Below are 58772 nucleotides of genomic sequence, written 5' to 3' on the forward strand. Positions count from 1 at the left end.
TCAAAAATCCTTTTTCATTTTGAACTCTTTTGGCAAAACTAGAAAAAAATTTCAAAGCATCATCCTTATGTTTTAGCATCAAAACCCAAGTAAATCTTGAAAAATCATCAACTATCACAAAGGCATAATAGTTCACTCCAAAACTAGCAATTCTAGAAGGGCCAAATAAGTCCATGTGTAATAGTTGTAGGGGTCTTGTAGTAGAGATCATATTTTTAGATTTGAAAGAAGACTTGGTTTGCTTACCCATTTGACAAGCATCACAAACTTTATCTTTTTCAAATTTAAACTTGGGAAGACCTCTAACCAAAGAATTCTTGGAAATATTTGAAATTAAGTGCATGCTAGCATGTCCTAGTCTTCTATGCCATAACCAAGAATCATCATGCAAGACCGATAAACATTTATCACTAATAGGACAATCATTCAAATCAATAGTATACATATTTTCATCTCTATTTCCAACAAATAAAACTTTTCTATCACTAGCATTTTCAATGATGCAATTCTTTTTATCAAACACAACTCTAAATCCTTTATCACACAATTGACTAATACTAAGTAAGTCATGCTTTAAACCATCAACCAAAAGTACATCTTCAATCAAAATAGATACTACAACAAATATGCTATTTCATGACGGGCATTGCTCGACATTAAACATTAACCATGTCAGTCACTGACCGACATCTATACGAGTGTCCTTGTTTCTCTTTCATGTCGGACAGTTTTAAGGTCGGGCATTGCCCGTCATGTATATTTTCTTTCCATCCGGACATGACCATCATGAAACGACCCTTTTAAGGTCGGGCATTGCCTGTCATGTATAGCGTTTTCCATGACGGACGTGCCGTCATGAAAGAATAACCATGACGGGTGACGACCGACATCTTTATGACTGTCCTTGTTTTGTGACCGTCATTGTATGTGCGACATTGTTTGTACGCCATTGTTTGTACGTCATCTTTTGTGTGACATTGTTTGTACGTCACTGTATCTACATCGATATGTGAGTCATGAAATGACTATATTTCGTGACAGATATTGACCGTCATTATTTCGTGAATAAATAAATTAAAAAAATAGTTGGTTGCCCAGACGTGGCTAACCAACTATATATATTTCCTTCACACCTATGATAATATCTGAATATGCAACTAAAACTTTTAACACGTTCATCCATGATAAAACAATATCTATTCTAAAACTTAACTCAAAAACTAACCTTAGACTCAAAACACAAATAATCAAAAGTACAAATTTCAACATAACCTCTCCACTTTTAGAATAACTCAAAACTAGCCAACAATATATCTCTCAATTCCAGCCTATTCTATAAAATCTTAACAAAAACACAAACAATCAAGAGTAAGTACAAATTTCATCATGACCTCCCCACTTTAGAATATAACTCAAAACTAACCAACCAATATATCTCTTTCCAACCTATTCTCACAAAATAATTCTCAATATTATTGAAACTCAAAAACTAATATGCAAGTAAAACTAATTTCAACATCATGATCTTCTAAAACACAACTCAAGAACTAACCTTAGACTCAAAACACAAATAATGAAAAAGTACAAATTTCAACATAACCTCTCCACTTTTAGAATAACTCAAAACTAGCCAACAATATATCTCTCAATTCCAACCTATTCTATAAAAGTTTAACAAAAACACAAACAATCAAGAGTAAGTACAAATTTCATCATGACCTCCCCACTTTAGAATATAACTCAAAACTAACCAACCAATATATCTCCTTCCAACTTAACTCAAAAACTAACCTTAAACTCAAAACACAAATATCAAAAGTACCAATTTCAACATAACCTCTCCACTTTTAGAATAACTCAAAACTAGCATGGTTATAAACAAAACAAACACTTCTATATAAACACCCTTCCACACAAAAACAAATGGGACCGCCCGTCCCTCCAACAAAACTACATTCAGCATAAAAATCCAGACTTCAGCATCATCCAGTCAAATACTTCTATAATAATCCAAAACTAATCTGTTATGCAGTACATTTCAAACTTCAAACTTCAAACTTCTACATATTATAAACAAGACAAAGTATTTCTAATCTACCAATTACTACACAGAGAGTAGTCTGAACCAAATACTTACATCAAATAAACACAACTAATGAATCCATAGGTACTACACAAATCGTCCAACAAAAGATGCCCATTCTATTCGAACTTCGTCGATTTCTTCTTGTTGATAGGCACTTTTTGTATTAAACTACAAAAAAAGAAAAAGAAAGATAATACTAATATAATGACAAATCATATATAAACACATAAAGGTATATGATAATATGAGTGTTGAGAACAAATATGAGTGTTGAGAACTGAGAGCAAAAGAAAAGGATAAGAGATGAAAATAAATAAAAAAAAAGTATAAAATCTGATGAGACAAGATTCAAAGAAGAAATGAGAGCTTCAAAACAGCAGTCATGGAAGGCAAAACAAAGCCCTTGTTTCTCAAAATTCCGCAAGAATCTATTTTTTTTTTCTTCTTCTTCTACTTTTCAAGAATCGAGCAGCAACAAAATTTGTAGAACTCAAAAGGCAAAGAGAAGAGAAATTGTTCTACATATATATATACTACACAAGCTCAGATGTGGAACAAATTTCAATTATCCACTACACAAACTCAAACTTAAATAGAAACTCAAACTCATTCATGCAATATAGATGAAAAAGAGCCAAATCGATGAATAACCCAAACTCAAACCACAAGAAAATTACTTATCAAACTAGAAGAAGATGAAAACGAACGAATATGAGGGAGATAAAAGGAACCTTCGATATTTGTCGCCGCCGCTGTATATTCGTTGTATATTCGCCGCCTCCGCCGTCGATTGTCGCTCTCTGCCGCCGGAAATTGCTCCTCACCGTTGGGTCTCGCTCGCGCCTCCCGTACGTGGTTGTTTGCTCCCCTTCCCCTGGCAATGGAGCAAGGTTTGCGTCGGTTTCACGAGAAGGTAGGGAGGGTTCTCCCTTCCAACCTATTCTATAAAAACTTAACAAAAAACACAAATAATCAAAAGTAAGTACAAATTTCATCATGACCCTCTCCACTTTAGAATATAACTCAAAACTAATCAATCAATATATCTTCTTTCAACCTATTCACAGAAAATAATTCTCAATATTATTGAAACTCAAAAACTAATATGCAAGTAAAACTAATTTCAACATCATGATCTTCTAAAACTTAACTTAAGAACTAACCTTAAACTCACAACACAATTATTTAAGAGTATATCAAATAAGTACAAATTCCAACATGGCCTCTCTACTTTAAAATAACTCAACACTAACTTGGAAAGTAATAATATACTATATTCAGCAACAATCAAACACTTCTATATTAACACTATTCCACACCGGAACAATTGAGACCGCCCGTCCCTCCAACAAAACTACATTCAGCATAAGAATTCAGAATTCTATATATTATAAACAAAACAATCCAACATATTCAACATCAGTCAAATACTTCTATAATAATCCAAAACTAATCTGTTATGCAGTACCATATAACAAAATTCAAACTTCTACCTATTATAAACAAGACAAAAGCATTTCTAATCTACCAAGTACTAGACAGAAAGTAGTCTGAACCAAATACTTACATCAAATAAACAAAACTAATGAATCCATAGGTACTACACAAATCGCCCAACAAAAGATGTCAATTATATTCGAACTTCGTCGATTTCTTCTTGTTGATAGACACTTTTTGTATTAAACTACAAAAAAAAAATAATACTAATATAAGGACAAATCATATATAAACACATACATGTATATGATAATACGTACAAGTTCAGTTATAGGAGTATCAGGGTTCCGCACTATTTCTCGTATATACTTTTGCAGATAGTTTCCACACTCGATAAAATCTGATTGTCGAGGACACTACATATAGAAAATTTGAAAAATAACATAATTATGAGTTATACAAAGGACTTACTGCGACATTGATATGAGTTATGCAAATTTACCTTCACAGGTTTCCAAATTGTACTACTGCGAGATTGTTGAGTAGAATGTTTTGCTTGCCACATTTTCAATGATCTAAATAATTTGAAACATTAGAATAGCATAATTATAAAAATTTCAATTATAAGAGTTCAAGGCACTTACGTGTTTATGATTCTCCTTTACAACTTCAATATGCAAAACTCATTTTCGCATTCAAACATCATAATTATTTTCTTAAAAAATTTATGCTCTTTCCATATAAAAAAAACACAGAGTTGGATCTTCTTCTAAGAAATCCTTGAGAAATCAATTATTATTATTTATTTATCACGAGAGTATATAGAATTATCTCAAATTATGCACATAACAATTAATTAAAGGAAATTCAATACCTTTGACCATTAATTAAGACTCTTCCACACGCAGAGGTCAAGACAAAGTGTGTATTCATTAATTTTGGGCATTAAGTTGTACTGTATTGAATTGAATTGTTAGACCACATGACCAGTCTATGCTAGGGCTCTCAACCTGTTCTATATAAGAGAAACATTCCACAGTTATAGATGGTTCAATTCATTCTTTGCATAAATCACCTAAGAATTCAGATTGATTCTTCCAAGAAAAAAAAATTAACCAAAATAGTTACACAAACACACAGAGATCAGAAAAATAGACAACTGATCAGAAAGTTGGAAACAAAAGGCAAGTATATCGGGGTGCCAGAGCATTTTAACTAAGACGTGCAATAAAATCAAAACTCAAAAGCATATTGCTATATTACATGTTTCCCACATGAGAGCCCGTAAATGTCAGTTTCCCAATAATATTTTTCGGCAGAAAACAAGAGTTTCACGACTTTCTAATATCTGGGCTACACAAACCCCTCCCACCACATTGAAAGATCAAACTTGAGATTTTGTCTTTTATATTTTGGGGGAAAATGAAACCAGATTGAAAAATTAGGGTAGTTTAGTCATAATTGGACTACCTGTTCAAATCCAAATTTTGAGGCTCTGCATTTATTTTTTTTCTTCTTCTTCTACTTTTCAAGAACCGAGGAGCAACAAAATCTGTAGAACTCAAAAGGTAAAGACAAGAGAAATTGTTCTACATATATATATACTACACAAACTCAGATGTGGAGCACATTTCATTTACCCACCACACAAACTTAAACTTAAAGTAGAAACTCAAACTCATTCGTGATGAAAAAGAGCCAAATCGATAAATAATCCAAACTCAAACCATAAGAAAATTACTGATCAAATTAGAAGAAGATGAAAACGAGCGAATATAAGGGAAGATGAAAAAAACCTTCGATATTGTCGCCGCTGCCGTATATTCGCTCCCTGCCACCGAATCGAAGGTCACCGCTGCAGATTGTTGCTCTTTGCCGTCGAAAATCGCTCCTCACCGTTGAGTCTCGCTCGCGCCTCCCGTAAGTAGTCGTTTGCTCTCCTTCCCACAGCAATGGAACAAGGTTTGCGCCGGTTTCACAAGAGGGTAGAGAGGGTTCGCACGACAAAGGGAGCTGGGGAGGCAAAAATTTTCGGGTGTAAAAATTTTGGGTGAAAATGTTAATTTAGGGTTAAAATTGGGCACTTTTCATGGCGGGCCAGGCCCACCATTAAAATTAAAATTACAATGTTGGGCTAGGCCAGACATGGATACTTAAAAAAATTTGAAATTAAAATTGGGCGTGTTTTTTAGTGTGTCTGTCATGGTTGCCTCCGTGTTTTTCTTGTGCGACATCATTTCCTCCGCATTTTTTTTTGTCCGACATTAAAACTAAGATTTGTTGTAGTGAGAAGATTCATTACCTATACTACCCTTACCTATTATTTTACCTTTCTTGTTATCACCAAAGGTTACAAAACCTCCATCCTTTTTGGAGAAAGTGACAAACTTGGATTGGTCTCCCGTCATGTGCCTTGAGCAACCACTATCCAAGTACCACTTACTTTTCTTGGAAGCTTTCAAACAAACCTACAAACACAAAAATTTAAATTTGATCCTTTGGTACCCATACTTGTTTGGGTCCTAGAAGGTTAGCATTAACAAACTTGGGGATCCATTTCATTTTTGCATTTTTATTGAAAGCATAAGATTTAGACAAGTAACAAGAATAAGATTTATGTCCATACTTGCCACATGAAAAACAAACAACATTATGCAATGAATTATCTTTTACAACAAATTTATTTTACTTTTCTTGGAGAAAATTTTTCTTGGAGCATTGTGAAACTTTGCTCTTTGAGAAAAATTTCTTCTAGTAGTTTGAGCATATTTTAATTTAAAGCAGTTAGGTCTTATATGACCTTCAACACCACAATAATAACATATAGGCACAAAGTTAATTTTAGTATGTTTAGATACAACTTTAGGAGCAACAAGCTTAGGCATATTAGGAGATGCTTTAACAAAGATAGTTTTAGAACTTGAGGGAGTAGAGCATTCATCAATATAGCCTAAACCTCTTTTATCACCATAAGGTTTACCTACTTCAATAATCTTGTCCAACCTTTGAGCACTTATTGTTAATTTTTTAATAGAATCTTTAGATTTATCAAGTTCCACTAAAGCATTTGATTCATTTTTCTTAAGCAATTTAATCAAATTATCTTTTTCACAACCATCATGCTCAAGAAATCTAATTTTATCAAGTAATGCATTTTTCTCATCACAATCAAGAACATGCTTATCACAAGAGATATTTACAACATCATGCTCATTTTTCTTTAAGCAAGCAATATCACGAAGTAAAGACTTATTCTCACTAGGAGACATTGTATTTCTTTTTAAGCATAACATATTTAGAACCAAGCTTTTCTAAATCATTTTGCATATTCTCAAAAGCTTCAAACAACTCATCATAAGAAAGGGGATCAAGAGTTACCACATCATCTTGTTCATCCTCCTTGTCACTATGAGCCATGAAGCAAAAGTTGGCCACTTCTTCATTCTCACTTTCACTTCCACTTTCGTCACTATCATCCCAAGTAGCCTTCATTGCTTTCTTCTTGGATTTCTTGGATGATTTAAGAAGAGGACAATCGGTTCTAATATGACCCGGTTTTTTGCATTCATAACAAATTACCTCATCCTTTTTGCTCTTTTCACTTTTTGACTCTTTTTGGTTGGAGAAATTCTTCTTGAATTGTTTCTTTCTCTTGATGAAATTTTTATACTTACGTGAGAAATAGGCCACATCATCTTCATCAAGGGCATTCTCACCTTCGGAGTCAACTTCCAAGGTGATGGCCTTTAATGCTATACTCTTCTCTTTCTTTTTCTTCTCATCCTCCATGTTTTTCTTGATATTTATCTCATGTGTCATCAACGAACCAATGAGTTCGTCCATGGAGAGAGTCTTGAGATCCTTTGCCTCTTGAATGGCGGTGACTTTAGACTCCCATTGTTTAGTCAAGGACCATAAGAGCTTCTTTACCTTCTCAAGATTTGAATATTCTTTTCCAATGCCTTCTAAAGCATTGACAATGTTAGTAAATCTAATAAACATATCGGAAATAGCTTCATTTTCATCAATTTTAAACATATCATATTGATGAACTAACATGTCAATCTTTGTTTCTTTTACTTGACTAGTTCTTTCATGAGTAATTTCTAATTTATCCCATATATCCTTAGCGGTTTTACAAATCGACACCCTATTATACTCAACTTCATTCAAAGCACAAAACAACAATTAATAGCTTTAGCATTTAAAGAACATGCTTTCTTTTCAATTATAGACCATTCTTCTTTAGGCTTTACAACTCTAACACCATCAACATCTTTTGTTGGAATTTTAAATCCTTCTTCAACAACATCTCACAAATCATAGTCAATAGAAAGCAAGAAAAATTTCATTCTATTTTTCCAATAACTATAATTATTACCATTAAAGAAAGGAGGCTTAGTAATAGAATGACTATCGGTAAAAGGGATGAAACCTAAAGTTGCCATAGCTCAAAAACAATTAAGTTTATCAAAGAAGAGCAATCTCGCTCTGATACCAATTGTTGGATCGGTATGGCAACCCTAGACGGGGGGTGAATATGGTTTAATTAACAAAATATAAACTTTTTAATAAATGGGCCCAATTTAAACAAAAATAATACACTTTTTGAGATATGAAATTTTATCAAAGTAAGATAAAATAAATTCTAAGGCAAACAAGAGAAATTTAAAGCAAACAATAAAATTCAAAGATTAAATGCAAAAATAAATAAGAGAGAGGGTTAGAGAAATTTGACACTCGGGAATTTTTATAGTGGTTCGGCACAACTATCCTACTCCACTTCCCAAGCACCTCTTGGGTTGTAAATTGAAATTTTGACTCTTTCCACGGTAGGAGTCAAACTGGTACATTGCTCTTCACAAGAGCAAAGACGATCCTCTGCACGGTGAGGATCACACTGTTACAATGAGTTGAAGATTTTGAAACACACAGTTACAAACTCTCCAATAGAGTAAATATACAAATTTGAGCTCACAAAAAATTCAATCCTCACAACAATAAAATTTCTCTACAAATAAGATGGAAAGAAAAGTTGAGAACTTGTAGAGATTAGCAAAATGAGAATTTTGAAGTTATGGAGGATTGAGAATAAGAGAATTGTTGTGTAATTTTGAATGAGAAGTTTAGTTAAATAAAGGGAAGAAAATGGTAAAAAAAAATCAAGTTTAATTTTAAACCATTAGATCTTAATCGTTAAGAATGAAGGGTTGAGATAATTTTGAAAAAAAAATAAATTAAGAATAATATATATATATATATATATATATATATATATATATATATATAAAGAGATGTGACAAGTTTTTTTAATTATATATGTGTGTGTGTGAGAAAACGGTAAAGTTTTCAATTTTTTTTTTAAACTGACATAGCATTTAATGTGACAGTGACTTTTTTTTTATTTTTTTTAATCTTTTTCTTTTCTTTTTCAATATATATATATATTTTAAAAAGAAGCTTGTCACTTGTCAGCTTACGAACTGTCCACGTCATCTTCTCGAGTATTTTTCCTTCCAATTTGTTTCGATCGTAACTTCTTCGTTTGAGCTCCGATTTGGATGATCTAACAGTCGTTGGAATCGTTGTAACGAGCTCTACACTGTGGACACTTTAAAATACAAAAAATGTCAATAAATAAAATTAAGTTTGTTATCATCAAAATATTAATTAATTAATTAATTTGAGATTAAGGCCAAAAAGCCAACAGTTTGTTGCAAACAAGTTTGAGGCCCATCATTTCCAATTGTTTTCTTTGCTTTTTTTTTCCTCAAATCAACGTGGAATAATAAAAAAAAAACTGTGAATTGACCTTAAACAAAAAAACCCGAATCGGTTCTTATCAGTTTTTGCATATGTTATAGAGAACAAAAACGATCCGAAACGGGACAAGGAGTTGAAGCCTGAGATCATCGATTGAGGGAGACCAGCCCGCGACATAACATGCCAGCCCAAATAACGACCTAGCGCCGAGGTAGAGAACGAGGAAAGTGACCGGCGGAGAACCAACCGAGCCGAGAGGGCTCGGTCCCGACCCCTGCTTGGTGTCACAATCGCACTTTAACGGGACTCAGGAAGCGATTGTGCGGCACTTGCTTTCACCCTCTAGCAAGTCAGCCAATGCGGAAACGAATAGCCGGTGGCACAAAGGCTATATGTCGCAACCTCCACCCCCGTTCTCGAGAAAACGGTTTTGGAAAACGGGGTTAGAGAAAAAGCTTTTGGAAAACGTTTGAAAGCATTTTAGAAAGTTGTTGTAAGCTTGAATGCAAGAGAATAGATTAGCGGCAAGACAAGAATACAACGCAATGTAGGGAGGATGACTAGGTGTACCCCCCCTCCTAAGGTAGATTATAAAGCATTTTGCCTTTGGCAGGTGTGAACATGCAAAGTGGCGAGGAGTCACTCGCTACCAAAAGTACAAGGAAAACAAAATAACAAGTAAAACTAAATACATGGCATAAAAGTATGTGGAAAGAGGTTGTTATGGGCATGCGGCCACAGGAAACAGGCCCTGGACAAGCATGACCATGACACTCGGCCCACGGCCCAGCTCGTGAATCTCCTGCCTGCGATCAACGATCCCTCGGGCCCTGCAACGCTGAGTTAGGGTTTGGCTACGGAGGTTCTAGAATCATTTTCACGGCTACAAGTAGCAGTGAGATCCAACCCTGAGGAGGCAAGTGACTTATCCCTAGCTAATTATTTTCTCTACTCTCCTTCGCTAACTTAAACATCGGAGCCCGTGTGATTAAGGTCACACTGGTTTAGATCGGTTTGATTTTTCAGGTATCGGTTCCCTTATCATCGAGTTAGGTGTGTGCGAGAAGAAGAGCCGGAGGGTCAAAATTCATGCATCAACAATTGGCGCCGTCTGTGGGAACGATACAGTAAAGCAAGCTTCGTTGAAGCGAAATCCCGATCCGAGCAAAATTCTGATCCAAGGCATGTAGACTGAAACGGCCGACCATTCGGGTGAGGTAGGACTGAGCCCTGATCATCGACTTGATCTAGAAGCAACATGAATCCTGATGAGAGCCATCAATGCTTCGAAAAGAAGAGCCTGAAAGAAGCGGCCGATCACTTGGGTGAGGCAAGACCGAACCCTGATCATCTGCCTTAATCCGACCACCCTTGACAGGGGAGAACCATCGTCGGGCCTGAATGAAGCGATAGACCTCTCGGGTGAGGCAAGACCGAGCCCTGGTCGTCGACTTAATCCGACCACCCTTAATAGGGGAGAACCAGTGACGAGCCTGAATGAAGCAACCGACCTCTCGGGTGAGGTAACGCCGAGCCCTGGTCATCGACTTAATTTGACCACCCTTGACAGGGGAGAACCGACTGAGGAGGTAGAATCTATCCCTCTGACAGCCGAAGATCAACGGGTAAACATCGGAACCAGGCTGGGGAATGAAGAAAGAGAAAGCCTTATAAACTTCTTCAGAAGCAATGCCGACGTGTTTGCATGGTCGCCGGAGGACGTGCCAGGAATCGAGTGAGGAGTCATGATACATCTACTCAATGTCAACGAGAGTTGTAAGCTAGTGAAACAGAAGCGTCACGCATTCAATCAAGAAAGGAACGAGATTGTAGCTGAATAGGTGGAGGAGCTACTGAAAGCAAGCTTCATTCGGGAAGTACATTATCCCCAGTGGATATTCAACACAGTGCTGGTAAAGAAGCCAAACGACAAATAGAGAACGACTTCACGGACATAAATAAGGCCTGTCCAATGGATTCTTTTCCTTTGCCTCGAATAGATCAACTGGTTGACGCCACTGTAGGACATGAAAGATTGAGTTTCATGGATGCCCAACTCCCTTCAATATCCATTATTAGCTTGGTTCCCTACCAACTCTGTTTTCTAAATCCAAAACTGGATGCCAAACGACTTTGATAAAACACCTTGCCTCGTCTACAAATATACTCTCAAAGGATATCGACAATACACTACCTTGAAAGTAGGGGCAATAGGTCATGACCGACTAAGCGACGCAAGCTTGGTAGAACCAGCCTGAGCCGAGCAAGCCGAGCAAGGCTCGGGTTCGACCCAACCGAGTACATCTCTGTTTGGATCAAACCACTGTTCGGCACCGACTAGGTGCAATGAGGCACAAATCTACATTAATCGACAGATTTTGAAAGCAGAATCTACGTTAATCGACAAATTTGGAAAGAATAATTAAACAATCTCAACACGGCCAAACCAGAAGCGGGTCGATTGACCTAGCACAGTTAAAACATGAGATGGAGTAAAAACGACAGCGGGTATAAAACCAGTGGCTATAGCCAAAGGGTTAGAAACCTATGAAAATGAAAGCAACAAAGTCAACTCCATCAACGAAGCCGAATATGAAGCTCTACTAACAGGACAAAAAGTGGCCAGGTACGTTGGGGTCAGGAACATATTGATACTAAGTGATTCACAGCTGGTTGTAGGTCAGGTGAAAGAGGAGTTTCAGGCTAAAGAACCGCGAATGGCAAAATACCTTTCACAGGTAAGAAACCAGCTTGACCAGTTCTCAAAATATGAGATTCGACAAATTCCACGTGCTCAAAACGTCAACACCGATGCGTTAGCTCGACTAGCTGCAGCTTATGAAACCGACCTAGGCAGAACTGTACCGGTCGAGATTCTACCCGAGCCAAGCATAGAAGCTTAGGAAGCAATGGATATCGACGAGCAAGGGCAACCATAAGAAAACTGGAAGAGCCCTTTGATCAAATATTTGAGAGACGGGATCCTGCCTACTGAAAAGATAGAGGCCCAACAGCTACAACAACGAGCAGCCAGATATGTGCTTAAAGACGGCAATCTGTACAAAAGAGGCTACTCGTTGCCGCTTTTAAAATGTCTAACGTCCGACGAAGCTAACTACATCATGAAAGAGATACATGAGGGTGTTTGTGGGAGCCATTCTGGAGCACGATCCCTAAGTCACAAAATAGTTCGACAAGGGTACTACTGGCCAACCATGCTGAACGACACGAAGCAATTCAGTCTACTTGACAATAACGAATCCGTACAGCTCAACCTCGACCTATTAGAAGAACATCGAGAAACAGCACGGCTACGAACGACTGAATACAAAAATCGAATAGCTTGATACTACAACTCGAAGGTTATTGTAACTAAATCTTTGATAGGGCGATCTTCCTACTAATAAAGTCTTTGACATTCGACGTGATACTTGAGTTTTTATGTTCATTCTGAAATAAATTTGTCAAGCAGGGGGTATCATATGAATATCTACATATCTACGACCAATCAAGAAACTCTAAATTGGGACGGACCTAGAAGCAGACCGATAAGCTAAAAGCCAATGAGTGAAACAAGGGAAAAGAATCTCGAGGTGCTGAAAAAGGCATGCGTACAGGCCCAACAAGGTTAAAACAGAAAACAAGTAAGTCTAACCAATCAATGAAACCCACGGGTAGAAAACCATACGGCAAAAGCCAAAATAGGTTAAAAACCCGAGGGTGTTGATTTAACTTGGGGTAAAAATCGGCAGAAGCCAAATATGTTAGAAACCTAAGGGTGCCGACTAAACTAAGGGTATAAAAGCCATTGGCAAAAGCCAAGTGGGTTAGAAACCCGAGAGTAAACCCTGAGGTATAAAACATGGGCAAAAGCCAAATAGGTTAGAAACCCAAAATATCGACATTAGTTCTGTTAAAGTTAGATCCCAAGGCCAAAAATAAATGGTTTAAACTCAGATGAGAATAAAACTAGGCTCAGAAGACTTGATTGTGGTCAACGAAAATTGGAAAAAACTTCCAATTCATGAATAGTATCGACAAGCTCAAAGCACAAAACCAGTGGCAGGAACCAAACACTAAAATCCAAAATTGGATCACAAGCTTTTGGTAGAAGCTCTGTGCGTTAGAAACCTTTACATTATTAGCCACTGATATACAATGATCTCGTGGTAACGACAAGCGACAAGTACTCTCTAAACAAAGATCTTGACACAATTATTCATCTTCTGTTTTGAGAGTGGGGACCATTGTTATAGAGAACAAAAACGACCCGAAACAAGACAAGGAGTTGAAGCCTTAGATCATCGATTGGGGGAGACCAGCCCGCGACATAACGGGCCGGCCCAAAGAACGACCTAGCGTCGAGGCAGAGAACGAGGAAATTGACTGGCGGAGAACCAACCGAGCTGAGAGAGCTCAGTCCCGACCCCTGCTCGGCCCATGGCCCAGCCCGTGAATCTCCTGCCTGCGATCAACGATCCCTCGGGCCCTACAACGCTGAGTTAGGGTTTAGCTACGGAGGTTCTAGAATCATCTTCACGGCTATAAATAACAGTGAGATCCAACCCTGACGAGGCAAGTGACTTATCCCTAGCTAACTATTTTCTCTACTCTCCTTCGCCAACTTAAACATCGGAGCCCGTGTGACTAAGGTCACACCGGTTTAGATCGGTTTGATTTTGCAGGTATTGGTTCCATTATCATCGAGTTAGGTGTGTGCGAGAAGAAGAGCCGGATGGTCAAAACCCATGCATCAACAACATATATTACACTTATTTCAATTCTTTTTCCTGATCGAAAATCGAACCAACCCGTCAGATTTTCACCCCTAGCTATACACTCAATGAATGATGACAACTAGGCAGGTTTACGTAATACCAAGTAAAATAAATCACTAGTACTTTCTACTACAATACTACATTCAAAGATCAACAAGTCATCCAACTCGTTTGTACCTTTTGTAACCTCGTTGGATGCACTTACATTTTCGGTATCAAGGATGGGAAAAACACTTTCTTGACCCATCACTACGTTAAGACCTTTTTGATGGTTTTGAGTGCCATCATCCCGAGAAATAACTTTAGCACTAAAATACTCCCTCTTGGGGTCAAGCAACTTGGCCATTTCAAATGCATATGCCCACCCCCCCATGGGGTATATATACATTAGAGTTGGAGCTTATACCCAAGAACACTTGCGCCTGCCTCAAGGTCAGAATTTGGAAGATATTGAGAGTTTTTGGTATTAAGCTCATGAAAAGTTTGAATTTGAGACCTCCAATCCAGAATGACTAAGAGACTTCAAATCCTTGCCAACTGGGTTGTCCTTTGAGGGTTTAATAATTGACTAGCTTATTTAAAAACGTATGCACAAATGGCCTCAACTTCGTCATTGTGTATACGAAGTTCAATAGAATAAAATAAGGTTGCCTTACGTGACATCTGTTCAAAATTTTTGCCACATAACTTTACAAACAAATAGGATAGCAAACATTTGACGTTCGTAGAATGGTTAGGATGATTGAGCCACCTTTTTACGATTAATTGCCAAACGCATTTTACCATGGCATCACAAGCACTATTTTACCAATTTTGAACTAAATTCATGTAACTATTAAACTACACTACAAATTTATCCATGGCAAACTTAAAGAACTAAATTTTAGATTAAAGAAGACCGTTTGCTGGCCTCTTAAAGAGTAGTTTCTCAGGTGGTAACAATATAAGACAACAAATGCAAAAAGAGCAAGGGTGACAACAAAATCACAATAGGAATGGAATAAAAGTGAACACAATAGAGAAATTACCTTAGAAAGTAGAAAAATGTACAAATGACAGGACACCATCTAAATTGTGAATATCTCATCCATTTTTTTAAAATAGGAAATTCAAGAGGTCGAAAGAAAGCAACAAAAATGGAAGACGAGGGTAGAAGGAGCAAAATAAAACGAGAGAAAATATAGTTTGAGCAAACTTAGATCAGATCTGTCAATTCTCCTGTAACAGGTAGGGAAAACATATATATAATTTTTTATTAGAAAATACTTGCCTCATCAACGATGAGGAGGAACCAAATATTTTCCTATTTAGTCAACCGTACGATGAAAGTGTTACGTTTAATTTTAAAGTATAATAAACATGATATATTTGATGGGTCTGATGTATCGATTTTGTGTAAAACATGTCGTGACCCTCGAGATAGGTTTTAAAAGCAAGATTTCTCTTTTATAGAGTTTTTCCAAATATTGATGAGCGTTCCAAAATCAAATTTATCTTTTAGATGTTTTGAAATATTTTTAGAGTTTATTTGAAAATTTAAAATTGAAAAAAGGGAAGAACTTAGAGAAGAATAAATCCTAAAACCTTGTTATGTATGAGGTAATCAAACCCCGTCCTGCTTACTTCATCATCTCTTCTTCGTTTGAAACACTTACCTGCCGAACGTCCCTTCCCCTGTTTTCTCCGGCGATCCCACAGCAGCAAGCGACTGATCTGCAACTGTGAAGGGCTGACGCGGTGAAACCTAGATCTGCAACCCTTCTTTCTTTGTCCATTTACCTCTTTTCATATGTAGGAGCTGTTTGTTTTGCGTTTTTATTTCCATTTATAAAACATTGCATAAAACTGCAAGAACAATTCTTTTTTTTGTATGTTTCTTTTCTTGTTGAATTTGCCTCTATTGTTTCTAGTCTTGGTATTGCATGTTAATGCGGCATTCTACTTATCTTTTTCTTTCATTTGGTGGATATTTCAGATGAGCCTTGTTACTGATTCTCCAGCTCACTCATCGAGTAGTGACGATTTTGCTGCATTTCTTGATGTCGCTCTAGATTCTCATTCCTCCGACTCATCGCCGGAGGAAAAGGCTGAGGGTGATAATAATGTTGAAAGTGAGAGGTACTACTCTTTGAAAAAAAAATTAATGAATTTCCATTGATCTTTGAAGTTAATAGTCTGAAGACGGTGGTTTAAGGTTTCTTGGAATTATAATTTTTGGTTAATCAATGTGTTCAATTCTTGAATCTAGAATTAAGTGGGAAGTATTTTATAGTTGCCTGGCTCTCCTTTGAATCCTCAAATAGAGAAAAATATTTCTCTATTCTTATGAGATTTTTATTATTTGTATGTCATTTTGTATTATTTCATTTTTCTCAACGAAAGTCTGGTCTTTTCCCTATATATATATATATATATATATATATATATGTATGTATATGATATGATATGAGTGTTATTTTGATCATGAGTGATTGGTTCCTTTTTGCAATTTCTGGGTTGTCTTTATTAAAGAATCGATAGTATTTAGTATTGTATGATATTTCAAGTTACTTGTTGAAATACGATTTCATTACTGGTTTGACATTTCAAATTTCCCCACCTGACGTTTCTTGTGCTGGTTTTATAGCATTTGTAGGTTCTAAGCTTCTAATCTCAAACTCTCAGTTTTTTATTAAAGAAAAAATAACAAAATTTTCAAGGAGAAAAATGAAAGAATAAGAGCAAAGCTGCACAAAACAGGTCATAATATAAAATCAAAGACGAAACATTTGGCTAAATACAAATGATTAAAATGCTCGGTATGCTAATGACTTTATTTGTCATTTAGTTTCACTTTCATCTAATTATTTTCTTTTATAGATATCCCGAGCGTCTAGTTTATGAAAATTTTATCAGTTACCATATATGTAATTATTACTTTGATCAAAGTAAAACCACGGTATACAGGATGTTGCTGGTACCTTCTCATCATCCATTAAGTGCCATCTGTTATTTATTTGTTTGTAATTGGTATTCTTTTTCCTTTTACATGAATAACAACATTGAGTTGTGGCAAGTATCATTTCTGCACATAATTATGAGAGTTTATAGGATTGGTTATAAGTTATAACTGTATAACTGAGTTTTTGTAGTTTATCAATTTAACATGTCAAATATTTTTCATTCAATTCCTTATTTTTAAGGATAAAACGACGGAAGGTGGAGAAGCTGGAAGGCTCAGAGGAACCTCAGGAGGACATTATGTATCGAGTTGAAGAGCAAAGTTCAGGTAAATTAAACATCTCCTACTAACAAGTAACCACTTTTGTTGTCCCTCTTTTACTTGCTCTACTATTTACTCTAGCCAATTTGTGGCTGCCACCTGTACCACACTTAACTACTTCCTTACTACTTAGATAGCTAACTATATGACATACTTGCCGTGTTAGTCCCTTTTTCCTACCCACTCTGCGAATGTTTAAAGAACTCTTCCCTTCTGGCTCTTCTATTGCATATTGTGTTTTTGGTGGTTGTCTTCCGTTCCCTTGTATTTGAATATAATTAAAGGTTTTTCACCTTTTTTTATCCTCCTTTTATTTGAATTGTATGTGATTCTCTAAGAAAGGTATCAAGTTGGCTCCAAATGATCTATATATATATGTATGTATGTATATAATAAGCACCTACTTATTTTTTGTTAGACACTATTTGATATGATATATATAATTACAAAATGCAGGAAGCCTTCCCGGTATAACTGAGATGGACAACATCTTCTATACTTTATGTTAACATAGGATTTGCGATGTTCTTGTATATGGTAGTTGTGAGTGATCATGATCTTTCGTGTAAATGAAAATAGGAAATTTTAGTTTCTTGGTTGTTCAAGAACTAGGAATTACAGGGATGCCAGATGGATATGCATCTCAAATTAGTGGTAGCTGAATTTATGAACTATTTCAGTCTAGCGGTCCTGTGCTCACCATATATCCCTTATTTTGGTTCCTTCTTTCTTTTAACTATTGTGTACCAGTCAGTTTCATGTAATGTAATTGTAACTTATTAACTTGGGATTTAAAAGCCTTCGCATTAAAGGAAGTATTTGAGTCTTTGTATATCTGCATTGGGTTTTCACCATTTGCTGAATTTTATTGTTTAAAAATAATGATTTGTGCAGAAGTATTATCAAAGCAGCAACTTTGCGGTCATCCTGGTTCATTTGGTAATATGTGTATCATTTGTGGGCAGAGGTTGGATGGGGAGTCTGGTGTGACGTTTGGCTACATACATAAGGTATAGTTAAATAATCTCATGTAGTTTGAGATGTTTTGTTATTTTTTCCTTTTTAGTTATATTCATTCACCATAACTTGTAGCTAGTATATCGAACTATGTGCTAAATATATGACCATCTGATTATCTTGTAGGGACTCAGACTTAATAATGATGAAATTAATCGTCTCCGCAACATAGACATGAAGAATTTGTTGCAACATAAAAAGCTGATCCTGGTTCTTGATCTAGATCACACACTATTAAATTCTACTCAGCTTGGGCATATTACACCTGAAGAGGAGTATTTAAGGAGCCAAACAGATTCTTTAAAAGGTACAGTGTCCTGTTATCTGTACATTGTTCTGCTTTCTAAAGTAATCTCTACTGTGTTTACTTTTATTCCATTCCTATTGTGGTTTTGTTTACTCTATTTGTTTTTGTGATGCTCTGTGGTAAAAATTTTGAATAGATGTCACGAAAGGCAGCCTATTCCTATTGAACTCCATACACACAATGACGAAGTTGAGGCCATTTATCCATACGTTTTTGAAAGAAGCTAGTCAATTATTTGAGATGTATATATACACCATGGGGGAGCGGGCATATGCAGTTGAAATGGCAAAGTTGCTGGACCCCAAGAGGGCGTATTTTAGTGCTAGAGTTATTTCTCGGGATGATGGCACTCAAAAACATCAAAAAGGTCTTGACGTGGTGCTGGGTCAGGAAAGTGCTGTTCTGATCCTTGATGATACCGAAAATGTAAGTGCATCTAACTTAGCTGAAACTTGAATGTAGTATTGTAGTAGAAAATATTGGTGATTGATTTTATTTTGTAACACGTAAACCTGCTTAGTTGTCATCATTCATTGAGTGTGTATAGCTTTGAGGTTTCCTTCGTACGTTGAAAATGATAAAGTTTAACATCTTATAAACAAATACATCTATGTGATTCAGGATTGGATGTTGAGTTGGGATACTGTTTTCTTTGAACATGTATTTCGTCATATTTGGGTTGCTCAGCTAACCTTTTGTTCTTCATGAATATGGAGCTAAACATTGTCAATTGTTATAATAGGCATGGACAAAGCATAAGGAGAACTTGATATTGATGGAGAGGTATCATTTTTTTGCTTCAAGTTGTCGCCAATTTGGCTACAACTGTAAATCTCTATCTGAGTTGAAGAGTGACGAGAGTGAAACTGATGGTGCACTGGCGAGCATCCTTAAAGTACTCAAGCAAGTCCACACTATATTCTTTAATGTATTATCCCTGATCCTCTCTATGTTTACGTTTACCTTTTTGATTTTTCTCTGCCTCAATCTCACTGTTGGGATTCCTTCTGCAGGAACTCTCAGATGATTTGGTTGACAGAGATGTGAGGCAGGTTAAAGTTTTTTCTTCTTGAAAGTTTGAACATCTGTTTATGCTTCTTGTCACTTCAACTTTCAGTTGATTCTACATTCTTACACGACCAAATTTAAATTTCCGGTTCTCATATTTTCATTAGTATCTGTTCACGAATAAACATGGTTAAATTACAACTTAACAAGTCCCTCAATATCTAATAAGTCTTTGTATTTTCAATTTTGTGTCTTTGAGATCTCTTAACTTTAAAATATTAAATATCTAATCTAATAGCTCTATGAACTTGAAATTTTGTGCCTAATAGACTTTGGTCTATTCGAAATTTTTTTGCATCTCCAAACTTATTAGACACAAAATTGATAGTTTTTAATAGTTTATGATTCTATTAGACATATTGATAGTTTATAATTCTATTAGAAATTTTAAAGTTTAGAGGCCCATCAATTTGACACTTTGTTAAGTTCAGGGTCACAAACCTTACAATAATTGTATTTTAAACCCATAAACATTTTGACATTTTCTTCAACATTATTCTGCTGGCATCATGATATATAATCTTTGCACGAAGGGGAAAATTCAGTATGATGAATGGTTTTGTGCATTTATATCATAGGAGTTAGTATCTTAATTAGGCACCCTTCAATCCAACAGGTATTGAAGACAGTTCGGAGCAAAGTTCTTGAGGGATGCAAGGTTGTCTTCACCCGAGTCTTTCCTGCCAAATTCCAGGCTGACAACCATCATCTCTGGAAGATGGTAGAGCAGTTAGGAGGCAGTTGCTCAACCGACCTCGATCCATCCGTGACACACGTGGTCTCAACAGATGCTGGAACAGAGAAGTCGCGTTGGGCAGTGAAAGAGCAGAAGTTTCTGGTCCATCCACGGTGGATTGAAGCATCGAACTACTTTTGGAAACGACAAGCGGAAGAGAACTTCCCCGTTGAGCAAACCAAGAAACAATGACAGAGTTTCTCTCTTAAATAGAGCTTGCATTTGCATCTGGGGGTTTACTTGCTCTTGTGGTGTTAGTGTTCCCAATGTATATAATATTTTTACGGATCCTACCATCTCATTTTTGAAGTGTACCCCCTAAAATCAACTTCAATCAAGCTCCTTGGTTTTCGTTTAGATGTGTAGATGTCTTGTGTTGTAGTTTAGGCTAACCATTTTGAGTTTGGTTACATAGGGGTGTAGTTTTTCTGGTTCGGCCCGCGATTCTTTTGAAAAATACAAAGTCCTAACAGCCATGGTTCTCTGTGTTTTGTAATTTGTCTCGGAACGAAGGTATCGAAGGGTTTAATTGAAAGTTTCATGAACAGATTAGAACCATTGTAGAAATAACAAAGAGGTTTGGTTTTATTTTGGTTCTTCAACTTTTATGTGTTTTATTTTGATGCTTTGCCATTAGTATTCTTCTGATAGCAAAAATGTGATTTCAGGAGATTTAAAGAGTGTTTGATGTCATGAGTGACTTGTCAACTATGGATTTCAAATCGGAGTTGATAGCACATTTTGTGAAAGTATTGAGAGTATTTGTGTTATTTAATTTGATTCAACACGTAATGGAAGTCCAGTGACAAACTATGCAGATAGTGAAGATTTTGAAAACAACATTTGTCTGTTTTCATATTTATATTATTTCATGTCATTTCATTTTTGTTAAATTTTAAAAAAATGTAAAATATATTATATTATAAATTATATAATATTGTAAAATAACAATTCTAATGTTAATGAATTAATTAATAATATTTTAGATTAAACTAAATATTTAGCTGTAATTGACACTAGTTTACAGATGTATTGCTAAATATTTTGAATTTTTTTTTTTAAATTGATATTCAATTTCTAGATCTATTACCAAGCGCATATTAAAAAACACTGAAAGCATTTAATATAACTTTATTTTTTTTATTGAATCTCTTGTTTTCTTATCACCAATTAAACACATCATAAATTTCATTAAAAGAGAATTATGAGATTAAAATGCCTAAGATTATGTTATAAATTATATGTATGTTTATTTTGCGCGAGAACTTTAAAAATATGAATTTTATATGTCATTGTAAATATTGATTAATAACTCATCATAAATAATTAAATAATCTAAATTTCAATTAGTACCAGAAACTCAAACCTCTCTTAACACTTAGAAATATATGCTTGTTTCGAGGCCTCGGAACGGACACAACACTCCTGAATATGGGAGAGCAAAGCTCCAACTCTCAATTATCAAAAAGAAAATAAATGGTTGTTTCGAAGCCAACACCTCAAATTCTTCTAATTTTTTTTTAAAAAAAGCGACATCCTTGGTGCCCAGCCATTCAGTAACATCAATATCCACACCCCATAAATTGTTCTATAGTTACTCCTGTAAATTGTGACAAATAATATGTAAGAAATATAACTCAAATGGAAGCTATTTTAAATTTATCTCTCTTTCATAAAAGATGAGACAAAGTTACCTGATGAAGCCACAAAGGTTTTTAGAAAAGGTCAACATGGCAATAGCTAATTGGCAGCTCTATCATCTTGTTAGTCTCTGTTTTTTTCAACTTCAAATGTTTCAGATTATGAAACAAAAGAGGGAACTGATAACAGAACGTTGCAAATGGAGAACAAGAAGGCTTAGAAAATGCTGAGAAATCAAAGGGCCTAAATGGAAGAAAACAAAAAAAAACTTTAACGCAGGGTTCATTTGGTAATGTTTCTATTTCTTGTTTCTGTTTCTTTATTTTTAATGAAGAAAAATGTATTGTATGATTTCAACCTCTAAGAATTCAAGTATGATAAAACAATATTTTTATTTATGTTTTGGATCAAATTGGAAATGAGAACTTTTTATTGTTCCCAAGATTTTCTATACAATTGTGAGAATGTTTCCAAAAAAAGAGAAACAAGAAACAAATGCCTCGTTTAGTAACGTTCCCGTTTTCTGTTTCTTGTTCCTAAATTTTGAGAAACAGACATGTTTGGTAATCAATCTTGTTTCTCGTTTCTAAATTTTGAGAAACATTTCCAAAAAAAGGACCAATTTTTGGAAACTATGAAAAGTAGTTTCGTTTTTTCCGTTTCTATTTCTTTATTTTGTGTCCTGGCGCTATCTAAAGTTAAATAATATATTTGTTAAAAGTTTTTAAAAACCGTTAATGGCCTGGTGGTCCACATAATGAATTATATAGGATGTCTAGGGTTCAAGCCCATTTGATATACAAAATATTATTTGCTTTTTGTTTCTTCTTTTATATTTTATATTTTTTAAATCTAAAATGTTTTCAAATTTTATTTAATTTAAAACTATTGTATTTTCTTAAACAAAAAATATCTTTAATATTTTATTCTTTATTTAAATTAATAATTTATATTTTTATATCAGTTTATATTGTAAATTATATTTTTTGATAAACTATAAATTTGTTTTTTATTTTTGTTTCATATTTTTTAACTTAAGAGTATTTTGATAATTTATTCTTTATTAAAAGTTATTATATTTTATTAAACAAAAAAATTTCTATTTTTTAAATTAAAAATATTTTGAAACTTTATTTTTTGTTTAAGCTGAGCGAATTGTGGATACGTTTATATCAAATAAATTTATATTCTAAATTATATTTTCTTTAATAAATATTATTCTTCGAGTCTATGTTATATCTTTTTATATTATATTTACTAAATTTTATTTAACTAAAAATAAAAATTAGCTAACCTGAGTAAGGTATAAATTCTCGATCAATAGATTATAGTAGGTTTGAATTCTACCGCTACAAGTTGTTGTAATTAAAAAAAATAGAAACAAGAAACAAGAAATAGTTATCAAACATATTTTTGTTTCTATTTCTTTTTTTTTTCAAGAAACAAGAAACAGAAATGATTACCAAACATATTCCTATTTCTAATTTTAAAAAGAATAGAAACAAGAAATAGGAAACGAGACCGTTACCAAACGAGGCCAAAGTTAGTTGTAAAATACTTAGGTTTCTTAAGAAAATTGGAAACGAGAAACAAGAAACAGGAATAATGTGAAAAATTCTTACAATCACACAGATTTTTCTCCCGATCCCGATCCCAATTACACAAAGCAAATAGAACTGGTATACTGACTTAAAAGTATTTCAATTGGGATGATTGAAACCCAAAGCATAAGTTCCTTTTATAGTAATTGGAACACATCTCATTATTGTATTCTTCCGATGTGGGACAACTTCCATTCCAATATTTTATCAAAATACAACAGTTGAGTCGAATCGTGTGTAGCACATCAAGAATCCTACTTAATAGGCTTCTCCAAAATTATCAATTTGAGGAAGAGAAACTCAATTTTTCAAAATTTCCACCACAATGATGAGATAGAACTCCAAAAAATAAGTTCTTAAACGATAATTCTTTCACACGAGATTGCAGAGTTGACCCTATCAAAGTTGATAGTGTGCATACAAGTCCAGACGGTTTCCCATCTTTTTAATAGAACACACGTTTGGACAGCCTGTTGTGTGTTTAAGAACATAATGCAATGAATAAGAGAATCTGGTACAAGGCTGATTCTGTCCACATTCTTCTTATCCGACATTGAGCCACTACAAATCGGTGTACCTATCGTGTCCAAAAAGCTTTAGACGAAACTACAAAAGAATTGTTTGTAAACCGAACATGCTTTTGAATTTTTTTGTTACCACGTTAAGGATGAATAAACTAATACTCATCCGAAAAGCTTAATCTAATGGATTAGGTAAATTTAATTCATTTATGAGTATCTCAACCATCCTATTTACTTGTAGGTTAGAAAATTGCAACAAAATCCAAAAGTGAAAATCATACCAAATGAGGATGAATTTGAACGCATGACCCCGCTCTGATATCATATTAGAAATGAGAATGAGGACGGTAATAGTTTCTACTTCATTAATTTCTCAATAGTACAGACCTCCAATAAATACAGAAAATAAAATAGCACAAGTTAACCTATCTAACTTATGAGTTAGAAGTAAAACTAATTAGTAACAAATACATGTATCTTAATAATATTACCACAAAACTACAAGTATAATGCCCCAACATAACTAAAGCAGCACAAGCCAATAAAAATCGAAACAGTAAACAGTCAGTTGAAATTTTTCTGCCAAAACGAGCATAGTTAAGTGGTAATTATCGTGAGTTCAAACTTCCATTCCACGTGTCATATCAACTAGTAGAAGGCTGTCCACATTCTTCTTCTTTAGCATTGAGCCACTACAAATTAGTACATCTCGTGTCCAAGTATTGATAGAATGAGTGATTTTGAAAAAAGAGATTTAAGTATAATTGATTTTTCAAAATCACCCCGAAGTATTTAAAACTTCTTAAAATCAATTTCTTAATTTGCCATTTGCCAAACATGATCCATTGGATTTTGACAAAGACAAAAGTGAGGTTGATATTATTACCACAAAAGAATTGTTTGTAAACTAAGATGCTTTTGAAAATTGATGTTCATATTATTACCACAGAACTGTAACACCACAATTAAACTAAAGCAGCTATAAGCAAACAAAAACCGAAACAGTAAACAGAAAACAGACGGCTGTAACTTTTCCCAATTTTAAATGAAGCATAAGCATCGCCAAAGGGAATAATATTACATTTGCTTGCCGCGATTTCACCATTAGCTAAAGGGCATTTAAGGAGGTCTAGTAATGATGTTTCGTTTATGAGAAATTAAAAGAAAGAACTAAAGAGGAAAAGGAAACAACCTACGTTTTATTTTCCCAAATAGGAAAATAAACTTACCCGTTTAGCATGACCAGACCTATTCCAGTGAAGTCGAAGAGGCCGACCTTGGTCACTAAGCAGAAGAACCCAAGCACCAGATCCCATCTCGCAGTAGGGAACGGACTGGTCCAAAGCAAGGACCAAAGGTCGCTTAGTGGAGCCTGGCGGGACCGCTATCTACCCCATTGAGCGCTAGAAATACACCACCGCACCGCAAGTCCAAGTATGGAATCTGTCTGACGCTGATCTGTTGAGCTCGGATTATTACTGTCTTGGGCGTCGGAGTGGTTACCTCCCTGCAGGTACCCCAGGAATCGTTCCAAGTACAGTCGGACGACCTCTCAAGTTGTCTTCAAAGCCTTGGCAGATTTTCGCATCAACAGTTGGCACCGTCTGTAGGAACCGCTGTCATAGCCAGATCAACTAGATCGCTCAGCTGCTAGTCATGATTAAAGGTTCTCAAACATCAAGTAATCGAAAGCCAAAAGACCTGAAAGCTTGGCCAATCGCATCTAAGCCACTAGCAGGTCGGAAGGCCAAAACCCGATCAGACTCCTAAAGGTCAAAATCTCGCCTCCAGGTCAAGGTGGTGTTCGACCCGCAAGAAGAAATGAATGCCAAGAGGGCCCAGATCACAGCCCTAACTAAGGCGTTATAGACAGCGAGAGTGTCGCCCCTGAGCAGGAAGTCCAACGCGATCCCAAAAGAGGAAAAACAAAAACCACTAGAGCAGACTAGGAGAGGTCAGTAGGGGCAAACCTATCAAAGATCATCCTAGGGGGGAACGACCACCCTCGGGGGCGTGAGGACAAGTGCACCCGTCTTTTCTCACTGAACGAGCGAGATCTCCGCAAAGTTCTAAAAATATTTTACGAAGAAAGACGACCCCCAAACAAGGTCGGAGTCGGTCAACAATGAGAACCTACTGCAGCAGTTTGAACAACTCTGGATAGAACTCAAGAACGACCTCCGAAAGGCCCAGAGGAAGCCAGTCTTAGACGACGACAAGCTCGACGAGCCGCCCTTCACCCTACCTATCTTAACTGCACCGATCTCATCCAAAGGGAAGCTCCCAAGCTACGACAAGTATGATGGGTCAGCCGACTCGGTGGTTTATGTGGAAACCTATGAGTCACTGATGGACTTTCATGCCTACCCCGACTCAATGAAGTATAGGGCGTTCTCTGTAACTTTACAAGGTTCCGCGAGGAAATAGTACCGGCAGCTATTGTCTCACTCTATCTCCTCCTAGAAGCAACTCCGCAAAGCCTTTGTAGCCCAGTTTGCAATTCAGTAGGAGACCCAGCATTCAGCCCAGTACTTGCTCACAATAAGGCAAAAGATGAAGGAGAGCTTGAGGGACTACGTGAGGAGGTTCCTCACCACGCAAATCACAGTCTCGTGCAACGAGGAGTTCGCCTGCTTAGCGTTCGCCTCAGGGATTCACCACGAACAGCTAAAGTGGTCGTTCGTTAAGAAGCCTGAATTCACCATCAAAGTTAGCATCGAGCGAGCTAGAAAGTTCATGCAAGCCAGTGAGCCCATTCAGTCAAGGGAGGATCTGCCAAAAGCTAGCCCGACACGCAAAAGAAGAGGTCGGGATAGCTCCAAAAGGTCGTCGTAGTGCCAGCGATAGTATGATCTCGACTCTCGACAGAAGCAGGATCAAAAGTGCTGTCAACCTGAGCGGTATGATCGCTTCACACCCTTGAACGTCCCAATGGCTGAAATCCTCGCCAACATACAAGATTCGAAGCTCAACCTAATCACCGAGTCCAACCCCATGCACTGAGACCCTGAAAAGGTGAACAGGTAGAAGTTCTGTCATTTTCACAAGGATCACGATCACGACACCTCTAACTGCTACGACTTGAAGAGGCAAATTGAGGGCCTCATCCAAAAGGGATACTTCAAGAATTACGTGGGGCGAGCTCCCAATGGAGGAGGAAGTGGAGCCAACAGCTCGGGAGGAGAAAGGACGGAAAGAGAAATGACACATCTCCCCCAAAGCATGTAGACCGACATGCCGTGATCAACATGATCTTCAGAGGACCAAGTGGGGGCAGACAGGGAACAAGTGCAAGGCGCTGGCGCGTCGTGCCCTACCATATCACATTTTGGATGAAGACATGAGGGACTGCATAACCCTCACAATGATGCTTTAGTCATCGAAGCTCAGATCGACAACGTGACAGTTAGGTGCATACTAATCAATGGAGGTGCCTCTGGAAACATTTTATCATTTTCTACTCACACCGCTTTGGGATGGGAGCGAGGTCAGCTTAGACCGAGCCCCACTCCACTGGTTGGTTTTGCAGTGCAACCGGTTAGGTCTGAAGGATGCATAGAACTCTTCATAACTCTGGGAGAAGGGGAGCACCAGATCTGAAGGATGGCAAAATTTGTGGTGGTCGAAGCCAGGTCGGCGTACAACGCAATATTTGGCCGACCTGTCATCCACGACCTACAAGCTGTGCCATCTACACTACATCAAGCAATGAAGTACCTAACTCCCAAGGAAGTGGGGACGATACGAGGCGAGTAGAAAGTCTCAAGGGAATGTTACATGGTAGCCCTCAAACCCATTTGCAACGCAATCACCAGGGGCCCCGAGCTCCAGGCAGACAAGTCACTTGATGAGCAGAGCAGGGAGAGCCCGCGAAAGACCTGGAGCTTGTCCCGTTGCTCGGCCCAAAGAAGTGCGCAAGCATCGGCACAAAGCTGGGGGCCACCGAGAAGGAAGACCTCGTCTAGTTCTTGAAAAACAATACCTACGTGTTCGCCTGGTCGCACGAGGCATGCTTGGGATCGATCCAAGCATTATGGTGCACCGCCTTAATATAGACCCTTCTGTGCGACCTGTGAAACAAAAACGACGACTTGTAAACGCTGAAAGAAGCGTAACTATTGTAGAAGAAGTTCAAAAACTTTTAAAAGCTGAATATATCAAAGAAGTTAATTACCCTGTGTGGTTCTTGAATGTAGTGTTAGTAAAAAAATCAAATGTAAAATGGAGAATGTGCGTAGACTTCACTGACTTAAACAGGGCGTGCCCAAAAGATAGCTTCCCCCTCTCCAAGATCAACCAGCTGGTCGACGCGACAGCAGGGCAAGAGCTCCTGAGCTTCATGGACACCCACTCAGGGTATAAACACCCCCGACCAAGAGCACACCTCGTTCATCACCGACCAGGGGCTCTACTGCTATAAAGTTATGCCTTTTGGGCTAAAGAACGCTGGAGCGACCTACCAGTGTGTGGTCAAAAAGATGTTTGCCGACAAGATAGGTCGGAACATGGAAGTATGTGTGGACGATATGCTTATAAAGAGTAAGGAGACGACCTCCCACGTTGCCGACCTGACAGAGACTTTCGAAGTCTTCCGAAAGTACCAGATGAAGCTTAACCCGGAGAAAGAGAGAACGCTTCAAATGGATCCCAGAATGTCAAGTGGCTTTCGACGAGCACAAGGGCTATTTGAGCTCGGCACCGCTATTATCAAAGCCACTGCCAGACGAAGAGCTCACCATGTACCTCGCAGTGTCAGAAAGTGTGGTAAGCTCGACACTAGTAAGACAGAACGATGGCTGCCAAAGCCCTGTGTATTACATGAGCAAGGCCATGACGGACATCTAAACTCGTTATCCGCAGGTGGAGAAGTTAGTGATGGCGCTAACTATTGCAGCACGACGTCTCTGACCTTACTTCCAAGCTCACAAGGCAAAGGTTTCACTAACTTTCCCCTGAAATAGGTCTTCCAGAAGCCTAAGACTTTAGGAAGGCTCGTGAAGTGGACCCTTGAGTTGAGTGAGTACGACATAAGCTTTAAACCAAGAGCTGAGATGAAGGGCCAAGCGGTGGCTGATTTCATCCCAGAGCTTACTCCACTCCCCAGCTCGGGTAAAGAGAACTTAGGCATATGGGTCCTCCACGTCGATAGATCCTCAAACGAGAAAGCTAGTGGGGTCGGAGTCCTCCTCTAGGCGCCCAGCGGAGATCGGTTCGAGTACGCGGTAAGGTTCAACTTCCCCACCTTGAACAATGAAGCAGAATATGAAGCATTTATAGCAGGCCTGCGCATAGTTGAAGCCATGGGGCTACGTGCTTAGACATACGGAGTGACTAGTAGCTCGTGGTTAATCAGATCATCGAGGAGTATCAAGCTAAGGATAGCATGATGGAGAAGTACTTGCGCAAGGCGCACAAGCTGCTAGCTCGGCTGTAGGAGTACATCATAGAGCGGGTACCCCTGGCCGAAAACGCTAACTCTGACGCCCTGGCAAAGCTGGCATCTTCCTACCCGACCAAGCTACCAATGTCAGTCCCAGTTGAAATTTTTGAAGCACCATCTGTTCAAGAACTAGAAGCGATGAGCGTAGAAACTGTGGTCCTGACCTAGATGGATCCTATAAAAGCCTTCCTCCGAGGAGAAGAACTACTAGAACAGGTCTCAAGAAGATGCGACGCAAGGCAGCAAGGTACGTCCTTCGGGACAACGTGTTATATAAGCGATGAGTCTCCCTCCCACTGTTGAGATGTCTAAACCCGGAAGAGGCGGACTACGCCCTAAGAGAGATCCACGAAGGGTTATGCGGCAACCACACACGAATACTATTGGCTCACCATGGCGCGTGACGCCATGGAGTTCACTTGCCGGTGTGATCGATGCCAAAGGTTTGCAACGATGATAAATCAGCCACCCAAACTCCTCACGTTAATCTCGGGCCCCTGGCCGTTCCCGCAATGGTGAATTGACCTCATTGGACCCATCCTACCTAGAAAAGGCCAAATGAAATTTTCTGTGGTGACCGTGGACTACTTCACCAAGTGAGCAGAGGCAAAGCCATTAGCCACCATAACCGAAGCTAAGATCACGAAATTCGTGTGGACAAACCTCACGCTATCATATCCGATAATAGAAAGCAGTTCGACAATCCTAAGTTCAATAACTTGTGCGCACAGCTCGGGATAAAGCACGTCAGCTCTTCTCAGCTCATCCGCAAGCCAATGGCCAAGTGGAAGCCATCAACAACATCATTAAGCGCAACCTAAAGCTAAGGTTAGAGGATCGCAAAGGCAGATGGGTCGAAGAGTTGCCCGAGGTGTTATGGTTCTACAGGACGACCACGCAGAACTCCTCTGGAGAAACTCCATTAGCCTTAGCCAATGTCCGAGGTGTTCAGTTCGAGTTGAACCGACCAAAAATTCATTTAACCCGTGAACCGAACTGAATTTTGGTTCTTAAAAAAATCAACCAACCCAACCCGAAAAAAATTCTAACCATAGTTTGGGTTGGATTTTTCGGATTGCTCGGGTCACCGAATTTTTTAAACACCCCTACCAATTATTTCCCGTAGGTTGGTGAGAATTTATTGGGGGACAACTGCAAATATGGAAAAAACATCCAAAGTCAAATATTATATTTTTAATTCCATCGTGGTTTTGATTAAAAAAAAAAAGGTGGAGTGGAATAATTATGAAATATTGGCTTTAATTGGAAAAGTAACCAGAGTTGAGAAAAGAATGAAATTGAAATTCAATTCCATTTATTTGGTGAAAGTATCAGAGTCTCAATTTTACAAAAATATCAATAAAATATCACTCGATATTTATGTAAAACTAAAGAGAACTTAACAAATTGTAAAAAAATATCTAAACAAATAAACAATTTACTATTTGTAAATAAGTTAAAAATAATTAATATTAATATTAGGTATATATTATTGACATTTTGTTGATATTTTTCATATTTTATCGATTTATTTTACTATAATGAAAATGTCGATTTACTCGTCGTGTCAATGTCGAATCCATAAATATATGAATATTTAATGGAAATGTCGTGTCATTGGTGATATATACACAAATTTATTTTAAATGAATATTCAATGGTCATAAAGTGCAATATATCATAATGTCAACTCCAATGATCAATAACAATTCCAAATTGTTTCAAAAAAATAAAAATAACAATAACAATTTCAAATATCTTCTAAAATTATGGAATAAAATGAGGCATCACAAGTCACGAAACAATGAGAAAATACGAGATTGAACAAAATATAAATTAAAATATAAATTTGAAATTTGAAAAATTGAAAAACACAATTTTAGAAATTAACATAAATTTAGAAAATAAGAACAATTTCTCTCCAATTTCTCTTGAAAATTCAACAAAGTTTTCCACCAAAGAAGTAGAAAATAGACATATGAGATATTGAGAATTAAGCACATGGATATGATCAACTTGACACTCGGAGACACTAAACAAATGAAAGAAATTGACACATGGGATTAGGGTTATTTAGATCTTCCATATTTTGACACCTAGTTGGGCATCTAATTTGGATAATGTTCATAATAAAATAAACATTATTATTGAATTAAAAGTAATTACACCATTAGAATTGCAGCCGCACAAATTCGATACAATCAAGAACACGTAGGTAGAGATCGAAAACAATAACATTAATAAAGAAAGAAATTTTAGAAATAAAACAAACAAATAAAAATCCTTTTGTTTTATATTATTTTTATTTTTTGCATAAAAGAAAATGAAAAATTCGAACTAGAGCCATGGGAAAATGACATAGATAACCTAAAAAAGTTTTTAGTTGGCTCAATTGACTTCAATTATAAAAATTGACTCAACTGACCCAATTTTAACTTTTCTGACATTTCAGAGAGTATGTAATTACAAATATACCCTCGAATTTCAAGGCCACAACCACGACCGTGGTATGACCATAAATTTGGACAAAATGTAAAGTACATCTAATTCACGGCCGTGGTCTTAACTTTCAAGGTCATGGTAAAGCAAACAATTTAACCACGGTCAAACCTTGCCCATTAGTTGTCTTTCATGAACACCACGGCCGTGGTGTTATTTTCAAAGCCATGGTCAAGCTAACAATGAGCTAGGTTATTTTCATGGCCATGGTCAAGCTAACAACGAACTAGGTTATTTTCATGGTCATGGTCAAGCTAACAATGGACTAGGTTTTCATGGCCATGGTCAAGCTAACAATGGGCTAGGTTATTTTCATGGCCATGGTCAAGCTAAGAATGAGCTAGGTTTTCGTGGCCACAGTTAGTGTTAGCTTGACCATGGCCATGAAAATAACCTAGCTCATTGTTAGCTTAACCATGGCAGTGAAAAATAGTACCACGGTCGTGGTGTTCATGAAAGATAACTAATTGGCTAGGTTTGACCGTGGTTAAATTGTTTGTTTTACCATGGCCTTGAAAGTTAAGACCGCAGCCGTGAATTAGATGTATTTTACGTTATGTCCAAATTCATGGTCGTACCATGACCATGGTTGTGGCCTTGAAATTCGACAGAATCAATATCCTCGTTCAATTTGCACGGGGATTGAAATTCGACAGAATCAAATTCACGGTCGTACCACAACCATGATCGTACCACAGGCATTGACTTACGTAACTTTTGACCCACAACAATACATAAAAGTTCAGAAATTTCATTCACTCCAACTACATACATCATATTCTAGACGAATCGAAAACAATATTATGAACCAATAAAAAACTAACCTCGTCCAAGATATCAAAGATGAAAAATTGACTTCCTTTAAGGTATTCAAGTTGAAAATTGTTGGAAAAGGCGTGAAAGTTCTTCAAAAAAATGTGAAAGATGTGCATGAGGACGATAAGTATTGAAACATACTTTTATTCTCTGCAATATGTGCGAATGTGTGGGTATATATTAAATGATAGTACAAAAAATTGGTGGGAAATTAATAAGTTCGTGGTACTTTAATAAATTCATGACCATGAATCAAGTGGAACTCGCCCATGGTTTTAATTACATCAACCTACATGATTCCTTGCCTGATTCGTTGTAGTTTAATTAATTCAGGGATATATTCGTAATTACATACCATTTGAAATGTCAGAAAAGTTAAAATTGGGTCAGTTGAGTCAATTTTTATAATTGAGGTCAATTGAGAAAACTAGAAACTTTATGATCTATGTCATTTTCCCAGAGACACCCTCTTAGCAACACCCAATTTGGGGCTCTTCAGAATGTAATACTAAATCGAAAACACATATTTACCCGCGTAGCTCTCCTCGATAATGTAAATGGGTTGGTTTCTAAACCCCAAATCCAGCTCAAGAACGCAGAAATGACAGCAACAAGATGCTTGGAAACAGACTATTGGTCTCTAAGGATATCGGTTGCAGGTGCAGCTATCGTCGAAGCCAATTCCGATAGGGATTGTCGAGAAAGAGAAGGTTGAATCGGCGATTCCAGGAGGCGAGATTTGGCTAGAGGGGAAAGGGTCGGATTGTTTCTTGGGGAAATTGAGGCGCCATGGGTCGAGCTCGAAGAAGTGGCCGATCATGGAGAGGCCGTCCTGAGCCAGATGATGAGGAGAGGGATTTTGGGGAGAGGGGAAATTGAGGCTTGGGCTTCGGGACACTATTTGCCGATCAAACCGCAGCAGGAAATGCTATTCGGGTAGTAGTGGATCAGGGTATGCAACGAGCGGAAGTCATGATAAAGGGCCCAGGTCTCGGAAGAGATGCAACATTAAGAGCTATTCGTAGAAGCGATATACTCTTAAGTTTCATACTGGATGTAACCCCTATGCCACATAATGGCTGTAGGCACCCTAAAAAACGACGTGTGTAAAAATAAACATTGAAGAGAAATTTCAAGAGAAATAAATAATTCAATGATTTGATCAAAAAAATATTACTATGGTTCGAGAGAAAATAAGAGTATTAACTAGGACACTAAAGTGGAAGTGTGTTGAATCAAGAGCAGACAGTAAGCGTCTTTCTTATGGACGCTTTAAGGACAACGGTACCTCTCGTGCCTCGAATATCTCCACAATAGTAATTTCAAGGCGCACCCGGGCGACAGGCAAGGCTATTTCGCCGAGGTACCCTGCAAGGTGTCCAAGCGAGCACCTTCAATCGAGCGCTCACCCTAACATGTCTTAGTGCACCTCTTGCTTGAGGCAAGGCGATCTGCCTCATTTTATTATTATTTTTATTTTATCTTTTAAGGTTAAGAAACTATTCTATCTCTCTACCTCACAAAAGAAATACCCAAACTCTAATTTCTCACTCTTTGCCTGTTGACTTTCACCCTCAACTCACTCACCTGCGGTCTTTGACCATCGTTGTCGCCGCCTCCTCCTCCTCCAACATTCACTCTCGCTCGAAGGTTTCTTTTTTTATTTTTTTATTCTTTTATCTTATGTATTCCTTTTCACCTATTTCATTTCACACCAATGCCAATGGTGGTTAGTGATGATGATGACGACACCGAAGAAGAAGAATTAGAAAAAGAAGATTGTGAGGATGTCCAAGATGAAGAGAATTTAGATTTAGATGAGGATGATGATATTTGATCACTTACCTTTACTTTTATTCTATTCCAGACTCCAGTATTTCTTCATGTTACTTGTCTTTGTTGGGAACTAATAGAATTTGGTTGTTTTATGTATCTTGTTGACATTTACCATGGCACTATTTTGGTATTGAGTCTTTAGACTATGTTTACTATATAAATTTATGCACTATATATAATTTTATTTATTTATTAAGGTGCGCTTCGCTTCAATCAAGCATCACCTCTCACCTCAAGACGATCAAAGGACTTATCGCCTTGCGCCTAAAAAACACTGCTAAAAAATACCTCTAACCTCCTGAATTAATCCAAAAAACCATAGTCATTATTAATAGATACCAAACTTCATTTGCAGCAATACTTTACGTGACACTGTCTAAAATCACACAATAAAAGGTATAATCCCGTACTCTTGTATCTTTTGGTCTTTCAAAGCTTCCTAGGGACTTCTAGTATTTGTGAGAAAGCACCTGTCACCAAGCAACAAAACAAACATACTATAGAAATCTATGTTTGAAGACTACACTACTGTAAATTTGACATTACATAACATTTAAGAAAACGTCATGAATAGATAAGGAAATTAGAGCAAACATGACGCTTGAAGGCATTAATAAGAAAAATGTATCAAACTCCTAGGCTCACCCAAACCAACTTCTAAATACAGTTCAGACCATGAACTCATTCCTCCATTTGCTTTAACCTTCGAAAACATAAAATATTCCAACTAAATAAAAAAGTAATGAACTTTATAATATGCTAATGGAACGCTTGAAGGCCTGCCAACGAACTGAATACTGCAGAATGAAAGACAAACCAAATATTGGCAAGAGATTAAAAGAACTTATACCTATATATTACCAAAAAGGTATATATTATTGACCAAACCATTAACTGGCAGATTTCTTGACCAAACTAGATTTATTGAGATGGCTATCACTTTGTTCGAAAAAAAAATCACCCTCACATCTTTGGAGGATCGATCTGTTCTATCCCATCATCAACTACTCCTGTAAGTTGAGGTTAATGATGTTAGACTAAAAACATAAATATTTGAAACTATGCTATTTTTACAATTCCTTTTTATGTAAGAGAAGATTTCGACAAAAGTTTTACCTGATTGGGATCAACCACCATAGTCTCTAAATTGGGGCAATTCTGCAAAAATGCAAATGTAGCGATTGGATTGGGACAATGCTGCAAAAATGCAAATGTAGTGATTGGCAACTCTATCACTATCATCTTCTTGTTCTCCTTTGTTTTCAACTTCAAATGTCTCAAATTATGAAAAGAAAATACGTCTAAAGGAGCGGCCATATTAATCACCTTGTAAACAAATAAGTAAAGAAGTTAATAAGGATTAGGAAGTATACTAAGAAAAAATGAAGGATCAAGAAATTTGAGATACCTCCATTGCATTCAAAGGCAATGTGAAAGACCTTGCCTTATGTAACTGTCTAAGCAACCGAGAGAAATTTTGTATACACATTTTCTTGTGCGAGCCTTCAAAATTACAGTCTTCAAAAGACCTTGCCTTTGTGTATGCATGCAAATTTTGAAGCAGACTTGAGAGTGGGTAAGACATTGCCAAACTTAAGAGTTTTGAGACTTGGTGCAAATAACTCAACTTGTGGAAGAAGCACATAATTCCAAATTCTCAAGTTTTGGAGCAGAAATAGTAGCACTGTCAAAAAGATAATTAACCAAAACCAAAGATTCCAAATTTGGACAACCAGAGAACATCTCAATTTCATTGTATTTACGGTCATACCGATCCCCCCAATCACATTCAATCTCTAAAATTCTCAACGATGCTGATTTCAAGGCTCCACAGTCATCAACGAACCCACATTTAATCTTCAGCACAAGGAGTGATGAACATGTTGATAAACCACATGGCCAATTATAGTAAATAGTTTTATAGGTACTGATGCAAAGTTCTTGAACCACGTGACTAGCGTAGCATATCAACCATTCTATTAACGACACCGTATCGTCAGAATCCCTTGAGCAAGAGAAATTCAATGTTATAATATTTTTGCATCCATGTTCAGATAAAACTCTCAAGATGAAGCGCTCAAACGATGGTTCTTTTGGATTAGAAGCACTGCTATTTCTGATTGACTGTTTAAATGGGTAGGAGTCGAAATCAAAGTTGAGTGTGGGAATGTCAGTCCAAAGGGTCTTCCATCTTTTTGATAGAACACAAGTCTGCACAACTTGCCTTGTATTTAACAAGGATAGAATGGAATGGAGAAGAGAATCTGGTAGGAGGCTGATTCTGTCGAGACCCGTCTTCTTCTTCTTCTTCGACGACATTGAATGGAGAATTCAGAGACTCCAAACTTTAAATACAACTAGATATAGCATATATAACAGAGATGCGAAACACTTGTTAATTTACCCACTAATTTTTATCACTTTTTTTTCTTGAAAAAGAGCTTAAATAACACTAAAAATAATGACAATAGGAACTTTGCTCAACGATAATGGACAGCTATCTCTAGCCAAGAGGTAAAAGTTCAAAATTTCCACACACTCGTTGCACTAAAAAACATTAATAAATAATGAATTATGTTAAATGGCCAAAAGTTTGAGAACTTTTTTTTCTTGGAGCGGAGGTTTGCTCCCTATTGGGGCACTCGCAGCCATCCCAAAACTTGGACCCAGGGTTTTTGTCGTTAAGCCAACAAGAAAGTAAATTCGAACATAAACCTCTAAACTAGTACTCAAAGACTCCAAGTCCTTGCGAATTGGAGTGACTATTAAGTCTCAAAAGTTTGAGAAATTTAAAAAAGTAGGGAAAAGGGAAAGTTTGAAAGGAAAAAAGAATCATAGAAAGAAGAAAAAGAGGAAAAGTACAAAGATACAGAGATGAAAAGGATGCTAAAACCTACACTCCAAAAACCCTTAACCCTAATCTAAAAACCATTTGTTTCCAAAGACTCAAGAGAAACCCTAACATTGCAATGGCCTCAATTAACTACGATTTCTTCAAATATTTCATAATTTATTCAAGATTGCTTCTTGACCCGAGGAAGAAGGCTAACAGTGCTCGAACATTGCTCTCTGGGCAATATGGTTTATTTTCTTGAATATCTCTGCCCCTCTTTTCCTTTTTCTTTTTTTTTCATAAAATGTTTTTAGAAAAGCAAGTAAATAAAAATAGAAAGATAGATTAAGAGGAGCATAATGCACATACCTTGAAACTTTGAGAGCACAACAAATGGTGAGGACGACCAGAGAATGAGCGGGAGAAAGATCAGGAAGGAACGGTTCCTTTTCTTTTATGTAAAAAGAAAGAAAGTAAATAAAATAAAAGGATTTTTATTTATTTTATTTTTAAAATTTCTTCAGTTATTAATGTTATTGTTCGATATCTTCCTTGCGGATAATTTTAAAATTTCTCAATTAATGGTTAATCAATAATTCAAATCATTATCTGCAAAAAAAAATAATAATAATTCAAATCATTATTGTCTTATTTTAAAATTAATAATAATCAACAATGTTTTTTCCATAGCATCAATTGCAATCATGACAAAAAAATATATAATCTTCACGTATGTTGTACTAAAAAAAATATTAAAAAATATAATAATAATAAAATTAAAAATAAAAAGAAGAAGAGGCCCCCATAAAAACTCTTTAATAGGTCAGTTTATAAACCATATTTCACAAATATTAAAAGTTTTCGAATTCTTACCTATTTTGATTTTCCAAGATTATTACTGTTTTATTTGATTACATGTTTTTTATTTATTTAAATGATTAGATTTGATTTTTAACTTTTTTTTCCTATTTCGATTTCAAATCTTTTTATCTGATACCCAAACTAAACAATATTTTTCTGGTATCACAATTAATACTAAATCCTTAGTTTTGTAATCAAAATTAAAAAAATTCCTCTCTCACCGATTTTTTTTACTGTGATTGATGATTTCTCACGAAAATTGTGGGTTTTTACCCTTAAGCACAAAAATGAAGTTTTACTATGTATTTGTGTAGACGGGAAGAAAAATTAAGATACTCAGAACTACTAACAAGGGTCGGATTTCAAAAAGCTGTGCAAAAGCTGGGGAATTGAAAGACATCTTACCTAGCAAATGCAATCCAATACAATTACAAGATAAACCTATATGATAAATATAAAATATATCCAACTATTAAGTTCCTATAAGTACAAAAAATGGTACGCAGTGCTGTAATTCCTTTGCTGACAACCCACGACAAACAAACAGATTTGATGACACATTAATTTACGATAGATTTGCTATTGCCTTCCGATCGGCGACTAAACAAACCTCGGGATAAACGGAGTGTTCGGTCAACGGGCGGCAGACGACGAAGAAGAAACTATGATAGTTTTCTCCGACGACGAAGAAGAAGCTCGAATGGATGGAAACAATGACATTTGTGGGAGGAGAGCAAACGAGAAAGGAAGAAGAAACGACGAAAGAAGGATGATTTTTTGGAAAATCTACAATAATGGAGGATTTTGGGAATTTGTGTTGTATTTTGGGACTTGGTAATTTTTATTTTTGGAAAGTCTAATTAAGTATAAAATAAGAGATTTAAAATTTAACATTCAAAATAACCAATTTTAAATTTCAAAAAATAATTAATATTTAGGTGTAAACATAAAAGGATATAATGGTAAATTGATGATACTATCTTAAATAAGATTATTTTAGGACAAAAGTGTAAATTTTATACATTAAATTCTTTTTATATAATTATAGTGTCTAAATAGGTTATCAATATACTAATAAAAAAAATTACTTTTTATATAATTATAGTGTAAATATGTCCCAGATCAGGGAGAGAACTGTAGTTGTGGTGGAATGAAATAAAGAGGGGAGCATTTTATAAGAGGCGCTCTCCTCCCCTTCCATGAATCTTGGGAGAGGCGCTCCCTTTCACTCGAGCGTGATTTTTCTTGTCCTTCCTTCCTACTTTATTTTAAATTTTTATTATTATTTGAATTTTTTTATTTTGATTAAACTTACCGTACCTTTCTTTTCAAATTTAATTACAAAATTTTAATTTTATCCGCACAATTTCACTAAATCCTCAAATGTCGTTTTTTTATTAATTAAATTATTTGTCCTAGTTCAAGAATTATAACTATTTGTATATAATAAAATTTTATATTTCAAATTTTCTAAAATTATTTCATCGTCTATATCCTATTTAATTTGTAACTAAATCTGAGATTGAATTACGAAGTATAAATATAACCCTTTGCAAAAAATTATAAATATAACATAATTCAAGAACATTGAACTTCAATTTCTAGTTCAATTATTTCCATAAATCTTCTTCAACATTTTCATCGGCTTCAACACATTTTCATAAGTAAATTATTCATATTTTTTCATACGATGCGTTAAAGTGATCAATATATCTTAATTAAGCTACAATTAAAATTTTATTTACTAATTCAAATAATATCCATCAATTTTCAAAATTTTCGTAATTTTTTTCAAAATATCCGTCGACATCGACATTTCTGTAAAATTGAGACCTCAACATTTCTGTAAAATTGAGACATCGACATCGACATTTTAAACATTGGCTAGAAATATATATATAGGTAGATTTTTAATTTTAATCATAATTTAAAAAATAAAAAATATCAAGAAGTATTATTCTATTCATTGTCATTTACAATATGAAATATATCCCCGCACTTATTATAGTATACATGTAATAAAGGTTGGATACAGATTCCAAGTTGTAATAATAAATTGCACCAAAAGAAAAAACGTTGTTGAAAACAGTGAAGATATACTTTCACCGACCCAACTATGCCTTCTCGTCTTGCGCTGCCATCCATGCATTTTGGCACTTTTCATAAACCACTGCATTGCTCTCTCTCAGGATATAAATGTTGCCGGTTGGGATTATGGAGCCAAAACAGGAAACACATGTCACATGTCCTATTAAGAAAATGATTTTTCAACACTATTACCAATTCCGATCGAGTGTAGGATATTGTTGTATTACAATATTGTTTCCCTAGAATGAGGATATTTGGCCTCTTAGAGTCTTCATGTTAAGCTTTCATTTGTACAGAATCCAAATAAAAGAGATTTGTGAAAATGATTCTATATCCCGTGGGTTTAGTGAGTGTTTTTCATTCCTGTACCTAAGTATAATGCGTTATAATATTTAGAAGCTAGATGACTTTTGTTGGGAGGTCTAGAGGATATTTTTTGGAAGAGTTTTGTATTCTAATCCTTAAACAATTATCAGTGAATTACCACATCTGAGTGGAAGACTGGACGTAACTTTTATAGTGAACCAGTATAATTTGTTGTGTCGTTATTCTTGTGCTTTTACCGTTTTCTTTCTATTTTCATATATTTTGGTTGTGTTTGGATATTTATGTTAAAGGGGAAATTATTCAAGGTCTTGAATTTCCCAACACTGCGTTCAAAACTCTTCCGAAGTACCAAGTTTCTCTTGTTAACTTCCCCTCAAAATTGACCTTTTAATTCTGATCCTTTCAACAATGTCCAACAAGAATGACGTAGACAGAATCAGCCTTGTACCAGATTCCCTTCTTCACGGCATTCTCTCATTCTTGAACACAAAACAGGTTGTGCAAAATTGTGTTCTTTCAAAACGGTGGAAAACTCTTTGGATTGATATACCCACTCTCAACTTTGATTTCCCCTCCTACCCATTTAAAAAAATGCTCAATTTTTGACTCCTGCCACCCAAAAGGAAGATCCTTTCGGAACTTCTTCATCTTTAGAGTTTTATCTCAACCTCGTACCAAATATATTCAAAAATTGAGTTACGCTTACCTGACATCTGACGAAGGGGATCTCGTGATGACATTCTTAAGCTATTCGCAATGCAGAAGGGCTCAGGAACTTTCCTTTACGATCTATGATGCAGATGAAGCGGTATGGTCATGTTTGTTGGCTTTCAAATAGCTAACTGTACTCAACATTTCGTGTAGGTTTGTAGATAATTTGGCATCCTTGATTTTACCTTCTTTGAGAACTTTAGTCATTAAAAGGGTATCAGACCTTCTATGGGAAGAGGAGGACTACCATTATGGCTACGACGATTGTGAGGATGAGGACGAGAAGGAGGAAGATGTAGAATTAAATGAAGAGACATTCTTAGGTTGTCCAAATTTGGAATCTTTAGTTTTAATTGATCGTCTTTCGAACATTGCTTGTGTTTCTGCTCCGAAACTTGAGAATTTGGAGGTAAATAATTCTCTGCAGGATACCCATTAAGATTTCCAGAACTTGAGTTATGTGTCCCAAATCTCAAAAGTATCCAGTTTAACAATGTTTTACCTTGTGTAAAATAAATCTGCTTCTGACTTTTTGTGCATAGACAAAATATATATAGAAGTTGATGATTATGAATCCATTAGAGGCCCAAGTCGGCGACGGATGGAAGAAAATATCTCTCAGTTGCTTGGAGTTTTTCATAATGCAACTTCTATTATGCTGCCTCCCAATACGACACAGGTACTAAAAAGCTTCATGTTTTGCCTTTCTTTTTATGCATATTGTTCTACAATCGTCTAACTTGTGTATTTATTATTTCTGCTCACAAGGTTCTGTTTAAAGCTCCTTCTCTAAGCCAGTGTTGTTTTCGTAATTTGAGGCATTTGAAGTTCAAAACAGAGAGAGGACCAAGGAGATGATAGATATGCCAATTGGTCCAAACACAATCTCCAATTTCATAGAATGCCCCAATTTACAGACTTATGCGATTGATTCAAGAATAACTAAATCATTAAGTCAGCTGAATTTACAGAACAAATTTTAGTATTTTATCAGCTGCTGCTGCTTGAGGAAGGTAAGATTTTGGGCATATGATTAGGAGATATCAGAGCTTGAAGTTGCTGAATATGGCTGCCGAGGAGGATCTCCTTTTACAACTTTTATGTGATTTTTTATTTTCTACTTGTTGGGTTATGTTATTTCTTTTTATAATTTGATTATTTCCAGCATAAGAACATCTAATTAGTACAAATTTTTGTTACCCTATGGAATTTCTTTTTGGTTCTGTTACTTTCCTTCTTGTATTTGAATTCTAGACTACGAATACTCTTATTAATTATAAAGCTCTGTTACTCCTTTGTTCACTTTTTTTTTTAAGTACAATTCCTATTTTGTTTATATATTTACTCTTATATTTGAATTTAAGCATAGGAAGTTGTTTTATTATATAACCTTTTCATCTCATTAGCTAAAAAAAAAAAGAAAAAAAGATTTCGTAACCTCACAAAAAAAGAGGTGCGACTCTCAACTGTCTTACTATGCAATCAATTCTTAGTTGATCATGAATGTTAATATTTAGGTTAATCTCATGAGTACTGTTTTTTCTTACCTACAAATCTGCAGCCTTCTTCGATTTAAAAGAGACTTTGATATTCTAGAGAAACGAATAGTAAGACCCCTGCGTGTTCCATCTCCTCGGTCTCCTTCTCACCTTTTTGCTTTTGTTTTCCTTATGCTCCATTTTTGTATGTTTTTCTCCCTGTGTTCCCCATTCTGTGTGTTTTCTCTAACAACGGGTATCGTGCGAGTGCTACTACACCTCGTTAAGAGGCCACAACACAGGAATTGAGACCTCTACTTCGAAATGATCATTGCTACTTTGGCGACCAATGAAATAGGGTTTAGGGTAGATGCAACCTTTCAAGGTTATTTTTTGTTTTTCTCTTTTCCTATGATTATGTTATTTGATTATGCATTTATTTTGATTCAATAAATTTCTTATTATCTACTTGAGCAACCACTGTCACTTCTTTCCGTGAACTCCTCAAGTAGGGGGCATGGTAGTATATGGAGCAACGAAATATGGAAGAACAATTACAGATCTCGATCAAGGCCAAATCAAAAGCGGGCCACTTGGTCTAGCACGGTTAAAACACGAGGTTGAAGCAAGGGGCCGAAAGCCAAGCAACAACCTGAGTAACAGGTGAAAAACCGCTGGCCATAGCCAACGAGTTAGAAATCTACGAGAATTAAGGGCAGACAAAGTCGACTCCGCCAAAGTTAGAGCCTTAAGCAAATAAAGAAGCTTGAAGAGATTTAATTGGTAAATCCGACATAAGACCAACAAGGTAATAGGAAAAATCACAGAAACATAACAGATAATTTTCCAAAACGTGAAGCATCAACAGACAACTTGACCCACTCGTCCCTACTCCTTGTCGTTGTCGTCGTCCATATCGTCAGGGGCATCACATTCAGCCCTAAAACGCTCCTGAAGAAAGGAGTAATCGATGTCAGGGTGTTCATTGGAGACCTGATGGAAAGACTAGGAGACGCCACATTCCATGGCGGCATTCTGCAAATCGACATAGTCCTGGGTCTTCTTAAACTTCTCAGCCAAGAATTCAGAGTTGGAGAGTTGGGCATTGGCCTCGTCGAGCTTCCTCTACAGAGCAGCTAGGTCGTCTCGGGATCTCCTCCTTTCGGTCTCCAGGTCATGCTAAGCATTTGCCAGCAGGATGTAGCCTGGTCTAAAAAGGCAAGAGCTCAGTCCAGTTCATCTCAAGGAGCGTAGTGACGACAGAGATGGTTGATTTCATCAGCAACTCTACCAGAAAACACGACCAAGCGGTTAAAAACCTACTAAAGCCAATAGCGAACGTTAGGCTAAATGCGACATTGAATACCAAAAGGAAACTACGAGACTGACCTGGTGAAGATCACTGAGACAGGTATGGATGCTTTGTTGAGGGTTTGAGTAACCAAAACTCGACCCACTTGACGACTTTCCCAGTCCTTGCCAAAGGCTGAAAGCTCTCTCCAGATAGGCCTCCCCGTTGACATCGGCCCCATCCTTTCCAACAATGAACCCTAAGAAGTTGACTTGGTCTTGACAAAAACTACAATTTTTGAAGTTGGCATAAAGCTTTTCTTCTCTAAGTTTTAGTAAAATTGTCTTTGACATGCAAAATATGATCATTCAAGCTTTTTGAGTAAACAAGAATATCATCAAAGTATACAACAACAAATTTTCCAATGTATTCTCTCAAAACATGATTCATTAGCCTCATAACAGTACTTGGTGCATTAGTAAGGCCAAATGGCATGACAAGCCACTCATACAATCCAAACTTTGTTTTGAAAGCTGTTTTCCACTCATCTCCCACATGCATTCGAATTTGAAGGTAACCACTTTTAAGATCTATTTTTGAAAACAGATTAGCACCATGTAATTTATCTAACATGTCATCCAATCTAGGAATAGGATGTCGATACTTTACTGTGATTTTGTTGATGGCTCAACAATAAACACACATCCTCCATGTGCCATCTTTCTTGGGCACCAAAATTACCGGAACCGAGCAAGGACTCATACTTTCTCTAACATAACCTTTCTCCATGAGTTCTTCCACTTGCCTTTGAATCTCTTTGGTTTCGGTGGGATTGGTCCATAGGCAGCCATGTTTGGGAGAGTTGCACCAGGAATAAAGTCAATTTGATGTTCAATCCCTAAAAGAGGAAGTAAACCAGTATGTGCATCTTCTTGGGGAAACATGTCATTAAATTCCTGCAAAAGAGACTTAAATGCACTTGGCAAAACATCATGAGATTTTGGTTCAATTGCTAAACACATACCTTTGCACATAAGCACAAAATGTGGCTCTTGGGTTAACAACACATTTATCAATTCACTTTCTTACAATCAAACTTACATTCTTTCTTTTCAACTCATCTTTTTTTTTCTTGGCTTTTACTCTCATTTTGCCTTTCACTATTCTTTTTTTTTCACTAGTCTCACTTTTGCTCTCTTCTCTCCTCTCTTTTTCTTCAAATTCTTTTATTTTCTTCTCTAATTTCAAGTGGTCACAGTGTACTTCAAATGGAGACAACGGAAGTAAAGTAAATTTCTTTCCGTTCAAAGTAAAACTATACTTGTTCAACAGCCCATCATATGTGACCTCTTTATCATATTGCCATGGTCGGCCCAACAGTATATCCCCCGCATGCATAGGGACAACATCACAAAGGACTTCATCTTTGTATCTTCCCAAGGTAAAAGGAATAAGAGCTTGGGAGTTTACCTTTAGTTCTCCTTTGTTTGTCAACCATTGAAGTTTGTATGAGTTTGGATGTGGACGTGTAGCAAGTTGAAGTCTCTTAACAAGAAAACTACTTACCACATTTGTGCAACTTCCACTATCAATCACCAAGCTACATGGGTTTCTTTCAATTAAGCATCTTGTGTGAAACAAGTTTTCCCTTTGATCTTCAACTTTCTCTTCCTTGATTTGTACATTAAGTACCCTTCTTGTTATCAAGGATATGAAGTTACCTTCTTCAATATACTCTTCATCATGTTCTTCAAATTCTTCATCATGTTCTTTAAGACTTCAAGATTGCACTTCAAGGAAGACAAAAAGTTGTGTTAACTAAGTAAGGCAAACAAGAAAGGACCACATAAATTTTCAAGAAGAAAGAAGTGACATATCCATGGAAGAAAATCATAAAGCACCCACAAGGTAAGGAACAAGTTGTTGAAGCTTATCATTGGACTAACTTGATTCGTTTTGATGTAATATCATCCTTTTTAGTCTTCTTATGTTTGGACTTGGACAAATTCTTCGTTCTTTCCAAAAGTGCTTCCAAACCCAATCACTTGGTTTGTTAAAATTGTGTTTGGATTTATATTTCCTCCACTTGGTACTTTGAATTTGCATTCTCCAACACAACACTTTGTCTTCTATGACATGGAATTGTTTGAAAGACTTATTGAACAAGTATTCCACAATGCCTTTCAACTTAGGTTTCTTTTGTTCATGGTTACCTACACAACAAGGAACAAGTTAGTATATTCAAAATCAAGATATATTTTATACTTACCTTGTAATACAATCTTTAGATCATGAGTAGATGATAGGATAACTCTCGTTGGTTCCATCATAGCTTCCACCGTGACTTGTGTTCGACCATGCTTGATTTGAAGAGTTGGAACTTCCTGCAAAAATCTTAGAAAAGTAGAAAGACTAGGATAAAATATGTGAGCTTGATAGTAAGGGTCCTTATTGAATGATGCTATATGATTTGGCTTATATTGATAAATTGATTGGATCTTGCTCTTTTCCTCTTCTTTCTCCTTTGAATTCCTTTCTCGTAACTCCTCTCTTTCTTTCTTTTCTTTCAACTCACTTTCATCAACATCAGAATCTTTGTTATCTTGTTCAATAAATTCATCAACATGTGCTTTAGATTCTTCCTCAAATTTTGCATCATATTTCTCATAAGCATCATTAGAATCAACGACATCATTTCTTATCACCATGACTTCTTTATTGACACATTCTTTGCTCATGTGTCCAAACCCTTTGCACTTCCAACATTTAACAGAATTAGTCTCCTCCCTTACCTCCTTTGGAACTTCATTGTTTTTGGCATTGAAGCTCTCGGCCTTCACTCTGTTGGCAGCACCAAACTTCCCTTTTGGTTGCATAAATTCATTCCTTTTGGAATGCTCCTTTTCTGTCCTCAATTGATCTTCAATTTTGATAGCATGGTGATACATATCATCTAAGTAAGGTGATGAATTTCTATCAATAGGATGACAATTTCCATATTCAAACCTCTAAGAAATCTAAACATGGTATCTTCTTCTTCTTCTCGGATTTTTGTCTTATCCATTAAAATCTTCATCTCTTGATAGTATTCAGCAACACTTTTTGTTTCCTGCCTCAAAGCTTGCAATTTAGTTTTCAAATCATTTTTATAATGTTTGGGAGCATATCTCTTTCTCATGGCTTTTTTGAGTTCTTCCCAAGTTTCTATTGGATCCTCCTCTTTCCTTCTTTTCTCGGATTTGAGAAATTTATACCATTCATTATCATGATTAATGAATTCGGCAATGACAAGTCTAATCTTCTTATTCTCACTATATGTATAGTAATCAAACACATGCTCTATCTTCCTTTCCCATTGCAAGTAAGCCTCGGGGTCCGCCGTTCCACTAAACGGTGGAATGTTGAGTTTAACTTCGCCATCTATTTTCATTTACTATTTCCCATCTCCTCAGTTGTATATTGTTGACAAAGTTATTCCTTCCTCTTCCTCCAACTTGTCTTTCTTGGACATCGAAGTCAAACACGCATTTATCTTCTTGTAAGACTCGTTATTCTCTTTGTTGTTGTGCCCTTCTTTCTTGCCTATCCTCCTTCATCATATCCATCATACCTTTAATTGCTTGAAGAATCGTCATATTTGGATCTTGTACTTGTGGTACTCCATCCTATGCCATTTTGTTAGAATAATAATAATAATAATAATAAGGACCTTACCACTCACCTCACCAAGATTTCACTCAAGGACACTCGTGTTTATCACTCAATGGTAGGCTTTTGGTACTAGGTCGAAGATATAAGGGTTGACTTAAATTTTGGTGCAATCTTGCTTAAAGCTTGATATAACTAATTCAATGATCAACTCTCACAAACTAAGACTTAGAGTGACTCAATCTTAGAATCAAAACCTCGAGAATTGAACAAAACACTATCAATGATGAAAACTTTTCATGTGCCTCGAATCTTTGAATATTTTTTTTTCTTGCTATTGATTTTTTTTTCTATCTTTTGCTACTGTTTTTTTTTTCTTTTGCTTCTAATTCTTTTTTTTTTATGATGATCTGAGTGCAAAGATTAAAGAAATTCAAGACAAGTTGTAGTATGTCTTGTTACACTTTGTAAGAAACTACTTTCGAAAAAGAAAAATAGCAGAAGATAAAGTTACATAAAGTAAAGATATTTCACCTCTAGAGTCGGCCAAAGGATGTCAACCAATGCTCTGATACCAAATGATAAGTGCCAATGTTGCTCAGGTTTACAAAGCTAGAGGTCCTTCTAGGATCCTTGCAAACTCTCACAAAAACAACTAACTTACCGAATGATTGCAACCAAGAGTAAGGTTAGAATAAGATGAATCACTCTAAGATCAGACTTATAATCTACAATGGTCACTTCTAGATCCTAAGACGACTCACTCCAGAATTAGCTTGATCGAGACTAATCTAATGAATCGGTTTAACATCAAACCTAAAGCATGATTTGAAAGAAGCAACACCAAATGTGTTAAGGAACAAAAATTCTTGAATTTCAATCTGTTAAATCTGCGAAAACAAGGTGATTACAAGCCTTTAAATAGGCCAAAAAGTCGTTCAAGAAAGGAATATCAAAAGTCTTTCAAAATCCTACTTAATGCAAATTGAAGAAAATAACACATGCAAATTAAAACTTGATTGCACATCAAACTAGAAAACTAAATGCGAATCCAAAAACGTAGAATGACTTTAAATTGTTTTGGAAATCACATGTAGGAAGCGCTTCACATTTGGATGAGTTTTGACAAGCTTTAACCTACAAATTCCCAAGAGGTGCAATCTGCAAAGGCACCTATTCACAAATCTGCACATTTTTTTTGTCCTCCGTGCCATCTCTCAAAATAGACAACTTTTCCCGTGTCATCTTTGCTCCATTCTCTTCTTGACTGATTAAAGTAACATTGTAAAGAATTTTGGCCTCATAAACCTTCGTCTCTTCATGTGCATTAGCTAGCCTTTGAAGATGTAATATGAAAGCCTCTTGACTCTTCTTTGCTTTGCTTCTTGTAATTGCTCCCTCGGGTACATTCAATGGATCCGTGGTTGGATTTGCATCAGTATCATCCCCACAAACGGCGCCAATTGTTGATTCTTGGATTCTGGTAGACCGGTTCACTTCACAATGTGCACCAAACTCGAATCTCAAAGGACCGTATACCTGCAAAATCGAACAACCCTAAATCGGTGTGACTTCTGTCACACTGGCTCCAATGCCTAAGTTAGTTATGGGAGAAATCATTAAGCAAGTAAGACACTTGAAAGTGTAATTTGGCTTACCTTTAAGGGGTGACCCCTACCTATTTATAGTCGATCTTCCCCCTAGGGTTTCATAAAATGCCAACCCTAGGTTTGATACACGTGGGCCTATGGGCCGGGACGCCTCTAACAGCGGTAGAGGAATAAGGACGGGTCTCGGCACCGAGCAGGGGTCGGAGCTGAGACCTGCTCGGTCCGGCCCGTCCTTCGCAGGTTATTTTGCCTGGCCTAATCTCTCCCTCGCTTGTCGTTTTTTACCTCATAACACCTCCCATAGACTGAAAAGAGATTTAGAGGAGTCTAAGAAAGTTATGTTATTGAGCTCCAACCAGGTGTTCCACAAAAGAAAAGCAGTTGCATTACTCCACAAAGAGAGCGGGAGAGAGAAACACTCATGTATAAAGTACGAAATACATTCCCGTCGCTTAAGGGACGAAAGTTTATTTCATCGCTGCAGCGACGAAATTAAATTTTGTCGCTTGAGGGACAAATATATTTTCATCGCCTAAAACTTGTGATGCGCCCATTTTTGTCGTTGGAGACCAATAGCAACACTGCTCTAGCGACTATCCTTACGTCGTTTTGTTTTTCGTTTCTAATTGAGACCAATGACGCAGTTATGCTTCAACAACTTTTTTTTTTTTTTTTTTGCAGTGCGGAGAGCAAGAACAACTTGAAAGGTCTAAAAAAGGCGGGCCTATAGAGCCACAATGAAGGGACAATGAAGAAGCAGATGGTCCAGAGATTCATTGGAAGATTTGCAGAGAGTGAACCAATTGGGACTGATATATAGGAATGATAGGCAGCTTTGGAGCTTCGATCTCCTATGTATTAATGGATCGATGAAAGATTAGCAAAATAATGCATTTGTAATAAGCTAAAATTAAGAAGAAAAAAAGGGTATAATAGTAATTACAATATATATTATTCTTATCCTAAAAAGAATATAGGTCAAATTCATCATACATCATATTTATAACGGCTGCGGTGAGTATTATTTCACACTTCTGCAAAAATGAGAAGGTAGTTCGAAATTACAAATAACTATAAGTTTTTTTTGCAAGTGTCCCTCAATAAAACTATAAAACTAGTAAAATTAAGGGGTTGAAGTTTGAAGTATTAACACAACGATGAGTGTTGTTGTAGTCGGTTTGTGGCCGAATGGAGATACCTCCTCCCTGCTTTGAACCCGGGTGCTTAGTCCATTGATTCCGGATTATCAGGAGAAAGAAATTGAAGTATTAATGGATGGAGTATGTTTTAAGTAGTGGACATATTTTCGTAGGAAAAGATTTGATTAATTTAGTTTCCCTACCAGGGCCGTTTGTCCCCTCTGCATCTGCCCCATGCATTTAAACTAAATTTAAGTGCCAACCACTGAACTAATTGGACTGTCCGTTCGTCTCTTTTACTCAATATGAGTTGTTCCATCTTCTTTTATGTCTTTCTTGCTTTGGCTATCTGCTATATATATGGCGTTGTACGTTCCATCTTCACAAGTTTAAAACCATTTGGTCAATAATTTCGAGATCAAGATGGACGTGGATCGAATCAGCCTTCTACCAGATTCTCTTCTCCACCACATTCTCTCCTCCTTAAACACAAAACTCGCTGTCCAGACTTGTGTTCTATCCAAACGGTGGAGGAGTGTTTGGTTTCGTATACCAACACTCAACTTTGATTTTGACTCCTACCCATTTGAAGAGTCAACTAGAAACAATCCCAAATCCAAAGAAAAATCGTTTAAGCGCTTCATCTTCAAAGTTATGTCTGAACATCGCGGATATATTCAAAAATTGAGTTACTCTTCCCCCCGTTTTCACGGAATGAATGTAATGACATTGTCTATATGCTATGCACAATGCCACAATGTTAAAGAACTTTACATTACAGCGGACAGTTATGATAGCACGATTTGGTGTTTATCGGCATGTGATTTTCTCACCGTACTAAAGGTGTCACACGTGCTGGTTTACCATGACTTGGGATCCTTGGTGTTACCATGTTTGAGAATTCTAGTGGTTGAAAGCTTGTGGAAGAAGCCCGGGTACGACGACGACGGTGGTGGTGGTTATGGCCGTGAACAACTAAATGAAGAGACCTTTTTAGGTTGTCCAAATTTGGAATGTTTGACTTTGATTAATTATGGTGATCTGGAAAGTACTTGTATCTCTGCTCCAACACTTGAGAGTTTGGAGATAGGTGCTTCTTCACATTGGGAATTAACATTTCCAAAACTTAAATTATGTACACCAAATCTCAAACGTGCCAAGTTTGAGAATGTTTTGCCGTTTTTGAGGTATGCTAATTCGCCCTTGGCTTGCATAGAAAAAGTAAATATAGCCGTTGATGACAATGATTTCAAGAGGCATGGCGCACGTAGGACAAAGATGGGGATAAATATCACTCGATTGCTTAAAGTTTTCGATAACGCAACGTCTATTACACTGCCTTGTGATGCAACACAGGTATCTAACATTTCGTTCTCTTCAAATTTTATGCCTTTATTATTTCACAGCATTTTCTAACTTTTTGTACTTATCTTGTTATAAGGTTATATTTAAAGAAGCTGGATGTCCTTTGAGTGGTTATGAGTTTCCTAATTTGAGAGACTTGAAGTTCAAATCAGAGGAGACCAAAGAGATGATAGACTTGCCAATTGATTTGAACCCAATTTGGGATTTCATGGAATGCCCAAATTTAGAAACTCTTGCGGTTGATTCAAGAATAGCTACATCATTCACCCAGGATTTACAGGAAATATTACAATTCCAACGTCGAGTTTGGGGCAGGAATATTTATAGGAATCAAATTGTCGAGCGGATTTATTTATAGTTGTGTATTTGAATGGCTTGAATCTGCTAAATGACTGGCGAGGGAGGACGTCATTTTACTACCTTCTTTTCTCTGATTTTGTGATTTCCTACTTGCTGGGTCATGTTATTTTTCCCTTCTAATTTTTTTTAAAAGTTTGATGATAAATTTGTTTTATCTCTCCTACTTTCTTCCTCGCTTTGTCCCCACGCCCACTTCCCCCATTTCTCTATTCTTTTTTCTTTTTCTTTTTTTCTCTTTGAACATACTTTTATCTCCACCTTTGCAACTCCCTTTTCTCTCTCTTAATTCCCTCATTATCTTTCTTTCACCTTCACTCTTCCTTAATTTTTTCTCCGCACATCTAAATAACTATTTATCTCTTATTTTGTTTTTTTTATCTTTTAAAATTATAATTCCACTTAATTTCGTTAGAATATGAAAAGTTTTATAATCTATTTCATCTAGTTTTTAATCACTTGTAGAATATGAAGTGTTTTTTCTTCCTCATCTCCCTCCAAAACGTCATCAATCTATGTATTAATTATGGAACTTGAGAGGTGTTCTCAGCCAATCTCTCATTTCTATATATTTCTTGAGGCTTCTAAAATGAATCAATGACTATAGAGTTCATCATCCTATGAAAAGCCCCTCATCAACCAATTTAATAAGAGTCGTCGTAATTGTTAATCTATATTCCACGATGTATTTGGTTCGGCTTAATTTTATTTTAATTGTTTTGGTTAAAAAATTACATTATTTTATTAGTTTTAACGTAAAGTTTTAATTAACTTAAATTTCAAAAAAGATAGTTTTGTTTTAAAAGATTTTGATTTTATAAAAATATGTAATAAAAAAGGTTTCTTTACTAAAACTGATTTTGATTATGTTTTCCTTGTCAAAACTCTATAACACGGCGTTTTCTTCTTCATCTTCCTCCTTTTTTTCTCTATTCTTTTTTCCCCTCCCTTTCATTACCGTTGCAACTTTGCATCATTTAGGATGGGGCAACACACAGAAAACAAAAACATGGAACATTGAGAGCAAAGTAAAAGATGAGGAAATTTTGAAGCAAAAATATTTTACATCTGTTTACTAAAAAAACTCACAATTGTTATTGTTTTCTTAAACACCAAAGTGTCTCTTCTTCTTCCTTTCCTTTCCTTCTCTCTCTAAAAACCCCACCCTCTTACCTTTTTATTTTTTGGGTAAATTGTACAAACCACCCTTAAATTAAAGTACGATGATTGTTACAATTATACCCCTCAAACCTTCAATTCTAAAAATTAAACCCTTAAACCTTTACAAATGTAAAAATTAGACCCATAAACTTTCAAATGTAAAAATTAAACCTTCCCAAATAAAAAAATTGGATTCTAAACTTTCAGTTAAAAAAAAATTAAACTCTTAATTCGTTTTTAAATAAAAAAACTAAATTTATTTTTCTTTTCTTTTCTTTTTTCTACTCTCTCTTCTTGGATTTTCCTCTCTACTATCGCTCAAAGAGAACTTGTGGTTTCTCCTTCGTCCTTCCTCTATCTTGCAGTACACATTCCTCCATCTTGCAGTACACATAGAAAATTGTTGCCCTATATGATCTTCTCATTTTTCCCCAAAATCTCCAATTCCAAATTCCAGCATGCCACAAAAATTCTCTCACCATCGTCACCATGGCCCCCAAGAACACGAGTTATAGAAACTTTTTTCTTTGTTTTGAGAGGCCGATGCATCGGTCATGTTTTTTATTTTCATGTTGAATAAGATAGTTGAAGTTGTTTCTTTTAGCTTGAGTTTAATGTTTGGTTAACTGTTTAGTTTTGTTTAGGTTCCTATTTAAAGAATTATTTAAAGTTGTGAATTTACTATTCTTTTGAGAACCATAGTTTTGGTTATCTATTCGGATTGTGGATTTGAAGTTTATTGAAGTTAGCTATCATTGTGTTGTTCCAAGGTGAAATGAAACTAGTGTTGACTTCGTTGATAAGAGTTGTTTAGTTGATAATTTATGAAACTTAGTAAGGTTGCTTGGTTGAGGTCATGGAATAAAGTGTAGTTATTTTCTTGATTGTATTGAGTTGAATAAGATGTTTTAGTAACGTGCCCCATTTGAGTTGTTTGGAATTTGGGGGCGTTACAGATCCAGTCATACCCTAGATTCTGGTTTTGCCCTGGATCGGGTCATGACCAGTTATGTAGTTTGCTTGTCAGGTCTTTGCAGTAGCTTTGTCCTTCCGTGGACCTCGGACCGACGTAGGTTCCTTTTCTTTTTGTTGTTCGAGTTTTTCAAAAAAATGGGGTTGTGTTCTGTTGAAACACTCCCTTGACTTTTCACAACTGCCAGTTTGTCTTTTGGATGCTTTAGAACTTCATCAAGTTGCTTTCTCCATTATGAGATTTGTTGATCGTTTCTCTCGGAACCTATTTTAGAATCTATCGATTTACCTAATCCAAGATCTCTCCTGGAACTTGTCGATTTGCTTGCTCTAGGTCCTGCCCCAGAACTTGTAGACTTGCTTTGCCCTAGACCTCATCGGGTATGAGCAGTTATTCTCTTCTTCTTCTGCTCGGCATCGAGGAGGTCGCCATGTGCCGGCCTCTTTTCTTGGTTCGTGCCTACTTCTTGGTCTTCTTTCGGCCCTCTCTCGTTTCGCTGGATATTCTATTTCTCCCTATAACAGGCATCATTCGACGTTTGAGAATTGGCTCCTTGTGACGATCCTTCTCTAGCATTGTTTAGCCCGTTCATTGTTTCTTGCAACTGACTTAATTGAGCCATTGCTTATTTAAGTAGGCTTTGTTGCGTTTTTACAACAGATTGTAATTGAACGATTTGAATTATTGACTCTCTATTTCTTTGAGAACTTCATTCATTCTGAGCCGTTAACGTCGGTGGTCCCCATCCAAGTGTACCTCGCTTGTCTAGTACTTGAACACTGATTTTTCGAGCTGAAGGAGGTTATGCACCTTCTTCCATTAGTGCATTTTCGAGTTTAACCATTTGTTCCTACAATGTTCATAAATAATATTAGTACACGTAAAAGAATACAAATATCAAATAAGCGCATGCCGTTTTACCTACATGTTTTTGACTAGCCACCGGGCTCACCCACTCGTTGTTCGCTCTTTTGTGTGTTACTTCGAAAAGTTAAATGTTATCTACCTCTCATCTCTCTTTGTTTTTCTACATAATTCAAACAAAGTTATGAGCAGTGAAATATTTTTGAAGTTATAACAAGAAAAGAGATACATACAATATTTTCTATGTGATGTAAAAATGCGATCGTTCCTACTGTATGATCGTACGGTACAGACGCTCGAGATCTAGTGTTTGTTTTAGAAATTGTCTGAAATATATATAATAGTTAGTAGGAAAATAATTAGAATAAAATTAATTCATATCTGCAATACATACCCCAAACTTCTTCGTTTCCCAGCAATCGTATAAGCGATGCCAATCTTCATCTCGTGGAATATCTTTATGTTTGTGATTTCGTGCTTCTTCTGGGGAATATTGCATGTAGTGTTTGTGCAACCTGTACCAGAAATCTGTATGCCTACTACTCATTTCATGCTCCAAATAACGATAAACAATTGGACTATTGAGATCGAGAATGAATTGGTTTTAACAATAAACAATAAAAAGACGACGTGTTAATGATAATCACAATATAAACGAAAATTTTAAAAATGCCACTAAATGAAACTTACTCGAAGTCTATTTATGATATTGTTTTTATCGTCTTGGTTGACATCTGACCAATGTTCACAGTTCAGAGGAACGATTGACTGCACCCAGACCCCAATTTGAGAGACCACTTTCAAACTATGCCTAAAAACTGGCTTGTCATCCTCTTCTTCGATATGAATTTCTATAAGACCATGCTCTTGGACATATTTATCAACATTCAGCCCTCCACTGTTATGTCTACCTTTTCTTTTAGTCATTCCAGAACCTACACGAAAGATATTAGATATTTATATATTTAAGTTTAACTTGGAATAAAAAAGGATTTCTATTTAAATATATACTCTGTGATGCTTGATCAATCTCTTCCGGTTGAGTGCCTTATATTCTATCGACATTACTTGTGTAACTCTGTCGGTTTCCTGGTCCAAGATTTGAAGACGACATCCTGTAACATAATAATGGACAAAATCAAACTGTAATTAATAATAGGTCGAAATAGAAAAATAATGTAAATATAAGACGAAATATTACATGCATATTTATCATCTTACAAATTTCAAACTCATAAACTTCAGAATCAATATCCAAAAACTACACTTCAAAATCCATCACCAAACTAAGTTTTATGGCAAAATCTCACAGTTCAAAGCATTAAATAAGAACCAAATAACACACACTACTAATTTTGTTACACTCCATTGCAATAATTAATTAAGATTCGCACATGAACAAATAAAGAACTTGAAGCTAATCTAAATATATAGTTTCAATCTAAATTAAGCTGAAATTCTCATGAATCAATAGTTTGGACCGAATCAATTCAATTTCTAAAAAGAATTTAACTAATATTCACACGTGAAGAAAGAAAGTTTAAGGCTTAGGCTTTGAGGCTCCCGAAAAACTTCAAGCTAATAAGCTTAAAACCGTTCTCTACTCAAATAGTTCAATCTAAACCCTATCTTAGTTCTCAATCATTTCTAAAACGTAACTTGAATTCCTAGCTAAATTTTTAAAATTAACAAAACAAGATTTTGTTAACTAATTTTCTTAGTTTTCAATACCACCCACTTCAATACCACAATTTCAAAAAAAAAAAAAAAATCAACTTCAACTGCCTTATATATAACTTCATTCGACCCAACTCCCTTCCATTCCATTATTACTCCCACAAACCACATAAAAATCAATTTCACCAACATCCCAACACAATAAATATCAAATGACATCATAATAAATACACAAACACCTCAATATTTAATTTCAATTCAGATCCATAATGTCGATTTAAAAAAAAAAAAGTAAAAAAACATCCATAATTTTGAAGCTAACCTCACGATGGTGGGGTACAGCAGCTGACACGGGTGGATAGTAGCCAAACAACCCACGCAACAAAGACACGACGAAGCAAACCTGAAATTAGAAATTATAGAAACCATAAGCTTAATCGAACAACATTTTGACAAAAAAAAAAGATCAATTGAAGAACTATAGCATACTTGTGTAAGGTTGAGAGATGAAATCCCAATCGATCCGCGGCAGTACGGCGAACTGTCATCTTGGGTGTTAAGACATAATCACACTACTATTCTCCTTTATGCTCTTGTTCTTTATCTTGTACTTGATAGTAGCTTTATGTCTTGTTAGTCATTCCTCTTTAATTACTTTAGGTAAAGTATAGTAGGTGAGGTTAGGTGGTTTCTTATTTTTCCAAACATGTTTGTTTAGTCTTTCATGTTGTACTTTTCACTCCTTAAGATGTATATAGATCTCTATATACAAGAAGAATTATCATAAACCTTCTCTTTGTTTTCCAAAACTAAACTTGGTATCAAAGCATTTCCTCGATCATGGCTGACCTTAGCAAAGAAACTTCATCTTTTGCTACAACTCCTAAAACCAACCCTAACCAAGCCATCTCAACCTCTATACAAAACAAAACAGAAAACTACCTTGTGAAATCCAAAGACACCCCGGTTGGAAATCCTATCTTCATAAACCTGCTGAATCAAGTAACCTCTATCAAACTTGATAGAGGAAATTTCCTACTATTTGAAACACACCATGCCCAGAACAATCAATCATCATCCCACCTTCAGAGGATGAACCAAAAGGCCTCTTGTTGCCCAATCCTGAAGCTGATATATGGATGGCTGCGGCCAACTCCTTATCGGTTTGCTGTACAACTCCATGACACCTGAAGTGGTTGCACAAGTCATGGGTCATGATGAAGCAAAAATACTGTGGACTCCTATCCAAGAATATTTTGGAGTTCAATCGAGATCCCAAGAGGATTTTAACCGACAAATGCTTCAGCAAACTCGAAAAGGTATTACCAAAATGGGTGAATATCTCTCAACTATGAAAAAGTTTCATGACCATCTTCAATTGGCTGGGTGTCTCATGGATATGCGTTCTTTTATCTCTTATGTAATTGGTGGATTGGATGAAGAATATACTCCTATTGTATGTGTTATACGAAATCAACATATGACTTTGGAGTGAAATTCAACTTCAACTTTTGTCTTTTGAACAAAGACAAGATTTTCTTCAAGCACAAAAAGGTGCTACTACTATTCCCATCAATTTTG

General features: G+C 36.2%; 3 protein-coding genes and 2 long non-coding RNA genes across 6 annotated transcripts; 4 read left to right on the forward strand and 1 right to left on the reverse strand.

The window, feature by feature from the left end:
• The first annotated feature begins 15592 nt into the window (after positions 1-15592).
• Positions 15593-21042, forward strand: LOC111012040 (RNA polymerase II C-terminal domain phosphatase-like 4). Of its 2 annotated transcripts, none has more exons than XM_022286062.2 (9): positions 15593-15855; positions 16040-16182; positions 17247-17332; positions 18221-18336; positions 18470-18650; positions 18787-19076; positions 19393-19578; positions 19664-19702; positions 20335-21042. In XM_022286062.2, the coding sequence occupies exons 2-9, from the start codon at positions 16040-16042 to the stop codon at positions 20644-20646; spliced, it is 1353 nt and encodes a 450-aa protein (XP_022141754.1). In that variant the 5' UTR covers positions 15593-15855; the 3' UTR covers positions 20647-21042. The 2 variants fall into 2 exon arrangements, with proteins under 2 accessions (XP_022141754.1, XP_022141755.1); XM_022286063.2 differs by having other exon boundaries at positions 15593-15801.
• A 14292-nt stretch (positions 21043-35334) lies between these two features.
• Positions 35335-38085, reverse strand: LOC111012046 (F-box/LRR-repeat protein At3g26922-like). Its single transcript, XM_088119939.1, is given in 4 exon segments — positions 35335-35818; positions 35925-36134; positions 36217-36443; positions 36445-38085. Coding segments are annotated over 2 exon segments (798 nt in total). The 5' UTR covers positions 37128-38085; the 3' UTR covers positions 35335-35818; positions 35925-36134; positions 36217-36328.
• A 3447-nt stretch (positions 38086-41532) lies between these two features.
• On the forward strand, positions 41533-42930 carry LOC148208321 (uncharacterized). The gene is made up of 2 exons (XR_015788930.1): positions 41533-42307; positions 42397-42930. It is a non-coding gene; the product is annotated as an uncharacterized LOC148208321 (long non-coding RNA).
• A 7920-nt stretch (positions 42931-50850) lies between these two features.
• LOC111012076 (putative F-box/FBD/LRR-repeat protein At5g44950) lies at positions 50851-51884 on the forward strand. The gene is made up of 2 exons (XM_088120183.1): positions 50851-51791; positions 51844-51884. The coding sequence occupies exons 1-2, from the start codon at positions 51218-51220 to the stop codon at positions 51882-51884; spliced, it is 615 nt and encodes a 204-aa protein (XP_087976309.1). The 5' UTR covers positions 50851-51217.
• A 35-nt stretch (positions 51885-51919) lies between these two features.
• Positions 51920-52673, forward strand: LOC148208322 (uncharacterized). The gene is made up of 2 exons (XR_015788931.1): positions 51920-52150; positions 52236-52673. It is a non-coding gene; the product is annotated as an uncharacterized LOC148208322 (long non-coding RNA).
• The last annotated feature ends 6099 nt before the right edge of the window (positions 52674-58772 follow it).

This window comes from Momordica charantia (assembly GCF_013281855.1).
Source record: "Momordica charantia cultivar OHB3-1 chromosome 11 unlocalized genomic scaffold, Mcharantia_2.0 BLBB01000011.1, whole genome shotgun sequence".
NCBI classification, from domain to species: domain Eukaryota; kingdom Viridiplantae; phylum Streptophyta; class Magnoliopsida; order Cucurbitales; family Cucurbitaceae; genus Momordica; species Momordica charantia.

Coding starts and splice junctions, on each gene's coding strand:
- LOC111012040 (XM_022286062.2), top strand. CDS start 16,040: ATGAGCCTTGTTACTGATTCTCCAGCTCACTCATCGAGTAGTGACGAT. Junction 19,077..19,392: donor TCCTTGATGATACCGAAAAT/GTAAGTGCATCT, acceptor TTGTTATAATAG/GCATGGACAAAGCATAAGGA. Junction 19,579..19,663: donor TCCACACTATATTCTTTAAT/GTATTATCCCTG, acceptor TTCCTTCTGCAG/GAACTCTCAGATGATTTGGT.
- LOC111012076 (XM_088120183.1), top strand. CDS start 51,218: ATGGACGTGGATCGAATCAGCCTTCTACCAGATTCTCTTCTCCACCAC. Junction 51,792..51,843: donor AAATGAAGAGACCTTTTTAG/GTTGTCCAAATT, acceptor TGATCTGGAAAG/TACTTGTATCTCTGCTCCAA.